Source organism: Salvelinus alpinus, chromosome 6 (genome assembly GCF_045679555.1).
Source record: "Salvelinus alpinus chromosome 6, SLU_Salpinus.1, whole genome shotgun sequence".
NCBI lineage: Eukaryota > Metazoa > Chordata > Actinopteri > Salmoniformes > Salmonidae > Salvelinus > Salvelinus alpinus.
In genome coordinates this window covers 28,664,056-28,725,003 of record NC_092091.1, presented here as the reverse complement: position 1 = coordinate 28,725,003, position 60,948 = coordinate 28,664,056, and the positions used below count along the sequence as shown (strand labels likewise).

At 41.7% G+C, this 60,948-nt stretch overlaps 2 protein-coding genes across 3 annotated transcripts; one reads left to right on the top strand and one right to left on the bottom strand.

Annotated features, from left to right (window-relative positions):
* The first annotated feature begins 3,206 nt into the window (after window positions 1–3,206).
* Window positions 3,207–11,598, top strand: LOC139578483 (zinc finger matrin-type protein 3-like). Of its 2 annotated transcripts, XM_071406145.1 has the most exons (6): window positions 3,207–3,372; window positions 5,972–6,363; window positions 8,511–8,651; window positions 8,945–9,114; window positions 9,447–9,547; window positions 10,777–11,598. In XM_071406145.1, the coding sequence occupies exons 1-6, from the start codon at window positions 3,255–3,257 to the stop codon at window positions 10,983–10,985; spliced, it is 1,131 nt and encodes a 376-aa protein (XP_071262246.1). In that variant the 5' UTR covers window positions 3,207–3,254; the 3' UTR covers window positions 10,986–11,598. The 2 variants fall into 2 exon arrangements, with proteins under 2 accessions (XP_071262246.1, XP_071262244.1); XM_071406143.1 differs by lacking the exon at window positions 3,207–3,372 and having other exon boundaries at window positions 3,381–6,363.
* A 17,364-nt stretch (window positions 11,599–28,962) lies between these two features.
* Window positions 28,963–40,508, bottom strand: LOC139578482 (calcium-activated potassium channel subunit beta-2-like). Its single transcript, XM_071406142.1, has 4 exons — window positions 39,510–40,508; window positions 38,637–38,807; window positions 37,444–37,639; window positions 28,963–29,326 (listed from the first exon to the last, which is right to left on the bottom strand). The coding sequence occupies exons 1-4, from the start codon at window positions 39,560–39,562 to the stop codon at window positions 29,042–29,044; spliced, it is 705 nt and encodes a 234-aa protein (XP_071262243.1). The 5' UTR covers window positions 39,563–40,508; the 3' UTR covers window positions 28,963–29,041.
* Window positions 40,509–60,948: the final 20,440 nt, after the last annotated feature.

The following is a 60,948-nucleotide window of genomic DNA, read 5'->3' as shown; positions in this document are numbered from 1 at the left end:
TGCTTTGCTGGTGACACTGTCAGTGATTTATTTAGAATTCAAGGCACACTTAACCAGCATGGCTACCGCAGCATTCTGCAATGATACGCCATCCCATCTGGTTTGCGCTTAGTGGGACTCATTTGTTTTTCAAAAGGACAATGACCCAAAATACACCTCCAGGCTGTATAAAGGCTATTTGACCAAGAAGAAGTGTGATGGAGTGCTGCATCAGATGACCTGGCCTCCACAATCATCCGACCTCAACCCAATTGAGATGGTTTGGGATGAGTTGGACCTCATCTCACTGCTTTGCTTTATCTTGGCCAGGTCGCAGTTGTAAATGATAACTTGTTCTCAGCTGGCCTACCTGGTTAAATAAAGGTGAAATAAAAAATATATATAAATAAAGAGTGAAGGAAAAGCAGCTAACAGGTGCTCAGCATATGTGTGAACTGCTTCAAAACGGTTGGAAAAGCCTTCCTCATGAAGCTGGTTGAGAGAATACCAAGAGTGTGCAAAGCTGTCATCAAGGCAAAGGGTGGCTACTTTGAATAATATAAATTATAAAATATATTTTAATTTGTTTAAATATTTTTTGGTTATTAAAAGATTCCATACGTGTTATTTCATAGTTTTGATGTCTTCACTATTATTCTACAATGTAGAAAATAGTAAAAAATAAAGAAAAACCCCTTGAATGGGTAGGTGTGTCCAAACTTTTGACTGGTACTGTATAAATATACATGTTTTTTTTAACCACCCCACACCCCAAACTTTTTCCTGTAGCTATGGTGATGGACATCTACAAATGAATACATAACATAAGAAACGTAACATATCATACTAACCAACCAGGTGGTTATTCAGGAAAATGTATCAGGCTCTGCCTCCTCTCCACTCTTTGCAACTATTCCTAGTACACGTGGAACCTAACGCTTCAATGTAGCCTATATATTTATAATTAAACTTTTTTTTATATGCGGCATAAACACAACCAGTCACAATGTTTTAATCTGATGAGGATACTTCAAAAAAATCCTGTAGGCATGTGCATGTTGGTCCAAAATAGCCTATAATTCCAGCATCCTCAAAATGACTTGACATTAACCATGTTTCCATCCAACCTTTTTATGCGAGTAAAGTACGTCAGATAAAAAATGTCACGACATCACGGGAAAGCATGCAGTTTATTAGGCTACAGATGAACTAAGATATGAACTTCACAGGGTGGTGAAATTGCATGGTGATGAGCTTGATGCTCCTTTCAATAAATATTGATGGTCTTATTCTGGTGACATGATGATCGATGTTTGGCTGCAGTTTGACAAATAAAAATGATCTTGCGCTTTTGTCCATAATACTCTCATTAGGTGTCCATAATACTCTCATTAGGTATCCAAAATACCCCAAATTCCCCCACTGTATCTGCAAACTGTTGGCTAGAGCGCATGTGCCACATACCTAATCAACATTTTTTGTGTCAAAACCATCTGTAGGCCTGGAGTTGAAAATACGATGAAAATCGATTAATTTGTATTTTTTATTTGGTATGGGAATTTAGCCGCACACGTTGTTTTCATGTGCACTACATATTTATGCGTAGACTTTTATCTGCAACAAGTCAATTTGATGAAAACACAACTCTGATGGGAAAATGCACATATTGTTTTTTTTGGCAGATTCTAGACTATTCACATGAAAATCTGTCACCAATTGGATGGAAATCTATCTATAGACAGCCTAAAGACTGGCAAATTGCTAGTCTAGTGTCACTTTGATGATGCCTGCACATCATGGTTCACCAGCAGCCCCAAAATCCCCAGCAGCCCCAAAACAAGCTTGTAAGTACTGTACTTAAACTCTGCCCTCATACTCATCTGGAGGTCGAGCATTTTTTTAAATCTATAATGTGTCTGTATCTACAGTATGGAAATGTATCATGTAAAAAATAGGGACCACAATGGAAATAAATCCCTGATTTATTGTGCAATCCCGGTCACTTAAAAATGTACTGTGTGTGTATATTTGTATTTTTTTAAATTGACAAATAAAATAAATGAATCCAAACTGTGCAGCTGGCCATTTGATGAATGGAAAGAGACATCTGTTACAAAACACCAAACAGTTGAATGACATCTGCATATTTCCGTTAGGGAACGCCTGCACTGTGAAGTGCGCGTGTGCAATAACTCAATTCACCTTTGCACTTCTAAACAACAGGATTTGTAAAAACTTTGGCAAAAGGCAAAGTCTACAAAACTTAGTCAACTCTGTTCAAAACAGATTCTAGCTTTGGGAACAGCAAACGGTATTGAGATCAAATGTTTTATCAATGAGAAAATTGGCAGAATGACTGCCAAAATCCATCTGCTTTCATCTTTTCCAACTGTTGACCACTGGGCTTCTTCACTACTAAATTTTGTAGTGAGTCGAAATGCCAAGCGGATGCTTCACATTTATACATCATGTCAAGTATCTGTCTTTTTTTTCCTATATGTGCATCAACCATCCAGCCCATAGCCCTGCGTGGCATCGACCATGCCACAAAAACATGTTTAAGTAGCTAAATCAATATCCACGTTTATAAACACAGGGTCGCTAATGTTATTGATATTTGTGGTCGTAAACATTATTTAGAGTTAAGTCTATGAGGAGGGGTGCACATTTATTTTACAGTACAAGGGGAGGGTTATGTGAAAATATTTTTCACGTTGAGGGATGCATTTTTCATGACACCTCGAACTGTCGAGCTAGTCGAGTCCATAATTTCCCTGGATTATTCAAGATCATATCCCCTACCATCCTAATACTACGTATAAAGAGTTATCACTGGATTTTCAAGACCAAGTCCTATACTACCCTAATACTGAGTATAAAGAGTTATCAGTATGGTATTTTATTTACACCAAAATGTCATTCAAATCCTCCAGTTCTGATCAACTGTGTTCGGTGTGATATCATATCGGTAAATGTAGTGTGTTGACGTTGGGGTGACCATGATTTCCGAGTGTCGGATAGCTTGAATGCAGTAAATGGACTGTACCAACAAGAGCACAACACACTCATAAAGCATATTTTTCAAAGACTCACCTTTACCAAATGTTTTAAATATGTGGTTACCATGTTTGGGGTTTATTATGATAGGCTTTACTAAAATGTAGCCCAATGTAAAAAGAATAGTGTATAACTGAAAACACACCCCTCCTCTTCCCCGGTGACAGTAGCTTGCTGGGTTCTCACGTCTAAACTGGTTCGAAGTTGGCCAGGATGCAATGATGGCGTTACATGTCAAGAATAGAGATGCTGCTTATTATCAAAGTGCCGATTATTACAGAAATTCGGTGCCTTTAAACTATCGGAATAACAGACATTATTTCGCCCGGTTACCAGGTAGGAAAAGGGTCGCATTCATTGCTGTCAGTAGCCGTGACACTGCGAATGGATGGATGCATGCAGCTTCAGCTACAATGTAACCAGTGCAATTTGCTGATTGAAGAGGGTGTAAACATGTTGGTATTATACTGTATGTTGAACTAGCCTAGTGTACAGCTATAAAACATTTTTTTGTCGAGGTTGGGCCTTCCCATTAATTTGAAGAGATTAGACCAACAGTCATGTTGAAATTAAATATGTAATCAGAGGTATAATAGGTTGCTGATCAATTCAACCCAAAATATATATGTCAACCTAAATGAGTTGATTTGCTGTATCCACCGCACCCTCTCTGTTCCTCATTCTCCTTCAGTGCAGGTGTGATGCGGTGGATTGGTGTTTCATGTCAAATCAGCTAAAGTAATAGTGGTCAGACCGGTGGGTGTAGAATGACATGATGGTCCCCTTCTTTAGGGGGAGGACCATGTTTTTGACAGTCTCGGTTCCCAACTCTTGAAATCTGTCTAATCTTGTCATGGCACAAGCTCATTGGCACGCCATGGTGTAGTGTACATTATTCACATGATGATAATGGTGTTGATAAGGATTATTATGAATAACAGCTTGGGTCTGGACTTGAGTTTACCTTGTTATCCAGAGATATTCTCTTAAGTGATTAAACCTGTTATATAGCATATTTTGCAACATCATCTTTCCAGACCTAATTGTATTGAATAGGTCTACTCAGTCTGCTGTAATCAGATGAAATGGCATTGTCCACTAAAATAGGTTGAGAGAGCTGAGTCTTGCAGGTCACATCCCTGGAGATGTTATAAATGCTTGATAAGCAACTTCATTTTGTACTTTACCCTGATTTCATATAGCTTTATTGGTAAACATTAGTATTGACAGATTTGATCATTCAGTCTTGTTTTATGACAGCCTCCAAGCTGCCCCCTAATCTTAGCCTATAGTCTTCTTATCAACTATCCCTCACTTGAACTGGCAATAATGAGCCCTTTCAGACTGCTAACTCAATAGCTTAACTGCTGTGTTGCCATCTCTAACTAGGCTAACTAATGGGTACATTTAAGCTGCAATTAATCTGTTTTATCTGCATGACTGAGTGTTAACAAAATACCATAGGTCTCAGGGTCTTTCAACACATCTCCATGCTAAAACCATGTCTATCTTGAGACTTTGCAAGGCATTGCACATTTAGCAAATCAAATCAAATCAAATGTTATTGGTCACATACACTTGGTTAGCAGACGTTAATGCGAGTGTAGCGAAATGCTTGTCAGAATAAGAGGACTGTAATTCTCTAATTAAAATATGAAGTTCTTATGAGTTATCTTCAACCTTTCTCCATTCAAAGACTAGTCATGCACTTGATTCCACTGCATGAGGCATACACTTTTCACTCCATAATTGATGTGGCAGAGGTGACAGTATAAAAGGCATGAAATAACTATAAGTATGTGACAAACACCTCTCACTGTGAAGGGCTATTCAACTTTTGAAGGTTCTTTGTTATTTTCTTCTTCTGCACAGATACCAAATGATAGAATTAGAACCCTCTCCTTTAAAACCACAAAATACTTTTCTTATTAAGCTACTTCACTCCAACTCAGAGACCCAAGGCCATCCCTCATGATACATGGCCAATGACTCTATACTCATTAATATTTGCATTTTACTTGAGATCCCAGTGTTAAGTCTCAGGAGGAGTGTTTTATACCCAAGATTCAAAAATATTACTTTTACTTTGACCTTGGGCTATGACAATGTAGGTTCCTGACTATTTTGGGGATTAGGCTATATTCTCCAATGAGCATGTGATTCAGGTTTGTCTCCTTGTTACTCTGCATGGGGAAAGAAAAGCAGTTTACAGTATACTGCACTACAAGGCTAAGCAGATTAGCAGTTTTGTTTCTACTTCATTGCAAAACCCAGAAAACATGTATATAAAGTGAGCTATTTTCTTGGATAATTTTTTTCACACTCATATTTGAGAATTTTCAGGTGTTTGGATGACATTATGTCATTTATCAGAATAACATTGATGTACACAGTGGGCCTAGTATTGCCGGGAAAATAATTTAGTTTGTTATCGGAAAGTTCCATTTCAAGCATGCCATTCACTTGGTGTCACTGCATGGCTGCTGGAATCAAAAACATCCCACACTGTTATTGGGTCTCCAATCTGAGTTGATGCAGCAGAAACATCAGACATGAGCACAGCCACTGACCCATCCCCCACATCAACCCTTATGCAGAAAAAATGTGGCCACACATGATTGCCTGAAATGTATCCAGTCAAGCAGGCAATAGTCTGTTTGAATCAGCACCAGATCAAGAGATGATTGAGGAACTTATTTTCGCAAGGAGCAGAGCCCATGCTTGACTGCAGGGGAAGCGTAATTTTCACCATGACCACTGGACTGTGAAACCCACCATTGTTCTATTTGTTATTGTCAGTTTCACTAGGGAGAAATGAACACAGTTGATGACTGTAGTTCTTGCTTCCTCCCAATGTTATACAGCCATTACATGGCTATGATAAGTGTAGAATCCAGTCTAATACATACTTTGCCATCATTGCATTGGCCCTCAGGACCAGAGTCTATGCTGACGCCTTCAATGAGCCTTTTTGGCCAGCAACAGCCGTTGTTCCAGCCAATGCCTTCTACACATACCCTTGGACCCCCTCCACAGACCCTCAGGCCGTCTACACCAGTGGTAGTGGCCCCGGACCCCCTCCTTTTCCCCCTCTACAGCCCTCTGTCTGCCAAACCACCCGCTCACCTCCAGCTGATGCAGGGCCTCCCCTGCCCTGTCCCACCTCCAACTGCCCAGGTGGCCCTCAGCACCAAGCCCCAGGAGGAAGAGGCTCAGATCGGGGCCACAGACCAGGATGCTACCTTGGATGAGCTGTGCAAGCCTCTGTACTGCAAACTGTGCAACGTCACCCTCAACTCTGCCCAGCAGGCACAGGCCCACTACCAGGTGAGCTGATTTACTGTACATGTAGCTTGTACCCTAATCTCGTCCACCAGCAGGCTCTCTCTCTTTCTATATGTAGTAGCAATTGAGCCTGGGGACAAGCTTACTTGTAGGCCTACCCCAACACATATATTTTGATGGCAGAAAATGTTTCTCATGCATGTCAACTACACTGAGTGTACAAAGCATTAGGAACACCTGCTCTTTCCATGACATTGACTGACCAGGTGAATCCAGGTGAAAGTTATGATCCCTTATTGATGTCACTTAAATCCACTTCAATCAGTGTAGATGATACAATTGAGACATGGATTGTCTATGTCTGCCTTTCAGAGGGTGAATGGGCAAGATAAAATATTTAAGTGCCTTTTAACGGGGTATGATAGAAGGTGCCAGGCGCACCGGTTTGAGTGGGTCAAGAACTGCAAAGCTGCTGGGTTTTTCACACTCAACAGTTTCCCGTGTGTATCAAGAATGGTCCACCACCCAAAAGACATCCAGCCAACTTGACACAACTGTAGAAAGCATTGGAGTCAACATGGGCCAGGATCCCTGTGGAACGCTTTCAACACCCTGTAGAATCCATGCCCTGACAAATTGAGTCTGTTCTGAGGGCAAAGGGGGGTGCAACTCAATATTAGGAAGGTGTTCCTAATGTTTGTACACTTAGTGTATTGCTGCTGGTGAGTCTCTGATCCACCTCTACGCAGACGACACCATTCTGTATACTTCTGGCCCTTCTTTGAACACTGTGTTAACAACCCTCCAGATGAGCTCCAATGCCATACAACTCTCCTTCCGTGGCCTCCAACTGCTCTTAAATACAAGTAAAACTAAATGCATGCTCTTCAACCGATCACTGTCTGCACCTGCCCGCCTGTCCAACATCACTACTCTGGACGGTTCTGACTTAGAATATGTGGACAACTACAAATACCTAGGTGTCTGGTTAGACTGTAAACTCTCCTTCCAGACTCACATAAAACATCTCCAATCCAAAGTTAAATCTAGAATTGGCTTCCTATTTCGCAACAAAGCATCCTTCACTCATGCTGCCAAACATACCCTCGTAAAACTGACCATCCTACCGATCCTCGACTTTTACAAAATTTACAAAATAGCCTCCAATACCCTACTCAATAAATTGGATGCAGTCTATCACAGTGCCATCCGTTTTGTCACCAAAGCCCCATATACTACCCACCACTGCGACCTGTACGCTCTCGTTGGCTGGCCCTCGCTTCATACTCGTCGCCAAACCCACTGGCTCCAGGTCATCTACAAGACCCTGCTAGGTATAGTCCCCCCTTATCTCAGCTCGCTGGTCACCATAGCAGCACCCATCTGTAGCACGCGCTCCAGCAGGTATATCTCACTGGTCACCCTCAAAGCCAATTCCTCCTTTGGCCGCCTCTCCTTCCAGTTCTCTGCTGCCAATGACTGGAACGCACTACAAAAATCTCTGAAACTGGAAACACTTATCTCCCTCACTAGCTTTAAGCACCAGCTGTCAGAGCAGCTCACAGATTACTGCACCTGTACATAGCCCATCTATAATTTAGCCCAAACAACTACCTCTTCCCCTACTGTATTTATTTATTTATTTTGCTCCTTTGCACCCCATTATTTCTATTTCTACTTTGCACATTCTTCCACTGCAAATCTACCATTCCAGTGTTTTACTTGCTATATTGTATTTACTTCGCCACCATGGCCTTTTTTTGCCTTTACCTCCCTTATCTCACCTCATTTGCTCACTTTGTATATAGACTTATTTTTCTACTGTATTATTGACTGTATGTTTATTTTACTCCATGTGTAACTCTGTGTTGTTGCATGTGTCGAACTGCTTTGCTTTATCTTGGCCAGGTTGCAATTGTAAATTAGAACTTGTTCTCAACTTGCCTACCTGGTTAAATAAAGGTGGAAAAAATAAATAATAATAATACAAAAATAAAAAAAATGTTGGTTTATTGGACATGTCAGTCATCACTGTTATCCCCTCATAAATGTAAGTAGAACATGGAATGCTTAACCCTTGCGCTCACTGATGATGCAATGATTTGCTATATGACACTATGACAATGACAGTGCGATGAGTGGACTGAACTGTGGCTGTGGGATTGAATCATACATTGTCTCTTCTCCAGGGTAAAAACCACAGTAAGAAGCTGAGAAATTTTTATGCAGGCAGCCAGCAGCTGCCTGCCATCAGGATTCCGGAGGTAATAGAACCAGTTTCCCAGCAACCCCTCACGACTCCACCAACTGAGAGTGCAACTCCAAAACAGGTAACGCTTGGCGTTGGCACAAGGAATGTGTTATTGTTCAGCAAAGTATAATACTGTATGAGCAAGTACAAGGCCTGTGAATTTTCAGCACATGCACTGTTTGGATCTCTGTTGTTGATCTAGAAAACTGCAATCAAATAGAATCTCCTGATTAGAAACATCCATGATGGTTTGTAGACAACTGTCAGCACTGAAGTTTTTAACTCTTTTGATATGTAGCGTTGGAACTGGCAAGAGTGTCATTTTGGCTGAAAGAGCCCTTTGTATAAACTCACTCATAGTTTTTTGTTCAGCCGGTGTCATTTAACGGTGCCAGCAGGGTGATCTTAGCCACGGAGAACGACTACTGCAAGCTGTGTGACGCCTCGTTCAGCTCACCTGCCGTGGCTCAGGCACACTACCAGGGCAAGAACCATGCCAAGAGACTGCGGCTGGCTGAGGCACAGCAGAGCAGTAGCATCATGTGAGTGGGTGTTTCTACTGCCTCCCCACCTACCACCAGGAAGACAAACAACAGATGCAATGTGCACATGGCTATTAAACCAACCATACTTCACACAGAAATCCTGCCCCTTCAGCCATGCCCTGTTATATGAAATGCAATCCAGATTATGTTTCAATGCTTCCATTTAAAGAAAAATGCAATAGCATTTGAAAGATGCATTCCATTATGTTGTCCATCATAGTGGCTATTATTGTTAGATTGTTAGCTATTTAAGGATTGTTAGGTTTATAAACTGCACATGAGTTACTTTAAAGACTTGCTCTCAGTAACGTGATCTATCAATTTTTCAGAGAGTCGACTGAGTGTGTCCAGAGGCGTCCGAAGAAAGAGGGGAGCGAGTACAAGTTGATCAAGAACCGCAGGACCTCACAGGTGCCCCCTGCCATGCCAGGAACAGCACACTGAACCAAAGACATACCAGTAATAAAGTATGACCAAACAGCAAATAACTTTAAACAATATGTAAGGAAAAATGTGTTGTTGTTCCACAATTTTGATGTACAGATCAGATGTAAGTAAAGTAAGTAAGCCTTGTCAGAGCCAGAACGGCCCATAACGACCAGATGAATTCAGGGAAATTCATAGTCTTCAGAAGGTACAGTATATGTTTGAGGGTAGATGTGGTTGCCGATTTCCTTTTCATTGATACCAATGAAGCCTTTGACAGCTGGTGAATGAGACTGATATGCATGTGAATATGTATGAAATGTAAATATCACATGTCCAGGCAGCGAGCAGGTGGAGGCTATTATTTTTTGCTCCATGGTCGTAGCAGCAGTGAATACCCCTCTCTCATCACCACCTCTGCCAGGGAAATGTCGTAGGAAAGTTGAGGGGGTGGCCGAGGCTGAGGCTGGTTAGTCACTGTGAACTCACTAAGCACAGGCCCAGCGCTTTGGATATGTAAACCAGTACAGCAACCGACGGCCGCTCTGCTGATCCACAGACACAGCCTGCTCAGGTGGCAGGTGTCCATCAGACAGAGCCCTCACAGTCCACTGTTCATCCCCGTACCATTCTCCGAAGAGTTGCGATATGCATATTAATACACAATTGTACATGTGTGAAATAGGACAAATATAAACTCCCACCAATTGTTTTTAATTATTATTATACACCCCCAACCCCCTACCCCCCCACTCCACATACCCTGCACCATGGCCTTCTCCCCCTGGATCATAGGACACAACTGCACCCACTCCCTTCCCTTCCCTCAGGGCTCAGAGACTTTGCTGATTTAATTCCAGAAATAGAACTGTGTAACAGTCTCTCGCAGAGAAATGTGCTTTGTCTGTCAGAGTTACTCTGCAAGGGCCCGTGATGGTTGCCTCCAGCCATACACACAGATATAGCAGAGCATCTATTTTCTGACCAACATACAGTACATCTCCCTTCTTCTAATGAGGGACACATGTGTATTTCTTCTTGTAACATTCATATGGCCATGGCAGTGGAAAGCTCATCCTATGCACAGCCAGCCTTCCATCCCCATGCAGTGCCTGGCATCTATCTGCCACTCCCATCTTTTCACACTGTGTTCACTGGTGAGCAGCAGCTCAACACTCACTCCATCACTCACTCTCCATCATTATGGTGTGTATGTCTTGATGTGTGACCCAGCCCCCTACTACAACCCACGGCCCAGGCAGAGGATCCCCAGAGACCTGGCCATGTGTGTGACGCCCAGCGGCCAGTTCTACTGCTCCATGTGCAATTCTGGGGCCAGCGAGGAGGCCGACTTCCGCCTTCACCTGGAGAGCAAGCAGCACAAGAGCAAGGTGTCGGAGCAGCGCTACCACAGCGAGATGGAGAATCTGGGCTACACTTAGGAGGGCAGCTCCGCAGCACGGGGAGGAGAGGGGAATGGGGGGGATTCACACTGAATTTTTGAAGAGGTTGGGGAGGTTTATCTCACAATCGGTTTCCTTTCCCCAGGTTAAACCTTGTTATTACTTGAGTTTGAGTAGCTGAACATTGCTATGTGTAGTAGAGGAAAGCAAAGTTCTATTACAGGCTTCTACCAGACCAGGTGAATGTACTGTGATTGCGATGACAATTATTAAGTGATAGGTATTTTTTCAATTGTAAAAATCTGACTGACTGTTCTCTTTCCTCATGTGTGTTTACATGGGTTTGGTATGACTCCAAGCATCTTGGACATGCCAGTCAAGTCAACCTCTGGTCCTGGTCCCTTATTATTTTGGGATGCTATAAAAGCCAGCTGCTGTAAGCCCTTGACTTCCCTATGGGAGGTGTGCTTTTCGAAGAGCAGAGTAACTCAGGAGAATATAGAGCAGGTCAGAGAAGGACTAGCTTTAATTGGGGGGATTTAGGGTTATTTCCACATGACCTCTACTCTGTTTAATTTAGAGAAAAGGGAATTTAGACTGTTCAAAGCCCAATTTGTTCAGAGGAGGAACACAACGCTTGAGTTCTTATTCCCATATACAGTGGGGAGAACAAGTATTTGATACACTGCCGATTTTGCAGGTTTTCCTACTTACAAAGCATGTAGAGGTCTGTAATTTTTATCATAGGTACACTTCAACTGTGAGAGACGGAATCTAAAACAAAAATCCAGAAAATCACATTGTATGATTTTTAAATAATTAATTTGCATTTTATTGCATGACATAAGTATTTGATACATCAGAAAAGCAGAACTTAATATTTGGTACAGAAACCTTTGTTTGCAATTACAGAGATCATATGTTTCCTGTAGTTCTTGACCAGGTTTGCACACACTGCAGCAGGGATTTTGGCCCACTCCTCCATACAGACCTTCTCCAGATCCTTCAGGTTTCGGGGCTGTCGCTGGGCAATACGGACTTTCAGCTCCCTCCAAAGATTTTCTATTGGGTTCAGGTCTGGAGACTGGCTAGGCCACTCCAGGACCTTGAGATGCTTCTTACGGAGCCACTCCTTAGTTGCCCTGGCTGTGTCTTTCAGGTCGTTGTCATGCTGGAAGACCCAGCCACGACCCATCTTCAATGCTCTTACTGAGGGAAGGAGGTTGTTGGCCAAGATCTCGTGATACATGGCCCCATCCATCCTCCCCTCAATACGGTGCAGTCATCCTGTCCCCTTTGCAGAAAAGCATCCCCAAAGAATGATGTTTCCACCTCCATGCTTCACGGTTGGGATGGTGTTCTTGGGGTTGTACTCATCCTTCTTCTTCCTCCAAACATGGCGAGTGGAGTTTAGACCAAAAAGCTCTATTTTTGTCTCATCAGACCACATGACCTTCTCCCATTCCTCCTCTGGATCATCCAGATGGTCATTGGCAAACTTCAGACGGGCCTGGACATGCGCTGGCTTGAGCAGGGGGACCTTGCGTGCGCTGCAGGATTTTAATCCATGACGGCGTAGTGTGTTACTAATGGTTTTCTTTGAGACTGTGGTCCCAGCTCTCTTCAGGTCATTGACCAGGTACTGCCGTGTAGTTCTGGGCTGATCCCTCACCTTCCTCATGATCATTGATGCCCCACGAGGTGAGATCTTGCATGGAGCCCCAGGCCGAGGGTGATTGACCGTCATCTTGAACTTCTTCCATTTTCTAATAATTGCGCCAACAGTTGTTGCCTTCTCACCAAGCTGCTTGCCTATTGTCCTGTAGCCCATCCCAGCCTTGTGCAGGTCTACAATTTTATCCCTGATGTCCTTACACAGCTCTCTGGTCTTGGCCATTGTGGAGAGGTTGGAGTCTGTTTGATTGAGTGTGTGGACAGGTGTCTTTTATACAGGTAACGAGTTCAAACAGGTGCAGTTAATACAGGTAATGAGTGGAGAACAGGAGGGCTTCTTAAAGAAAACCTAACAGGTCTGTGAGAGCCGGAATTCTTACTGGTTGGTAGGTGATCAAATACTTATGTCATGCAATAAAATGCAAATTAATTACTTAAAAATCATACAATGTAATTTTCTGGATTTTTGTTTTAGATTCCGTTTCTCACAGTTGAAGTGTACCTATGATAAAAATTACAGACCTCTACATGCTTTGTAAGTAGGAAAACCTGCAAAATCGGCAGTGTATCAAATACTTGTTCTCCCCACTGTATATACCCCTTAATCCAGTGCATGTGTACAAGTAAATCTAGGCATTCATTGTCTGGTTCTTTTTTTTTCAGTCACAGAAAAATGATCGCTCGTTAACAGTGTATTCTCTCTGGCTCTCAGATGATGTGTTTTTCTGTGTCATAAATGCTCTTGTAACCTATTTTAAAATGGCCTTTTTTGTAGTTCTAGTCAGACCATGGTTTATTTGTTTTAATTTAACATTGCCTTTTGATTTATAAGATTTACTGTGTATTGTTTTCTCTTTATGAGTGTTTGTTTTTATAGACAATTAGCCAGAGAAAATATCTACTGTTATCTAATGTAGGGGGGAGCTTCATCTGCAACATCACTTTATTTGTATACACTTGATTATACTTTAATATTTCACTGTATAAATTATGTTTGTGCAATGTACATGTGTGCATGATATTATCAGAATATACATATATTTAAGTACTCATAATATGCTACTAGTGGGAGTGGAGGAACTAGGCCAGTTCGCAAGAGATAGAGAAGGGACCATTATATTGGGCACAAGGTATTGTATGGGAAGGAGTGGGTGGAGTTTCATACTGATTGATTGATTGAATTTGTTAGATAATTAAAAGTAGCAGGCTTCTCCAGCCGGAGACAACATTACACGATTACAGGATTTGCTTTAATTATTGTTATTTGTTAAAGTTCTATTGATGTGTCTCGATCTGATTTGTATCAAATGTTTACAGAGAGTGGTCTAAAGGGAAGTCGATCACATTTAATGTTGGATCCATTCACATGTTGCCCTTTCCTTAAACCTAATTTGTCATGTATTGCGATGGCCTACTGGAACTCTCCCAGCAATCTCATCATCTCAGCTTTTTCAAGCTGTTTTAATACATATTCAGTGCCTCTCAACATTCATTTTGTGATGGACTGCACCCAGGGCTATGATTTTCTTGGGAGTTGAAACCACTCATTAAATGGGATACATTGATTATGTTACACATTAAGTGATCTATATTGTTCAGATTAACCACCCAGAGCAAATAAGCTATTTCTATCTGAAACTAGCACAGCAGTGGAATTAACCACTTTCATAATGATATGTAACATACCCCTTAAAAGGGGAGTGTGTATCTCACAGAGTATACAGTGTGGGTCTGAGTGCAATTCGTTAGTCCAATGTTAGTAGTCATCTCATTCAATGCCCTATTTCTGTTTAAGTAAGTGGAGTTGTGTTTGACTGCTGCTACACATCCATCCATGCTAGTTTTATGGCTGTGGCTGTGCAGTCTCTGTCCTCTGAGGCATTAGGCAGGAGCCATTCCTTGCTGGGAGTAGTGTAGTGCTGTAGCAGCACATCTGTTTGCCGCTCTATCAGGGAGTGGGACCTGGCATGGGAACAGGCCATACCCCAGGGAGATCCACACAGGCACAACAAACACTATCCAATGGACCTATCTGTGTACTCAGGCCATTGTTGATTTCCTACTCTCCTCTCCTCCAACAAGATATCATTGTCCGCTATGCGTGGCGGGCTCTGAGTTTGGCTCTCTATCTGTTGTTCAGAAATATAATTTCTCAAAGACAGATGGATTTATAAATGTCAAATGAAGTGAACTATATCTAGGGATAAGGGATGAAAATAAGGGATAGCTGCAGTGCCTTTCTAATGTCACACAATCACATTTGATCTCATGGCTGCCTTCGGCACAAACATGATTCTCAAGAACAATCAACTCCATTTCCATTGGCGGCAGAAATATTGCCTCTGGTGCAATATTGCAAATGTGGGATCCAAAGATCCCAATTAAATTGAATTGACTTCCCTTTAGAGAAAATAATTCTATAATGTCTTGAATGTACGTATATTTGAAGAATAACAGAATGACAACAGTTGTTTTTGAAACAATTGGAACACCTATTTTGGTCACGGTACAATATTGACTAACTATTTAATAAAAAAAATGTTATACATGTTATTTGTCTGGATGTATTGAGTTGAGAAACTGGGTTGAAGATTGGGAGTTGCATGGGGCGAGTGGCAGTGTGTGTGTGAGTGAGAGAGAATGTGTGTATAGACACATTGTATGACAGGGTCAGCTGACAAACTTGTGTTTCCCGTTAATATGGTGGTCTACAGATTATGCCCCCAGACATAAATACTGCTCTAATACTTAGCGTTGATCAAAATAAAGCATCTCTCTAGTGAAATGTTCATCTTGATTAGTATACAGTATGTATGGCAAAATATGACCCTAAAATATCTTTGTTTTTTATCCCCCTTTACTGCTCAGATAAACTATGGCAAATGTTATGTTTTCTGAATGGATGACTGAAAGGAGTTTAGGATTATTTTATAGGAGACATTGCTTTCTAAATGTTGTGTAGTTCAAAAATATGATGAATCAGTTGTTTTGGGATCGTAATGGTAATCGATTTTTTACCTTGTAACTACTTTGCTCTATTCTGATTGGTTTGTCAATTGTTGGAGGATAACAGGAAGTAATTATGTTATATGTTATGTTATATGCATGGTAGCAAGTTAGGAGAATTTACACAGCATTTTAGGAGAATTAACATGGCAGGTTATGAGACTGAGGTTAAAGTTAGGAAAAGGGCAAGGCTTAACAAAAATGCTATCCTAAACTGCTACGAAAATCACTTTGTATTGAAGTGGTGCGAAAAGAGTGTGACCCGGCTGCTGTAACCTGCTGTAGCCCTTCATATATACACTTCCCTACTTATTTGAACAATGGTACAATGGTAAATAATGCATTGCGTCATTTTGTAGTCACTTTTATTGTAATGAATAATACAAAATGTTTCTGAACACTTCTACATTAATGTTGATGCTACCATGATTACGGATAATCCTGAATTAATCGTGACTAATGATGAGTGCTTAATTTACAAACTTACAAAAATCATGCACCATTTTTCGGTGGGTATGATATTTATGCCTCTGTAACTTTCTCATTCATCCTTATTTATGATTCAGTCATGATTATCCGTAATCATGGTAGCATCCACATTAATGTAGAAGTGTTCAGAAATAAAAACGTGCTGTTTTATAGCTAATCTCATGCTATTTTACACATTCTGCCATGAGGCTGAGAGATAATTTTGCTTTTTTAGAGATCAGGGATTCTTGAAAGTGGGGACAAACCATGTAAAGGAACAATCCCCCACCCCCCCAAAAATAAAAAATATTAATCTAACTGGATTTATATCAACTTTGTTGACACACCATAAAAGCAATTAAATGTTTACAATTATTGTCCAACAAGTGTTTAAAGGCCTTGATTGTTTAATTCTAACATTATATTATTCAAATATTTAATACAACTCTCCAAACTGTTTTTTGTTTTGTTTAAAAGCATTAATGCTCCAGGGCAAATTTTGTTAGCATTTTGGCATGTTTTTTCTAGATTTAGAACTTAAAACAACATTTATAAAGCAAACATTAGCCTATCCCTAAGGGCTAGCACAGCAAATACTTCAATTGTTTAAGCATATGTTTTTAGAACAGTGATAAAAAAAACAGAATATTGAACAAAAATTATCTATTTTAATTGGGTTAGCCATCAGTGACGGAGTTGACAAGCCACTGGCGGAGTTGACAACAGATTCTCAAAACAGGCATTTTTTTTTGTAAAATATGTAAAATAATTAATTTGAAAATCCCCAATTAAATCATAACCATACCATCAGATCTTTCAGCACTCTGACGGAGTTGACGTTATACAAAAATCTGACTGAGTTTATGTTTTAGGTAGATGACAATATAAAGCACATTGCTTTGCATTCCATGTCTGAAATGTGCTGTATAAATAAAGCTTGATTTGATTTGACAAAAAAAAACATTTTCTGCTTCATTCAAGTGGAATACACAGTAGCAATTTTGTTTTTCCTCAGTTGCTTTATGACTCTTAAACCTAACTAAATGTATCTTAATCTATCAGGCAGGTGGAGTTGACAGTTTTGGTTGTGACCATTGTGATTCCAATATTGTTTGTTTAAATTTACAGACTATGAGTGGTCTTGTTGCACTACATGTAATGAGGACATGAATAAGTGGTCCTTATGGTATAGCTGACCCTGCTCATTCCTGATTAATTTAGGATTTTAGACAAATCTGACGGAGTTGACCAAATCTCCGGACAAATCTTTTAGGAAACACAGTTTTGAGAGAAATATTCTTCACAGTCACAGAGGGTTATTGCAAGAAACTATACTGAACAAAAATGTAAACGCAACTTGTAAAGTGTTGGTCCCATGTTTCATGAGCTGAAATAAAAGATCCCAGAAATGTTCCATGCGCACAAAAACAGCTTATTTCTCTCAAATTTTGTACATAAATTTGTTTACATCCCTGTTAGTGAGTATATCTCCTTTGCCAATATAATTCATCCACCTGAGAGGCGTGGCATATCAAGAAGCTGATTAAACAGCATGATCATTACACAGGTGCACCATGTGCTGGGGACAAGAAAAGGCCACTCTAAAATGTGCAGTTTTGTCACACAACACAATGCCACAGATGTCTCAAGTTTTGAGGGAGTGTTCAATTGTCATGCTGACTGCAGGAATGTCCACCAGAGCTGTTGCCAGAGAATTGAATGTAATTTCTCTACCAAAAGCCACCTCCAACATAATTTTATAGAATTTGGCAGTACGTCCAACCGGCCTCACAACCACAGACCATGTGTAACCACGCCAGACCAGGACCTCCACATCCGGCTTCTTCACCTGCGGGATCGTCTGAGACCAGCCAACTGGACAGCTGATGAAACTGTGGGTTTGCACAACCGAAGAATTTCTGCACAAACTGTCAGAAACCGTCTCAGGGAAGCTCAGCTGCGTGCTCTTAGTCATTACCAAGGTTTGAACTGACTGCAGTTATTTATTTATATTTTTTAACCCCTTTTTCTCCCCAATTTTGTGGTATCCAATTGGTAGTAGTTACAGTCTTGTCTCATCATTGCATCTCCTGTACGGACTCGGGAGAGGTGAAGGTTGAGAGCCGTGAGTCCTCCGAAACACTACCCAACCAAGCCACACTGCTTCTTGACAGAATGCCCGCTTAACCCGGAAGCCAGCCACACCAATGTGTCGGAGGAAACACCGTACACCTGGCAACTGTGTCAGCGTGCACTGCGCCTGGCCTGCTACAGGAGTCGGTAGTGCGCGATGGGACAAGGACATCCCTGCCAGCCGAACCCTCCCCTAATCCAGACGATGCTGGGCCAATTGTGCGCAGCCCCATAGGTCTCCCGGTCGCGGCCGGCTGCGACAGAGCCTGGATTCAAAGCCAGAATCGCCTTAGACTACTGCACCACTCGAGAGGCCCCCGACATGACTGCAGTTTGGCGTCATAACCGACTTCAGACTTCAAATGCTCACCTTCGATGGCCACTGGCACACTGGAGAAGAATGTTCTTCACGGATGAATCATGGTTTCAACTGTACCAGGCAGATAACAGACCTTGTGTATGGCGTTGTGTGGGTGAGTGGTTTGCTGATGTCAATGTTGTGAACAGAGTGTCCCATGGTGGCGGTGGGGTTATGGTATGGGCAGGTATAAGCTACAGAAAACAAACACAATTGCATTTTATTGATGGCAATTTGAATGCACAGAGATACCGTCACCTCATGTTTCAGCATGCACGGCCCCATGTCACAAGGATCTGTACACAATTCCTGGAAGTTGAAAATGTCCCAGTTCTTCCATGGCCTGCGTAGTCACCAGGCATGTCACCCATTGATGATGTTTGGGATGCTCTGAATCGACATGTACGACAGCATGTTCCAGTTCCCACCAATATCCAGCAACTCACACAGCCATTGAAGAGGAATAGGAGGACAACATTCCACATGCCACAATGAACCGTCTGATCAACTCTGTGAAGGAGCTGTGTTGCACTGCAGGAGGCAAATGGTGGTCACACCAGATACGGACTGGTTTTCTGATCCACACCCCTACCATTGGTATCTGTGACCAACAAGATGCATTTTTGTATTCCTCATGTGAAATCCATAGATTAGGGCCTAATGAATTTACTTAAATTGACAGATTTCCTTATATGAACTGTAACTCAGTAAAATCTGTGGAATGTATTTGTATAGGCTAATAGCATACTCATAATAGGAAACCACTGATGAATGACTCCTGAAAGGCAACAGTAACTGACAGGATCTAAATTTCATTTTTTATTTTATTTAACCTTTATTTAACCTTTATTTAACTAGGCAAGTCAGTTAAGAACAAATTATTTTTCACAATGGCAACCTACCCCGTACGACGCTGGGCCAATTGTGCGCCGCCCTATGGGACTACCAATCACGGCCTGATGTGATGCAGCCTGGATTCAAACCAGGGACTGCAGTGACACCTCTTGCACTGAGATGCAGTAACTAAATGGATAACCTTAGTTTCAGATACCTGGAGTTCACAGGCAACATCCTAGTACTGTAAGATTCTCTCTTGTTCTCGCTTGTTGAAAAATGGCAGATTTGTTTCTGAACATTGCTTTTGAAGTCTCCTGAGAGTTGAAATGTTTCTGAAAGGGAGACTAAAAAGCCTTGATAGATGTTAGGGTATTTTCCTACTGAAGCCAATAGTGACCTCAGGAACCTGACAGAGACACAAAATGGACCACAGATGTTTTATACCTGTCTGGGGAAAATATTTATGATTTTACCCAAACTTAAAGGTGCCAATTGAGGAGAGCAACCCTTTTGTGATATTGTCAGTGCAACATAAAAAGGAAATACATCAATTGAATTTATTTTTTGGACATTAGGACTACTGTCCTAAATGTATGGGCAGGATTCACAACCAAACCACCTACAGTATTATTTGATATATATATATATCTATATACAGTGGGGAGAACAAGTATTTGATACACTGCCGATTTTGCAGGTTTTCCTACTTACAAAGCATGTAGAGGTCTGTAATTTTTATCATAGGTACACTTCAACTGTGAAAGACGGAATCTAAAACAAAAATCCAGAAAATCACATTGTATGATTTTTAACTAATTAATTTGCATTTTATTGCATGACATAAGTATTTGATCACCTACCAACCAGTAAGAATTCCGGCTCTCACAGACCTGTTAGTTTTTCTTTAAGAAGCCCTCCTGTTCTCCACTCATTACCTGTATTTACTGCACCTGTTTGAACTCGTTACCTGTATAAAAGACACCTGTCCACACACAATCAAACAGATTCCAACCTCTCCACAATGGCCAAGACCAGAGAGCTGTGTAAGGACATCAGGGATAAAATTGTAGACCTGCACAAGGCTGGGATGGGCTACAGGACAATAGGCAAGCAGCTTGGTGAGAAGGAAACAACTGTTGGCGCAATTATTAGAAAATGGAAGAAGTTCAAGATGACGGTCAATCACCCTCGGTCTGGGGCTCCATGCAAGATTTCACCTCGTGGGGCATCAATGATCATGAGGAAGGTGAGGGATCAGCCCAGAACTACACGGCAGGACCTGGTCAATGACCTGAAGAGAGCTGGGACCACAGTCTCAAAGAAAACCATTAGTAACACACTACGCCGTCATGGATTAAAATCCTGCAGCGCACGCAAGGTCCCCCTGCTTAAGCCAGTGCATGTCCAGGCCTGTCTGAAGTTTGCCAATGACCATCTGGATGATCCAGAGGAGGAATGGGAGAAGGTCATGTGGTCTGATGAGACAAAAATAGAGCTTTTTGGTCTAACTCCACTCGCCGTGTTTGGAGGAAGAAGAAGTATGAGTACAACCCCAAGAACACCATCCCAACCGTGAAGCATGGAGGTGGAAACATCATTCTTTGGGGATGCTTTTCTGCAAAGGGGACAGGACGACTGCACCGTATTGAGGGGAGGATGGATGGGGCCATGTATCGCGAGATCTTGGCCAACAACCTCCTTCCCTCAGTAAGAGCATTGAAGATGGGTCGTGGCTGGGTCTTCCAGCATGACAACGACACGAAGCACACAGCCATGGCAACTAAGGAGTGGCTCCGTAAGAAGCATCTCAAGGTCCTGGAGTGGCCTAGCCAGTCTCCAGACCTGAACCCAATAGAAAATCTTTGGAGGGAGCTGAAAGTCCGTATTGCCCAGCGACAGCCCCGAAACCTGAAGGATCTGGAGAAGATCTGTAGGGAGGAGTGGGCCAAAATCCCTGCTGCAGTGTGTGCAAACCTAGTCAAGAACTACAGGAAACGTATGATCTCTGTAATTGCAAACAAAGGTTTCTGTACCAAATATTAAGTTCTGCTTTTCTGATGTATCAAATACTTATGTCATGCAATAAAATGCAAATTAATTACTTAAAAATCATACAATGTGATTTTCTGGATTTTTGTTTTAGATTCCGTCTCTCATAGTTGAAGTGTACCTATGATAAAAATTACAGACCTCTACATGCTTTGTAAGTAGGAAAACCTGCAAAATCGGCAGTGTATCAAATACTTGTTCTCCCCACTGTATATATCAAGGGATCTAGCTCTCGGGAACTGTTATGGCTCAGAAGTAAAGCTAACCCCTGGACAGCAGAGGGTGCCAAAGGGTCACATTTAGTCTACACTGGTCACTTGACAACACAAGAGTAATCACAGTCACAGACCTGCAAACAGCTAATGGTGATAGGTGTGACCTCTGGACTAGTTGTCCTCCATGATGAAATCGGAGCGGCGACTGTGTCTCTGTCTCTGTTCGTACGTTTGCACGTACGTATGTTAGATAGTCACACGCGATATCTCAGACAGCATTAGCTCGATTTTGACAAAACTTAGGTGAAGGATGCATCTTGCCATAGAGATCCGGCATTTACAAAATTACACTGATTGGCACAAGGGGGGCGCTATAGTAATCAACTGTACGTAAGTTAGCCACACGCGATATCTTAACCACTTGCCCGATTTTGACAACACTTGGGTGAATGATGTGTCTTGCCATAGAGATCTGGCATTTACAAAATTACACTGATTGGTCCAAGGGGGGCGCTGCATCTTTCATGGGGAACTACATACATCTTTACTGTTGCCTTTTTTGATCATGGTTAGTGATACACCTAGCAGTCATACGAGACATCACTTACTTACCAAGCTGTCACCAAGCTCAAACATTGTTATTGTCCCCCACAATGAAATCGGAGGGGTGCTATGGATCTGTCCATAGAGATCCTGCATTTAGCTGTGGACTCCGCAGGTAGCCTAGCAGAAAAGAGCATAGGGCCAGTAACCGAAAGGTCGCTGGTTTGAATCCATGAGCCGACTAGGTGAAAAATATGTTGATGTGCCCTTGAGCAAGGCACTTAACTCTAATTGCTCCTGTAAGTTGCTCTGGATATAAGAGTGTCTGTTAAATGACTAAAATGTAGAATGACTCTCTGTTGGTCACCAAGGGAAAGGGGCAAATTGGGTTCTGTAAAAAATATACCCTCATTAAGAGCTGGAACCAGCAGGTACTAAGTGCTCTGTATCCAAGTGACATGTGGGGGGTATTGTATCTGAGCTTGGAGAGTGCCATATTTGAGAGATGAGGAGACTTGTTTTCATAATAATTCTGTTCTCTCGTGTGAAGTACCATAAGAAATGCTATCCACCCATGTCAAATTCCCCCCTGGCCTCTTAGGGAATAGCACTCTGGATTTTAAACAGGTCCATCTAGATAAGGAAAAAAGCTATGTTCCCATGGTAATACAGAGGAAGTGTACATTTTTAAGCAAGTCTCGCACTGGCTTAAGTTCTTCTGCTGCTGGGGAGGAAGGAGAGGAAGCACTGAGTTTCCTCAAGCCTCCTAGAGCTATGCTGTTTACATTGGTTAAGGTGAGCAGGCTGGTTCAATTGACACAATGACCACTGCTCAGTTTTTGTTCTCCATAGTTGTGAAATACCCTCCCTTGACCCCATGTCCCTTCGGCGTCCTCCTTCCACCACTGTTTTCAGATACAGTATGATAGTGAAGTATTCATTACTCATTCATTGTTTGAATACCAACATTTTGCCAAAAAGCCAATTTGGGACTACTTATTGGAGACTTTTATGTTACTCCATATTCATAGTGAGATATAAGACATGTTAAATATAGTGCCAAATATATCAATAGCATCCTCTGACTCTCACTCTCTTCTGAGCTACTATGTAATTGACAGAGCTATGTTGAGTACAATTTAATGGAAATATCTTTATTTTGTAAAGTAGATATCTTCCTGTCATTTACTTTTTGATCAATAGTATAAAATGTGGTCTATGTGACTGCATTGGTTTGAATAGTGTCTCATTTCACACTATAATCCCCAGAGCAGTCTGGGTGTCAGCAGCACTGGCTACCTTGTGACTAATAGTGCCCCGTCTCTATTGGAATGGGGAAAGAATGAAATTACATGGCCATTGTACCATTCTCTCACTCGCACAAGAAGTGGGAACGTATCACCATCTGCATCAGCCAGGGCATTTATCCCCTGTCAATGACAAACACCCACACTTTCTCAAACCACCAAGCACTCGGACTGCACTTCCCTTTTTAAATCATTCCTATTAAAATCACTACATTGGAAATTGTACACTGGAAATTGTTCAGTGAAAGGAAGATTTCCGAGGACCTATTTGTGAGGGATTGCTGTCGCCAGAGCTGGGTCCACCACCTGTGGAAAGCACGTACAGGCCCAGTGACTGATTACTCTCCAACTACAGATTCATCACAGCCAGTCAGGATACTTTAAATAAGGTGCCCTTTGAAGACACTATTCAGGTACCATTCCCAGCAAATCCATCTCTCCGGGATGGTAAAATCAACTGGTCTGTCTGGAAATACTGTTGAGCTGAGGAGAGAGTAAATTAAGAGTTTATTTCCAAAATGCTACAGTACAGTGCTTGACTTGGGCAGGAGCTTAACAGAGCTGAGTACCAGCACCTCAAATGTTCTACTGCTTGTGCTCCTGTTCCTCTTATAGAATATTAGCTCAAAAGTATTGCGGAGCTTCAAAATGAGTACAGGAACCTATTTCAGTCCAAGTCAAGTACTGCTACAGTATATTCACACATTTTTTGCATTTGTTTTTTTTAAAATCATAAATGATTGCTTCATTTAGGCGTTCACCTTCATGTGTTTGTAAAATGTTATTGTTATCAGATTTTTATGAATAGATTTTAGATGTGCATGAAATTGTGTTTTTTGCAAAACGCTATATATCCATTGTTTAGCTGGAATGGAATGCTCGTATCTTGTATATCTGACTGTGATACAGTATGTGGTTGTCTAACCTAGCTATCTTAAGATGAATGCACTTACTATAAGTCACGCTGTATAAGAGCATCTGCTAAATTACAAATGTAATAGTTTTCCATACAAATCTCATATTACTGTATAGAATTATTTCGTATTTTTTAAATATATTGATATCACAAATGTGTACAGTTCTTTATTAAAAATGTAATTATTTGTTACATTTCACTGTGTAAATCCTAGCAGTACTACTTATTTCTCTGAGTGAGGCGGATATATAGCATTTTGCAAAGAAAATATGATTATTTGTCTCTCTAAAATGAAACCATCAAGTGATATATTTTAAACAACTACATGTCTGTCATTGAACAACCCCAAACTATGACTAGATAGTAAAAAAACACCCCAATCTCTTTTACAATTTCTTTAAACAACAAAAGCTAATGGAAATTGATATATAGCATTTTGGAATGAAACTTTTCAAATCCCAAGGACCGTGCTGTACAGTAGACTGTAGGGTTAATGGAGGACAGACATGAGTTGTTCACCCACACACTCTATCAATCATAAAGTAAGGCAGTATACTAATACATTTGACTTGGTTTCACAGTTAACAGACTACTCTTATACTAAGGCTCAGTTTTTTTGTGGATTTCTTGAACCTTTTAAGAACCTTTTAACTACTTTGACCAACCCAATGATCACTAAAAATACACCAGGGATGTTCTGTAATTGCGGAGTTTGTCTTTAAATGTATGAATGCAAGACAAAATTGCATTTACAATTGGTTTGTATCAATTGATAAGTAAGTAACAGTCAATAATGTAACAATTATAGTCAGGGATAAACTGCTGATGACCACATAAGATGACAGTGACAGCAAAATAATATTAACAAACAGTAATAATAGTGATCATGGAACCAATAATGAAATATTGTCAATATTTACCCAGTTTGGTCTGAATGTGTGCAATCATCATTCTGTAAATATTTGTGGTAAAACGTGCCATGACTCATTTCCATCATGGATTTGTGCTTCTCAAATAAATGTGTGCTCCAGGGCCTGGTTGCATAAAATATCTTATGTGTTTCCCTTAAGGCTTTCCCTTATTAAGTAATAATTTCCACTTACCTAAGGGAATTCTATAAGGGCGTTGCATAGAGCACCTCAATCATTGCCCTTAGGTAAAGGCAAACTGAAGGGGGTTTACTGTAGTTTGAAGGCATGTACGGCAGTAATCGTCTCTGGTTACCATGGAGATGACCTGATTCATTGTCTGAACGTGATCTCTTGTCAAATATCACATTTATTTTGGGAGATCGCAAAATAGAACTTCTACATTCAACAGAGGAGAAACACATTGATTCAGAAGATAAAACACGTTTCTTGCTGTTACTTTTTTCTCAACTTGTTTCTATTACTTTCTAGCACCTCAAGTTAACGCACTTAGTATGTAGCTAGCCAGATAGCTTTATAGCCATGGATTGTGCACCTTCCATTGTTTAGCTATGTAGCTATACACCAAACTTGCTGGTTGATATTTTCCTTTTGCAACCAGGGCAACTGACTTAAAGGTAAGGAATTTACTTAAGATGTTTTATATAAAATATCTTAAGAGTTTCCTTTAAGGGTTTACCTTAAGGAATACTTTTCCCTTGCCTAAGGGAATTGTTTAAGGGCGTTGCATAGCGCCCCTCAAATATTGTATTAGTTAAGGGCATACTTAAAGGGGTTCTATGGTAGTTTGAAGGCATGTATGGCAGAAAGAGTATCTTGTTACCATGGAGACAGCCTGATTCACGGAATAAATGCCTGGTCAAAGAGATGCTTTGATTTTGTGAGAAAGCAAAATATAACCTCTACAATCAAGACAGGATAACCAAATTGCTTCAGAAGATAATAAACCCGAGTTTCTTGTAGATACTTTTTTCTCAACTTGTTTTTATTGCTTTATAGTACGTCAAGCCACAGTAGTTTACAGAGTAGCTATAGCTAACTAGCCAGCTATCTTTGTATCCATGGATTGTGCACCTTCCATTGTTTAGCTAAGTAGCTAGCTGGTTGATGTTTTCCTTTTGTCACCAGAGCAAATGAAAGCAACATTTTTTATTTATTTATTTATTTAACCTTTATTTAACCAGGTAGGCAAATTGAGAACACGTTCTCATTTACAATTGCGACCTGGCCAAGATAAAGCAAAGCAGTTCGACACATACAACAACACATAGTTACACATGGAGTAAAACAAACATATAGTCAATGATACAGTGAAAAAAAATAAGTCTATATACAATGTGAGCAAGTGAGGTGAGATAAGGGAGGTGAAGGCAAACAAATATATGTATAAATAAATAAAAATATAAAAAGGCCATGGTGGCGAAGTAAATACAACACAGCAAGTAAAATAAAAACTAAAAACACTGGAATGGTTGGTTTGCAGTGGAAGAAAGCGCAAAGTAGAGACAGAAATAATGGGGTGCAAAGGAGCAAAATAAATAAATAAATACAGTAGGTAAAGAGGTAGTTGTTTGGGCTAAATTATAGATGGGCTATGTACAGGTGCAGTAATCTATGAGCTGCTCTGACAGCTGGTGCTTAAAGCTAGTGAGGGAGATAAATGTTTCCAGTTTCAGAGATTTTTGTAGTTCGTTCCAGTCATTGGCAGCAGAGAACTGGAAGGAGAGGCGGCCAAAGGAAGAATTGGTTTTGGGGGTGATCAGAGAGATAAACCTGCTGGAGCGCGTGCTACAGGTAGGTGTTGCTATGGTGACCAGCGAGCTGAGATAAGGGGGGACTTTACCTAGCAGGGTCTTGTAGATGACCTGGAACCAGTGGGTTTGGCGACGAGTATGAAGCGAGGGCCAGCCAACGAGAGTGTACAGGTCGCAGTGGTGGGTAGTATATGGGGCTTTGGTGACAAAACGGATGGCACTGTGATAGACTGCATCCAATTTATTGAGTAGGGTTTTGGAGGCTATTTTGTAAATGACATCACCGAAGTCGAGGATTGGTAGGATGGTCAGTTTTACAAGGGTATGTTTGGCAGCATGAGTGAAGGATGCTTTGTTGCGGAATAGGAAGCCAATTCTAGATTTAACTTTGGATTGGAGATGTTTGATGTGAGTCTGGAAGGAGAGTTTACAGTCTAACCAGACACCTAGGTATTTGTAGTTGTCCACATATTCTAAGTCAGAGCCGTCCAGAGTAGTGATGTTGGACAGGCGGGCAGGTGCAGGCAGCGATCGGTTGAAGAGCATGCATTTAGTTTTACTTGTATTTAAGAGCAATTGGAGGCCACGGAAGGAGAGTTGTATGGCATTGAAGCTCGCTTGGAGGGTTGTTAACACAGTGTCAAAAGAAGGGCCAGAAGTATACAGAATAGTGTCGTCTGCGTAGAGGTGGATCAGAGAATCACCAGCAGCAAGAGCGACATCATTGATGTATACACCTTCCATTGTTTAGCTAAGTAGCTAGCTGGTTGATGTTTTCCTTTTGTCACCAGAGCAAATGAAAGCAACATTCACCTCCACAAATGCTGTTTACATTGATATCCATAGTGAATGAAACACTTAAAGGACCTCACTGGAACCCTTAACTTTTTCACTAAATTTAAGGGGGAAATTCACCTTAAAATGTTTTGCGCTACTGATTTAAGTTAAGGAAACTTTAAAGGAAAAGATGAGGGGGAAATTAACCTAAGGTGTTTTATGCAGCCATGCCCAGGCACTGAAAATGCAGTTTGCCTCAGTATATCTACCCATTTCAGAGAAGGTCCTGTAGAATTCCTGTCTGAAATGCTGAGCAATCTATCACAGTCTTAGGGCCAGAAATTAAGGCATTTTGTATTGAACAGTTGCCCTGGGAAGTTGCATTGTACTTCAATCTAAGCATCATAGTGACTAAGACCTATTGTGATATGTAATTACTGCTACACCATATTGCAAGGAAGTGTTTATCCCAAACTATTAGCTTGGAATGGAGTCTTTACAGACCCAGGGTTACAGCATAGATAGTCAACACCTCGTTTATGGGTGTCACCCCCAGCCGCCTGTAGTTGTGTAACCCTCCACCCAATACCAGTAACACAAGAAGCCAAGTTTAGATCAGTATTTTGGACAATGCTTCGACATAGTTGTCTCGGTCAAACTCTCTTGGCGTCACTGCCTTGTCGTCACAGTGTGAATGGATCATCAATGCTGACTAGGGGTTCAAGGGCAGATTAGGTCCAGTGTTGGCCACTTCTTTCAAGCCATCACTTTGTATGATTGTGCCACTTATGGAGGTGCAGAAAAGAGATCCCAGGAAGAATCAGTGTGCCCCAAAGTCATTGACTTTCACCTGCCATGACATAGCTGCCGGGAGCCCATATCAGTCCTATTGATTTCCTCAGAAGACCCAGAGGAATCATGTGGGGATTATAAGCCCCCAGATCCCCTGTTTCTCAGCTCTCATACACAAGTCTTTAGCGCAAATGGAATATAAAGAGCTTCCTTAAGGTTCCTAGGCTGCGTATGAAAACCAGGGCCTTGTGCTGCTACTGTAACCTATCCCTTGCCCCCTGTAGCCTGGCCCCTGTCCCCTGGCCTTGTAGCCTGGCCCCTGTCCCTGGCCTTTCTCTCACCTTTTGATCCTGCCCACCTGTTCACACATGATGGACAGGTACTGGGTGAGCTTCACCATGACGATGATGATGGTTCCACCAATGAGGGTGCAGGTTGGCCAAAAGAGTGAGTGGAACACTGCCAATCGTCCATAGATGCGTGTCAGTAGAGCACTGTCCTGCTGTTCACCTGGGTCCATGTAACACAGCACCTGCTGCTGTGTTTTCAGACGCTCCAAGATTTTCATGACTACAGTGTGGATCGCATTGAAGTCCTTCTGGCATTTGGGCACATAGAAGCACTAAGAGAACAAAGACAGATTTATTATGAATACAGTGGGTTAACTGCGTGTCTTGGATGAGTTGAATTGAAATGTAACCTCTAGAATTTGTTGACAGCTGCAAGTTTTTCACCTCTCACCTCAAGTAATGTATTGAGGTGGGGTCTGGAGTTAATTAGAACTCGAGGTCCTTCCGTTTCCAGTGTTTTTATGTGGGTGCATTGTGATAAACTATTTATTTATTTTTAGCGAATTAGGGTGGATTAAACCATATTGTTTTCTCATTGTTACAAGGCAATTCCACGATAACAGAGTGATGCTGAGAATCAGATCACAGTTAATAAAATGTTGTTTTATTTTATTTTTCACTTTAAAATGTATGTCAAACAAAAACCAATGATTGCAAAGTTAAACAAACAATACCTATGCACAAGGACTACTTTTAACAATTTTCACAGACAATTTTACAAAAATTAACATGAGTTAGGCACACCACATCATTTCAACGTGGAAATGTGGGTAATATTTGGTTGAGACGTTGATCAATGAGATTTCAACCTTTATTCACCCACTCAAAAAGACAGCCAGAAGTTTGTTGAATTCCCAATGTGTTGTCACTGCTTTCAACCACCTAAAAGCATAACCAAGTTCCAATAGAAAAACAATGTCTGATTTTGGTTTAGTTGTCATCTAAATGTGTTTTCAGCGCGCTTCCAACAAATTTAAAGCACAACAAAGTTCAAATGGTAATACATTGTCAGATATTTTGTGTTTATACAACAAGTTCATGTATTATCACTGTGCACTGTCACGCCCTGATCTGTTTCACCTGTCCTTGTGCTTGTCTCCACCTGTCCTTGTGCTTGTCTCCACCCCCCACTTCAGGTGTCGCCCAACTTCCCCACTGAGTATTTATACCTGTGTTTTCTGTCTGTCTGTGCAAGTTTGTCAGGTTTGTTCAAGTTTTTTTTTCTTTCCCCCCCACTTTTATTTAACCAGGTAGGCTAGTTATAGCAATTAAATAGCAATTAAACACTGGAGTGATAGATGTGCAGAAGATGAATGTGCAAGTAGAGATACTGGGGTGCAAAGCAGAAAAAAAAATGGAATAAATAACAGTATGGGGATGAGGTAATTGGAGGGGCTATTTACAGACGGGCTATGTACAGGTGCAGTGATCTGTTAGCTGCTCTGACAGCTGGTGCTTAAAGTTAGTGAGGGAGATATGAGTCTCCAGCTTCAGTGATTTTTGCAATTCGTACCAGTCATTGGCAGCAGAGAACTGGAAGAAAAGGCGACCAAAGGAGGAATTGGCTTTGGGGGTGACCAGTGAAATATACCTGCTGGAGCGCGTGCTACGGGGGGGTTGCTGCTATGGTGACCAGTGAGCTGAGATAAGGCTGGGCTTTACCTAGAAAAATACTTATAGATGACATGGAGCCAGTGGGTTTGGCAACGAATATGAAGCGAGGGCCAGCCAACGAGAGCATACAGGTCGCAGTGGTGGGTAGTATATGGGGCAATGGTGACAAAACAGATGGCACTGTGATAGACTGCATCCAATTTATTGAGTAGGGTATTGGAGGCTATTTTGTAAATTTTGTAAAAGTCGAGGATCGGTAGGATGGTCAGTTTTACGAGGGTATGTTTGGCAGCATGAGTGAAGGAGGCTTTGTTGCGAAATAGGAAGCCAATTCTAGATTTAACTTTGGATTGGAGATGTTTGATGTGAGTCTGGAAGGAGAGTTTACAGTCTAACCAGACACCTAGGAATTTGTAGTTGTCCACATATTCTAAGTCAGAACCGTCCAGAGTAGTGATGCTGGACGGGCGGGCAGGTGCAGGCAGTGATCGGTTGAAGAGCATGCATTTAGTTTTACTTGCATGTAAGAGCAGTTGGAGGCCATGGAAGGAGAGTTGTATGGCATTGAAGCTCGTCTGGAGGTTAGTTAACACAGTGTCCAAAGAAGGGCCAGATATATACAGAATGGTGTTGTCTGCGTAGAGGTGGATCAGAGAATCACCAGCAGCAAGAGCGACAGCATTGATGTATACAGAATTGAACAATGTGGCACCCCATAGAGACTGCCAGAGGTCCGGACAACAGGCCCTCCGATTTGACACAGTGAACTCCGTCTGAGAAGTAATTGGTGAACCAGGCAAGGCAGTCATTTGAGAAACCAAGGCTGTTGAGTCGGCCGATAAGAATGTGGTGATTGACAGAGTCGAAAGCCTTGGCCAGGTCGATGAATACAGCTGCACAGTATTGTCTTTTATCGATGGCGGTTATGATATTGTTTAGGACCTTGAGCGTGGCTGAGGTGCACCCATGACCAGCTCGGAAACCAGATTGCATAGCAGAGAAGGTACAGTGGGATTCGAAATGGTCGGTGATCTATTTGTTAACTTGGCTTTCGAAGACCTTAGAAAAAGTTAGGAAAGTTAGGATAGATATACAGTTGAAGTCGGAAGTTTACATACACCTTAGCCAAATACATTTAAACTCAGTTTTCACAATTCTTGACATTTAATTATAGTAAAAATTCCCTGTCTTAGGTCAGTTAGGATCACCACTTTATTTTAAGAAAGTGAAATGTCAGAATAATAGTAGAAATAATAATTTACTTCAGCTTTTATTTCTTTAACCAACATTCCCAGTAGGTCAGAAGTTTACATACATTCAATTAGTATTTGGTAGCATTGCCTTTAAATTGTTTAACTTGGGTCAAACGTTTTGTTTAGCCTTCCACAAGCTTCCCACAATAAGTTGGGTGAATTTTGGCCCATTCCTCCTTACAGAGCTTGAGTAACGGAGTCATGTTTTCCTTGCTTGCACACGCTTTTTCAGTTCTTTCCACAAATTTTCAATAGGATTGAGGTCAGGGCTTTGTGATGGCCACTCCAATACCTTGATTTTGTTGTCCTGAAGCCATTTTGCCACAACTTTGGAAGTATGCTTGGGGTCATTGTCCATTTGGAAGACCCATTTGCGACCAAGCTTTAACTTCCTGACTGATGTCTTGAGATGTTGCTTCAATATATCCACATAATTTCCCTCTTCATGATGCCGTCTATTTTGTGAAGTGCACCAGTCCCTCCTGCAGCAAAGCACCCCCACAACATGATGCTGCCACCCCCGTGCTTCACGGTTGGGATGGTGTTCTTCGACTTGCAAGCCGCCCCCTTTTTCCTCCAAACATAACGATGGTCATTATGACCAAACAGTTACATTTTTGTTTCATCAGACCAGAGGACATCTCTCCAAAAAGTATGATCTTTGTCCCCATGTGCAGTTGCAAACCGTAGTCTGGCTTTTTAATGGCAGTTTTGAAGCAGTGGCTTCTTCCTTGCTGAGCAATCTTTCAGATTATGTCGATATAGGACTCGTTTTACTGTGGATATAGATACTTTTGTACTTGTTTCCTCCAGGTCCTTTGCTGTTGTTCTGGGATTGATTTGCACTTTTCGCACTAAAGGAGACATAATCTGTCTCTCATAATACAGTCTCATCTGTAGGAGACATAATGTGTCTCCTTCCTGAGCGGTATGATGGCTGCATGGTCCCATGGTGTTTATACTTGCGTACTATTGTTTGTACAGATGAACGTGGTACCTTCAGGCGTTTGGAAATTGCTCCCAAGGATGAACCAGACTTGTGGAGGTCCACAATCTTTTTTCTGAAGTCTTGGCTGATTTCTTTTGATTTTCCCATGATGTCAAGCAAAGAGGCACTGAGTTTGAAGGTAGGCCTTGAAATACATCCACAGGTACACCTCCAATTGACTCAAATGATGTCAATTAGCCTTTCAGAAGCTTCTAAAGCCATGACATCATTTTCTGGAACTTTCCAAGCTGTTTAAAGGCACAGTCAACTTAGTGTATGTAAACTTCTGACCCACTGAAATTGTGATACAGTGAAATAATCTGTCTGTGAATAATTTTGGGAAAAATGACTTGTGTCATGCACAGATGTCCTAGATGTCCTAACCGACTTGCCAAAACTATAGTTTGTTAACAAGAAATTTGTGGAGTGGTTGAAAAACTAGTTTTAATGACTCCAACCTAAGTGTATGTAAACTTCTGACTTCGTCTGTAGCAGTTTGGGTCTAGAGTGTCTCCCCCTTTGAAGAGGGGGATGACCACGGCAGCTTTCCAATATTTGGGGATCTCAGACGATATGAAAGAGTGGTTGAACATGCTAGTAATAGGGGTTGCAACAATTTCAGCTGATCATTTTTGAAAGATAGGGTCCAGATTGTCTAGCCCGGCTGATTTTGTAGGGGTCCAGATTTTGCAGTTCTTTCAGAACATCAGCTATTTGGATTTGGGTGAAGGAGAAATGGGGGAGGCTTGGTGAAGTTGCTGTGGGCTGTTGACCGGGGTAGGGGTAGCCAGGTGGAAAGCATGGCCAGCCGTAGAAAAATGCTTACTGATATGATCAATTATCGTGGATTTATCGGTAGTGACAGTGTTTCCTAGCCTCAGTGCAATGGCAGCTGGGAGGAGGTGCTCTTATTCTCCATGGCCTTTATAGTGTCCCATAACCTTTTTGAGTTTGTGCTACAGGATGCAAATTTCTGTTTGAAAAAGCTAGCCTTTGCTTTCCTAACTGCCTGTGTATATTGGTTCCTATCTTCCCTGAAAAGTTGCATATCGTGGGGTCTATTTGATGCTAATGCAGTACGCCACAGGATGTTTTTGTGCTGGTCAAGGGCAGTCAGGTCTGGAGAGAACCAAGGGCTATATCTGTTCCTGGTTCTGCATTTTTTGAATGGGGCATGCTTATTTAAGATGGTGAGGTAAGCACTTTCATAGAATAACAATAACCAGGAATCTTCTACTGACGGAATGAGGTCAATATCCCTCCAGGATACCCGGGCCAGGTCGATTAGAAAGGCCTGCTCGCTGAAGTGTTTTAGGGAGCGTTTGACAGTGATGAGGGGTGGTCGTTTGACCGCAGACCCATTACGAGATCCTGGTTGAAGACAGCAGAGGTATATTTGGAGGGCAGGTTGGTTAGGATGATATCTATGAGGGTGCCCGTGTTTACGGATTTGGGGTTGTACCTGGTAGGTTCATTGATAATTTGTGTGAGATGAAGGGCATCAAATTTAGATTGTCAACCAGCGTTTTGTCTCAGCGCCTGCTTTTCCCCAGTCTCTCTTTTTCCTCGTCCTCCTGGTTTTGACCCTTGCCTGTCCTTACTCCGAGCCTGCCTGCCGTCCTGTGCCTTTGCCCCTACTCTGGATTACCGACCTCTGGATGACCTGACCCTGGGCCTGCCTGCCGTCCTCTACCTTGGCCCCACTACTCTGGATTATCGACCCCTGCCAGCCTTGACCTGTCGTTTGCCTGCTCCTGTTGTTGCAATAAACATTGTTACTTCAACACAGTCTGCACTTGGGTCTTACCTGAAACCTGATAGTGCTCCATCTAATAGCACAACCAAATAACCTGGATAGCAGTTGAGATTACATTAAAACAGGGTTGTCAAACTAATTCTATATAGTGCCCAGTGTCTGCAATTATAGCAATTATGAAGATCTCCACAGACCTGTGACCTTTGCATGCTATCTTGAACAAACATTTATAGTTACAGTAGGCTAACCTCAAAATGTAGCCATGGATGTGTTACTCATTTTAAGGTTGAATAAATATTGTTACATTAGTTTGTAAGACAAAGTATATTGCTTCAATTTAAGGTTATTACAAAATAAATAATGAATTGTATTTGGTTGACAACTCAACCAAATATCAACATTTGGAGGATATCTAATGCCTGGATAGTTTCAACTGAGCCACTGGCTTAATCCTATTCTGTAACTTTTATTTTTGGTTTAGTTGGAGACAGTGTCACCAGCAAGCACCACTACACCATCACACCTCCTCCATGCTCCAAAAATCTAAAATCTGTACTCATCAGACCAAAGGACAGATTTCCTACCGGTCTAATGTACATTGCTCGTTTTTCTTTGCCCAAGCCAGTCTCTTTTTCTTATTGGTGTCCTTTAGTAGTGGTTTCTTTGCAGCAATTCGACCATGAAGGCCTGATTGACAGTCTCCTCTGAACAGTTGATGTTGAGATGTGTCTGCTACTTGAAGCATTTATTTGGGCTGCAATCTGAGGTGCAGTTAACTCTAATGAACTTATCCTCTGCAGCAGAGGTAACTCTGGTTCTTCCTTTCCTGTGGCGGTCCTCATGAGAGCCAGTTTCATCATAGCGCTTGGTGGTTTTTGTGACTACATTTGAAGAATTTTTCAAAGTTCTTGAAATGTTTTGGATTGACTGATCTTCATGTCTTAAAGTAATGGTGGACTGTCTTGTCTCTTTGCTTATTCAAGCTGTTCTTGCCATAATATGGACTTTGTATTTTACCAAATAGGGCTATCTTCTGTATACCATCCCTACCTTGTCACAACACAACTGATTGGCTCAAACGCATCTACAATGTAGAAAATAGTAAAGATCAAGAAAAACGCTTGAATGAGTAGGTGTGTCCAAACTTTTGACTGGTACTGTGTGTCTCATCTTTCCTTAGAGTGGTCATAATACCTTGTAGGCCAAACCGTTCAGACGCTACAGACGATTTTGTGTGAATTTCGGGATGTATCATGGTCTGACAAACACTGCTCTAGCTCTGTCACCTTTTACTGCAGATGTGGAAGTACGATATAAGCGAATGTGGTTGATTGAGACGCATCCAATGCAAAACCAGATATCTCTATTTTAAACTGACGGATGAATATGGGGATTTTTTTATTATGCTAATTAGATTTCCGCGGGGGCGCGGACATCGACCTTAGGGGGTTATAACTTTGATTTTTGTTTGAGATGGAGACGTGAATCCAACATATTAATGATTAACTTGAAGATTACATTTGAAATCAACCAAAGTTCAGAAACCCTAGGCCGATATGTGTTGTCTATTTTTAGTTGAACCCTAGGTTGAATTGAAACAATAGTTGATGATGACTTTGCAAATGCTACACAGTGTATTCGGAAGTATTCAGACCGATTGCAAAAATGTCTAAAAAACAGTTTTTGCTTTGTCATTATGGGGTATTGTGCATAGATTGATAAGGAAAAAAAAGATTTCATCCATTTTAGAAAAAGGCTGTAACGTAACAAAATGTGACAAAAGTCAAGGTGTCTGAATACTTTCCAAATGCACTGTATAGGCCTAAATAGTATCATTGATGATATACATGACTTATAAAGTATGGTAACATTTTATTTGCTTTGGTAAGCCTACCCTTTGGAATGACTTCGATAGCATCACAGTGAATATATTTATTTATTAAGAGATCTTTCAACAATCATTCTCATGGTAGCACATCGGTATTAGTCAGTGACAAATATCAAAGCTAAGCAGGACTGGGCCTAGTTAAAACCCAGGATGGGATACCAAATGAATAGCTGTAGATAGATCACTTCACCAGTAAGAGGTGCTCCCCAACTATAATTGTTTTTCTGATAGTGGATATAAAGTTTCAAAGGTACAAATTCAACATATTTTATGCCAGGTTTGAAAATTGATCACAGTGATGACATAATCCTGTGCTTTAAATTTCAGCCTCAAAACAAGATTTGCTAACTTAAAAAAAAATCAAATGTATTTTCCATGTAAATCCACGTCACAATACGCTGACAAATTACGTTGAAACAACATTTATTCAACCAATTTGTGCCTAGTGGGGATGCAAAGTTTGGTAACAGAATGACGGTTTGTGCTGTTGGTGCCGACATTCTGTTACCAAACTTCGCATCTGCACTGCTCTTCAAGTAAATGTGTTTTTATACAATTTTCTGTGGAAATGATTAAAAGTAGTCCCTGTGCATAGAGCTGTATGGTTTGTTTAACTTTGCAATCATTGTTTTTTGTTAGACATTTTAAAGTAAAAAATCAGAGTCTCAGCATCACTCTGCCCTACATTAAATTAATTACATGGTAAATACATATTTCATAGTTGTGCTCATATACTGTTTTCTATTGAATCATTTGATTGCACATTGCTACCACATACTTTGTTAGTAAAGATCAGTAAAACCAGGTGTATATTACTGTAGCTGAAGCAAGATAATGAAATATAGGGTTACTGTTGGACATGTTATGTTTAGGCATGTCCTCTGTCTCACCTCTGGGTTGGTGTCCTGTGCCTCCTCATTGTGGGAGAGTCGGACAACCTTTCCGGATGTGTTGAGACTGACAAACACCTGTAGGCACGGGTACTTGGAGCTTTTCCAGCACTCAGAGCCGCAGCTGTAGGTACAGTTCATCTCCGCCACGATGGTGGAGTTGAGCACAGTGCAGCTGGATTCCTCCGTCCACACACTACATGGCATGGGGGTGGGGAGGGTAGGGTAGGGAGCAAATTTAAAGAGTTACTGACCTGTGTATAGCTCTACCCCGGTGCCCTCTAACATATTGCTGTCTGGATGCCACACAAGTAAGTTCAACATCAACAACAACTGTATCCAACAACACAACACCCATGATTAACAATGAATGCATGATATGAAGCAGACTGAATCAGATGAGTAGTAGAAATGGGAGAAAAGATCGACAACACTAGCAAATAGCAGATTATAGTGATTATCTCCAGCTGAATTCCAAAGTCTGTCCACTTTACCGGTGTATCTTAACCTCTTGAATAGCTCAGCATGCTTTATAGTCTACATACTGATATTTGGAAATTAATCTTAGATCTAGGAAAAAGTAATATTCTGAATAACTTGCTTTTCACTTTCTCTTTAAGGATAAATGTTGCACTACTTTTTCACTGAATCCAAATAGAAAAGGAACGACTTGAGGTGGAATAAAAAAAAAAATTGCAGCACACTCTGTGGCTTGGAATGACGTTGGTGCCTTGCAGTGTAATTGGTGCTGTATTGTGATAGGCTATTGTGTACGGAAGTTTGTCCCCTGTGTCCCCTGCTTTCATGCTGTAACAGTTACAGTGAGCTCATAGCGCAAATGCTACTCATAAGCCTCAGCTGGCATCTTAAATGCCTCTGACTGCAATTTATGTCCACAACTAAAGTATAGAGGGACCACACCATTTGGAATGCACAGTGGTAGCTCCCGGGAGGGGCTAATATAGGGGGATTGTATAGTTTGCCATGCACTTTAAAGACAGCTTGGCTAACTGGTGTGTTTCAGTGACAGTTCAGACAGCATTTGAGCCATTATCCTAGACTAGCCAAAGTAATATACACATGGTGACATGATGAAGATCTAACAGCAGTTTTTTCTTTGACATGCATGTGGCTACATGAAGAAAACAAACTTCAGGACATTGTGATTGACTTGGTGAGTGAGCGCAAATTACCTGTCTGAGTAGGAGCGCACCATGGTAATGCCCAGCACAAAGTACATCATCACAGAGAAGAGGATCATGCTGAGTCCCAGGAGAATAGCTCTGTCCTCCCCAGCCTTCAGCGCTGTCACTGTCTTCCTCTTGTCTAGCACGTCATACTCCCGGACCTTCTGATAAATAGTCCTGATTCATACATTACCAACACACACACACACAACAGGGTTGCATCATGAGGTCATCTGGCTTGACCAAATGGCATTAGTCAAATCAATACATAAGTAATAGCCTTTTAAGGGTCAATATGAATTTAATTCTCTTCTCTTGGGCATGGACATGCAAAGCTTGAAATAAATTATTTTTTAAATTTTGCACACTGATCATGTGATTTACTTTCCATCACGAATAATGCGAAAACGTCATAGCTAATATTACTGTTGACTGGTAGACCAGTAGATAATGAGATATTCGTTTTTATTTTCAGGGGTGGAGTTTTTCCAAATACAAACTGACAGATTTTCCCTTTTATTCACAATTATTGTAGCTTAAAGCTGGGTGCGCAAATGTGATTCTCATTGATGTAAAAAAGCTGAAAAGCTTTTACAATCCAACAAAAAATAATCAGACATCGTAGAATTAAGCACATCCCAATCTTAGTAAAGCTTGTTACAGATGTAAGTATAATGACATTAACTAGATTTCTGATTTAAAAAATATATATATAAAACTCAGTGTCAGATTTACCAAGCATTTGTTACGGTGACAAATTTCATGTCTTAAGTTTGTCTGTTGTTCCCTTTCAAAAACACAATTACAAACTTTTCAGAAGTGCATCATAGATCTGTCCCATGATTCTTTGTGCTGTGTAAAGTATAAAGGGTACCATACCTTCTCTCACTTCCTGATCCCTGAGCTCCTTTGCTTCCTGCCCATAGGAACATCCTCTCTGAGGACTCTCTGTGCCCACCACCACTCACAGAGGGCGTCACACAGGGCTGCTGAGACCACCTGCCAGGGACAGACACAAACACTCAGTGACCCATGTGCCCCTCAGTCTCCACACATCTATCCTGGAAGTGCCACCCCCTCAGAGCCTGGTCAGGATAACCCACAGCCAGGTGAGAAGAGTTTTCTCACTGAATGACTTCATCAACCCTATTCATCTTCTGCAGAAAGAAAAAGCAACGTATTCCACAGAGTTTAGAGCCACTCGCCATCCACTAGGATAGTCACCAAGGTGAATCATCTTTTGAATGTTTGAAGAGCTGGAGTTCACAGAGGCAAAGAGGGAGCAGCAGCAGCACGCATCCACCTGAGGCACACGAACAGCACACATGGCACACACGCTTTCCTGTGTGCTTCAAGCCCACTCGTCTGGCACTTAATTTCCTGCCTGTTCATTTGTTATTGACTATTCATAGTCTGAGCGACGGCGACGGGCTGGTGGAATGATGAGGTTTCCAGGCGCAGAGGACTTGCGAAAGCATTGATCCCTTCCGACTATTCAGCAGTAAGAGGTGAGAGGCATTCAAAGCCTCCCTCCTCCCCTGAACCTCCTCCCCAACCTCTCTCTGTTGATTGGTCTTAATGGAGAGCCTCCTAGCAATGTAGTTGCATTGGAGTTTTCAGGGAAAATGAATAACTGCTCGGAGTAGTAAGGAAAGTAGTGGGATTTCCCAAACCCTTTTTGTTCATATTAGGAGATTTAAACACAAACATCCACTCTCATTATGTAGATAAGGTTCACAGAGAAGGTTTTGATTGTGTGTGTGTGTGTGTGTGTGTCTGTCTTTGCTCATCAATAGATTATTGTGTTTCTATCTCCTGCCTTAGTAAAGACTCTGAGATTAATAAATAGGCTATGATGTTGTGCTCCTATCGCACAGGAATAGTCTACCCATACTGTGAAATATTTTGAATACTTACTTTCGAGCATGCTTGGCTATTGAATGAGTGATGATACATTTGCTGGTTGCTCTCAATAAAATATATTTTCTGGCAAACCTTCAAAAGAGCCTATTGGTATGGAGGTGGCATCTAACGCAAAGATGCGACCAAGTTCTGTAATTCTCCAACTTTGGACCTTGGGTTTTTCTTTGCCTCCTGAACTATTTTCCTCACTGTGCATGGGGGCAAGTTTACCACTGTTCCAGTGTTTTTAAACTTCTTAATTGTTGCCCTAATAGTGGTAAGTGCCCACTTGGTACAAACTGGTTAAATCAACGTTGTTTCAACGTAATTTGTCAACGTATTGTGACATAGAATCTAGGTGGAAAAAACATTGGATTTGAAAAAAGTAATCAACTGTTTTTTTAAATTTCAACCACAGGGTTATATCATTATGGTAACCAATTTTCAACATAGACAAACCTTGTATTTAAGATGTTGAATTCCTGCCTTTGAAACAAAGTCAGATCTTCAAAGTAATATCCACTATGAGAAAAAAAACTACAGGCTAGGCAGCACCTCTTATTGGAGCGTTGGTCATCTATCTACAGCTATCCTTTTGGTCACCCATCCAGGGTTTTAACCAAGCCCAGCCCTGCTTAGTTTTCATATTGTCACTGACTATTACCGATGTGCTATCGTGAGAATGACGGTTGAGATATCTCCACTTAATAGATTCACTGTTGCTATCAAAGTCATTCCAAAGGGTAGGTTTAAATAACAGAGCAAATGAAACGTAAGCATACATACCTTTTCAATCATATATCATAGTGATGTGGGGAGGGGGACTAAATCAAACTGTATTTCAACTTTGATTTGATTTAGTCCAATTCTTGATCTTGTTTGGTTGAAATGGAGACGTGAATCCAACATATCAATTATTAATTTGTAGACAAACTGGAATTAAAGCCAGAGTCAGTGGCACAGATGGAACTATCCAAGCAGAAGATAAATCTTCTTCATATGTTGATATTTGATTGCATTGAGAAACAATATTCAATATCAGTTTTGCAATATAGTAAATAACCTATTAACTTGTTGGCAAGTTAACAAATGCTATGTTGGATTTACTTCACAACCAAAAATACAAGTGACAGAGTATAATTAAGCAAGTGGCTCAGATGGAACTATCCAAGCAGTAAATACATCTCCTTTAAATGTTGATATTTGGTTGCGTTGTCAACCAAACACAACCAAACTCAATATTACCTTTGTAATATAGTAAATAGCCTACAGTTAAGGATATCTTACAAACGAATGTAACAGTATTTATTCATCCTTAAAATGAGTAACACGTCATGGCCACATTTTGAGGTTACTGTAACAATAAATATATTCTTATGTAATCATAGAAAGCCTGCATGTTCAAGGTCGCAGGTCTATGAAAATCTTCACAAATGCTATGATGTTCTGCAAGGCATTTATGACTTGCACCATGTACTTTAATGTAATCTCAACTGCAATCCAGGTCATTTTGGTTGTGCTATTAGATGAAGCACAGGGATTACAGATTAAAACTTGTATAAATAAACAAAATATCAGACATTGAATTTCTAACCTTCAAACCAAGCAGTACATGTAACCGTACTCTCTCTACATTCAATAGGGTTCTCTCTAAATAAACACTGTTATTTGATGGCTCCACACACTAGTCAGGGGATGCCTGGAAGCAGATTGAGGGGGCATACCTTTTTGTCACTGTGTCTTTAGCCAAGCGACGTGCTAATGCTGCCTTTTGGAGCCCTGACACATTGAAACGAGAACAGATTATTGCACTATTCTCACCTAACTACCTGCCGGGTGTCTGATGTGGCACATAGGAGAATCTATTTAGCAGCGTTTATTAGGGACAGTCCTGCATATGAGCTCTGTCTTTATGAAAGGACAATTGTTGACAAGTTCATCAAGAGGGGTACTGTACATGAGACCAACACTATGTGCACATTACACTACACACTGTAACTAGAATGCACCTTATATGCCTGTTGTTGAGTCAGAGCAAATGTAGAAAACAATGCATCCCATTTAAAAGGGCAACCTGTTGCCTCCTCATATAGTAGCAGGATGATTAGCTATGTTGTATCACTAGTGTCCATAGTGTCCCATTAGCAGAGATGGCTTCATTAGCCCTGTGATTTGCTCACCTCTCATATTTAACACATAATTACATGCCTAATCTTGCATGAAATTGCGCTAATGACATTACCAAAGGTAAACTCCAAAGGAGAACATTGTTGATGAGATTAAAACATAGAGATAAAGCTGTATTGTATCGTATTATTACATTTGTGCCTTCACTTAGATGCTGACAGTATTTCTGGCTACTGTGAAATAGCTGCATCTCTGTTCACAGCAGACCAATTAGATAAATCAGAGCGATCACAGACTGATGCCTTATCTTGAGTCTGTGCCTAGTGTCATGAAGTATTGACAGAAAAGTCTGGAGTCTGGGGTATAACGATAAATGACATGAGGGGATTCACTGGAATGTGCTTGCTCATTGTGTTGTCTGTCTCACGCCTTTGCACATATGAAATGTGTTTAGCCGTCTATTGAAGACTGTCTACAGAGATGTATTAATTCAAAGAACCTGTGCCACTAGTACTACATTGAATTTAGAGGCTTGTTGTCTGTCACACTCTCTTGCAAGTTTTACACAATAATAAAGCAAACCTTGTCCTGTCTGCACGTATTCATCTACTGTCATCAGGCAATTATTATGATCTGTTAATGGGAGCATTCTTTCAGGTCTATTGCTTTAATTAGAATGTCATTATGTAAACGTTATCCACTGCCGGAGGCTAATGGCTGCAGAGTGAACAGGAGCATCCAACAGCTCTGCTGTCTGGGACATATAGGCAGACACAGGTGTCTCCACACACAGGACCATGGTGAGCTCTCATGTTTTACAATCCTGATTTAAGAGAACTACCAGGAGGCATCTGCCAGACCGCATCATCAATGACTCAGGGGGGTGTCACAGTAAAACAGGACAGTGCTCCAAGACAGCGTACGGTGCTGACATGCAGGCAGCAGCATATGCCAACCATTCCACTGTGTTAAGCCTTAAGGCCATGTGGAAAAACCATGTTGTTCATTCAGAAAATATGTCAAGGTCAGCTGGGTGAAACTCCTCCAAAGCTTTCTGAGCAACACTCCCTGGACACCAGCGTGCTACACACAGTGACTTTCAGGTTTGTCCCTAAATGAATATCATTAAAAACCTCCCCCAGACACATCTTCTGTTCAACACCTACGTATTTCCCTTTGCACTTTCCTTTCTTTTAGCTAAATGGAGACAAACATATATTCCACAGTGTCCTCATCAGAACTCAAATAGTGCCTCCAAAGTGCATGAGTAATGCAGTGACTTTAAAGTGTAGGCTACCAGCAGGCAGACTTGTACTATTTAAGCAAAATAACCAAAACATGGGGAACTCTTAGAATGTTTTATGGCTATCAATAAAGTTGTTCTCTGGGAAATGTAGAGAGTTTTCTCCATTCCCCATCCCTCTCGCTCATCTTTATGCATTGCCAGCCAGTTGCTTACATCTAAAAGCCCTGTGTCCACTTGCAGTTCTTTCCAGCATTGCCAAGGCAGTGCATCTCCAAAATTACAACTAAAGTGGTTTGCCTTTAATTAAGCATTAGCTACCAAAAAGAGGGACTTTAATGAGCTCATAAAAACAAATCCACAATGCTTAAATGTGTTAAGCGTCAACCTGGTTCCACCTGAGCACTAAACTACTGTAGCTCTGCTTGCCTGAGTGGCCATTTTGGGCTGAGGCTTCTGTCTCAATGTTAAACAGTTTCTTACAGTAATGGCTTGAATCCAGTATGGGATTGTTCCTCTCAAAAAGTCAGTTTATTTCAAATTTGTCAAAGTATTGTAAGACATAGGAGAGAGTACCCTACTAAGGTGCATAGTGCCAGAAGATCTTTGACACCTGTCCGGGGAAAGAGGGCTGGCTTCGGCAACATAAGACATTAAGACATTCCTTGGATTTCAAAAACACAAAATGTACGTCAATCACTCCCAAATACCACCATGATCCTATGTGATAGTAACAGAGTCAGTGAGGAGGGCGAAGGGGTTGGAATTCTACATCATTGGATGGAGAGCAGTGGGTGTGTTTAAAAGGCAGGTGCTGTACTATTTGTGGTCTGTAAATAGAGGCTAAGGACTTGGTGCCGGGCCACTACAGCAATCCATTGGTCCAGGCTTCTCTCCAGAGCTGCTGAGAAGCCAAATTACAGGGACCCAGGCAGGGTGGGCAGAGCCTGTCCATGGAGGGGATGATTAGGGAATGATAACTGGGCACAGGGGTAACATTTAGCGCCCCAGTTAAGCTTTCAAACTGAGGACATTTATGTCATTGAATCAGTAGCACTTGGAACATGGTGTGTGTTTTATATTTGATATTTTTAGTTCTCGTGATTTAGAAATAGCAGGCTATGGCAGTGTCATTATGATTGTAATTGTGTTTTTGACCTTCCTCTGAGGCATCTTGAAAAGATCCTTCTATTCTTCCTGTCATTTTGATATCAATCATTCTCCATTGAAGACAAATCTGTGAGGGACAAAGTGGTTCTCTTGGACTGACTTTTCAATGTCATGTCTTATCCTAGTAGTGAGACAATAAACACAACTTAATAGCAGTGTGACATGAAGACTACAGTATGCGTCAAAAAGTAACAGTTCATGCTCCCATGACTTATCATAGGGAAAATACATAATTGTAAGAAATTCATAGTTGTTTTGGGAATTAAGTTTACTCACTCTACTTTTTGTAATAAGGCACACACTGAGTAAAGATCACATTGCAAGTGTTTATATCCAGACCGGATGCATTGTTAGCTTAAGACTAATTAGGACTCTGCTTTTTACCATGGAACAAATAAAAAAAATCTTCAGTTTTGGGGCATCATATAGTGTAGGATGTACTGTAGTAGCCCAGACAGCATGTTCAACACATTTTCTTGAAATATTTGTGTCAAGCAGGACACTGTAAAAGTAGAAGGCAACAAACACATGCAGCTTATATACCCAGGACCAACAATACACAAGGCTTGTTGATTCTACAAAGAGATTATATTGTAGAATGTTCACTTCAAAAAGAGAAATGTAGTGGATACACAGTAGCTTAACTTGTTTGTTTCAGTATTGATTCAAACATTCATCATCCATATCTTAATTTTATACCAAGTACACAATCACTCCCAATTTACAATCATGTTACGTCATGGTATGTCTTTTGGAACCGTTTGTAAGAACCTGGTTATAACTGGAATGGGAGTTAGCACGTTGGACTAAATATTGCAGCAGAGTCAGGGATCAGTGTTTCTGGTGAGTCATCCAACATGGCCGCTCGCTACACTACCACTGGGACTTCCCATGCACTGTCTGCCAGGAGACTATTCGAAAGCGACAGGCAACAAGATTTACACACTACTCTTGTCAATGCAGTCTGAGCATTTGTCAATATTGTTGTGAGTGGAAAGTGGAGGCTTCCGGCAGCAGCCGTCAATTGGTTAATGTAAAACATGTGGTGTTCCTCAGGCCATGCCTCCAAGCAGGAATCCACCCAGCAGGCTTTTAATCACACTCATTCAGACCCATTCAAAGAGGCCCTGCTGCAGCAACATACCAACAAAGACCATGTATCACGACTGGCCAATAATACGTATCCTGAAAGTGTCATTTCCCTCACTAGTTCAGCTACATTCTCAAGGACAACTGCCTCTGTCTCAACTGTTCTTGTCAACTGTTTTGTATTGAGGCAAAGGTTTAATGAAAGATTTTATGTGACACTGACATTTTTTATATCCATTGGTGGAAAAAGTACTCAAATGTCATACTTGAGTAAAATAAAAGACACCTTAATAGAAAATGACTCAGGTAAAAGTCACCCAGTAAAATATTAGTTGAGTTAAGTCTAAAAGTATTTGGTTTTAAAAATACTTAAGTATCAAACGTAAAAGTATGAATAATTTCAAATTCCTTACAATAAATTCAGCAAAAAAATAAACATCCCTTTTTCAGAACCCTGTCTTTCAAAGATTATTCGTAAAAATCCAATAACTTCACAGATCTTCATTGTAAAGGGTTTAAACACTGCTTCCCATGCTTGTTCAATGAACCATAAACAATTAATGAACATGCATCTGTGGAATGGTCGTTAAGACACTAACAGTTTACAGACAGTTGGCAATTAAGATCACAGTTATGAAAACTTAGGACACTAAAGAGGCCTGTCTACTGACTCTGAAAAACACCAAAAGAAAGATGCCTAGGGTCCCTGCTCATCTGTGTGAACGTGCCTTAGGGGCATGCCTAAGGCCTGCAGATGTGGCCAGGGCAATAAATTGCAATGTCCATACTGTGAGACGCCTAAGACAGCGCTACAGGGAGACAGGACAGACTGCTGATCATTCTCGCAGTGGCAGACCACGTGTAACAACACCTGCACAGGATCGGAACATCCGAACATCACACCTGCACACCATCACAACAACTGTCCGAGTTACACCAGGAATGCACAATCCCTCCATCAGTGCTCAGACTGTCCGTAATAGGCTGAGAGAGGCTGGACTGAGGGCTTGTAGGCCTGTTGTAAGCCAGGTCCTCACCAGACATCACCGGCAACAACGTCGCCTATGGGCACAAACCCACCGTTGCTGGACCAGACAGGACTGGCAAAAAGTGTTCTTCACCGATGAGTTGCGGTTTTGTTTCACGGGGGGGTGATGGTCGGATTCGCGTATATCGTCGAAGGAATGAGCGTTACACCGAGGCCTGTACTCTGGAGCGGGATCGATTTGGAGATGGAGGGTCCGTCATGGTCTGGGGCGGTGTGTCACAGCATCATCGGACTGAGCTTGTTGTCATTGCAGGAAATCTCAACGCTGTGCGTTACAGGGAAGACATCCTCATCCCTCACGTGGTACCCTTCCTGCAGGCTCATCCTGACATGACCCTGCAGCATGACAATGCCACCAGCCATACTGCTCGTTCTGTGCGTGATTTCCTGCAAGATAGGGATGTCAGTGTTCTGCCATGGCCAGTGAAGAGCCCGGATCTCAATCCCATTGAGCACGTCTGGGACCTGTTGGATCGGGAGGGTGAGGGCTAGGGTCATTCCCCCCAGAAATGTCTGGGAACTTGCAGGTGCCTTGGTGGAAGAGTGGGGTAACATCTCACATCAAGAACTGGAAAATCTGGTGCAGTCCATGAGGAGGAGATGCACTGCAGTACTTAATGCAGCTGGTGGCCACACCAGATACTGACTGTTACTTTTGATTTTGACCTCCCCTTTGTTCAGGGACACATTATTCCATTTTTGTTCGACACATGTCTGTGGAACTTGTTCAGTTAATGTCTCAGTTGTTGAATCTTGTTATGTTCATACAAATATTTACACATGTTAAGTTTGCTGAAAATTAACGCAGTTGACAGTGAGAGGACGTTTCTTTTTTTTGCTGAGTTTGTTATGCAAACCAGACAGCAGAACTGTATTGTTTTTTTACTTTACGGATAGCCAGGGGCACACTCCAACACTCAGACATTAATTTACAAACAAAGCATTGGTGTTTAGTGAGTCCACCAGATCAGAAGCAGTAGGGATTACCAGGGATGTTTTCTTGATAAGTGCGTGAATTTGACAATTTTTCCTGTTTAAATGTAACGAGTTCTTCTGGGTGTCAGGGAAAATGTATGGAGTAAAAAGTACATTATTTTCTTTAGGAATGTAGTGAAGTAAAAGTAAAAGTTGTCAGAAATATAAATACATTGCCTTGCAAAAGTATTTACCCCCCTTGGCATTTCTTTCCTATTTTGTAGCATTACAACCTGTCATTTAAATGGATGTTTATTTGGATTTCATGTAATGGACATACACAAAATAGTCCAAATTGGTGAAGTGAAATGAAAAAAATAACTTATTTAAAAAGATTCAAAAAAAATACAAAACGTAAAAGTGGTGCGTGCATATGTTTTCACCCCCTTTTCTGTGAAGCCCATAAAGAAGATCTAGAATAATTACTTTCAGAAGTCACATAATTAGTTAAATAAAGTCCACCTGTGTGCAATCTAAGTGTCACATGATCTGTCACATGATCTCAGTATATATACACCTGTTCTGAAAGGCCCCAGAGTCTGCAACATCACTAAGCAAGAGGCACCATGAAAACCAAGGTGCTCACCAGGGACAAAGTTGTGGAGAAGTACAGATCAGGGTTGGGTTATACAAAAATATCAGAAACTTTGAACATTCCACGTAGCACCATTAAATCCATTATTAAAAAATGGAAAGAATATGGCACCACAACAAACCTGCCAAGAGAGGGCCACACACCAAACATCACAGACCAGGCAAGAAGGGTATTAATCAGAGAGGCAACAAAGAGACCAAAGATAACCCTGAAGGAGCTGCAAAGCTCCACAGCGGAGATTAGAATATCTGTCTATAGGACCACTTTAAGCCGTACACTCCACAGAGCTGGGCTTTATGGAAGAGTGGCCAGAAAAAAGCCATTGCTTAAAAAAAATGAGCAAACACGTTTGGTGTTCGCCAAAAGGCATGTGAGAGACTCCCAAAACAAATGGAAGAAGATACTCTGGTTAGATGAGACTAAAATTTTGCTTTTTGGCCATCAAGGAAAACGCTATGTCTGGCGCAAACTCAACACCTCTCATCAACCCGAGAACACCATCCCCACAGTGAAGCATGGTGGTGGCAGCATTATGCTGTGGGTATGTTTTTACATCGGCGGGGAATGGGAAACTGGTCAGAGTTGAAGGAATGATGAATAGCGCTAAATACAGAGAATTTCTTGAGGGTAACCTGTTTCAGTCTTCCAGAGATTTGAGACCTGGACGGAGGTTCACCTTCCAGCAAGACAATGACCCTAAGCATACTGATAGAGAAACACTCTTTTTGAGAATCCAATTGAGAATATGTGGTATGACTTGAAGATTGCTGTACACGAGCGGAACCCATCTAACTTGAAGGAGCTGGGGCAGTTTTGCCTTGAAGAATGGTTAAAAATCCCAGTGGCTAGATGTGCCAAGCTTATAGAGACATACCCCAAGAGCCTTGCAACTGTATATGCTGCAAAAGGTGTCTTTACAAAGTATTGGCTTTTGGGGGGGGTAAATAGTTAAAGAGGCTCAAGTTCTGTTTTTTGGTTTTACTTCTTGTTTGTTTCACAATTAAAAAATATTTTACTTCTTCAAAGTGGTAGGCATGTTGTGTAAACCAAATGATACAAACCCCCCAAAAATGTATTTTAATTCCAGGTTAAAAGGCAACAAAATAGGAAAAATGCCAATGAATACTTCCGCAAGGCACTGTAGTAAAGTAAAGTACAGATACCCCAAAAAACAATTTAAGTAGTGGATCGTGGACTATATAAAATGGAGGGCCAAACAGGCCTCCATTTACATCAATGGGACTGAAGTGGAGAGGGTCGAGAGTTTCAAGTCCCCTGGTGTCCACATCACCAACTATCATGGTCCAAACACACCAAGGCAGTTGTGAAGAGGGCACGACAACACCTTTTCCCCCACAGGAGACTGAAAAGATTTGTCATGGGTCCCCAGATCCACAAAAAGTTCTACAACTGCACCATCGAGAGCATCCTGACCGGTTGCATTACCTCTACAGAGTGTAGTGCGTACAACCCAGTACATCACTGGGACCAAGCTTCCTGACATCCATGACCTATATACTAGGAAGTGTCAGAGGAAGGCCCAAAGAATTGTCAAGACTCCAGTCACTTAAGCTATAGACTGTTCTCTCTGCTACTGCACAGCAAACGGTACCGGAGCGCCAAGTAAAGGACCAAATGGCTCCTTAACAGCTTCTCCCCCCAAACCATAAGACCGCTGAACAACTAAACTAATCAAATGGCCACCCGCACAATATACATTGACCTGTAACCCCGCACATTGACTTGGTACCGGTTCCCCCTGTATATAGCCTTGTTACTGTTATGTACTTTTCTTGTGTTACTTTTTTTTTTTTTACTTTAGTAAATATTTTATTAACTCTATTTCTTGAACTGCATTGGAAAGGGGGATACCTAGTCAGTTATACAACTGAATGCCTTCAACTGAAATGTGTCTTCCACATTTAACCCAATCCCTCTGAATCAGAGAGGTGCGTGGGGCTGCCTTAATCAACAGCCACGTCTTCAGGCGCCCAGGGAACAGTGGGTTAACTGCCTTGCTTGTCAGCTCGGGGATTTGATCCAGCAACCTTCGGTTACTGTCCCAATGAACTAAACACTAGGCTACCTGTTGGTTAAGGGCTTGTTTGCAAGCATTTAATGGTAAGGTCTACACCTGTTGTATTCAGCGCATGTGAGAAATAATATTTGATTTGATTTAAAGTATTTCTACTTAAGTACTTTACACTACTGTTTACATCAAAATCAAATCAAATCAATCACATCACCCTAAAGCAAATAAGCAACTTGAATAATACGTTACTTGGATAGGTTTGGTTGCTTGAGTTCTGTAAATATCTTATTTTTGTTTTGCTTGTCAGCAGTTCTGAATGACTGACTCAGAGTTTGATTCAATGTAATTTGCAGAATATCTCTCAAGAATTAGCTAATTAGTCAAACAGTACTTAGGAAAGACTAAACACCGGTAGAACACAAACAAAACATCCCATCACCTTCTGTGCACAATAAGCTAAATACAGAATTGTTTATGTCAACAATCTCTTCTTTTATGACCATAAAAACATTTTGAGCACCTTGTCCTGTCCCATCTCAAAACCACCACTGACGCCCTCCTTGACCCCATGCAGTTCGCCTAACGAGCCAATAGGTCTGTGGACTATGCCGTCAACATGGGCATTCACTACATCCTACAACCCCTCAAGAATCCAAGGACATAGATAAGGATATTGTTTATTTCACTTTAGTTCAACCGTCAACACAATCATTTTGGACCTGCTACAGCACAAACTCACCCAGCTGAATGTATTTGCCGGTGGATCACAGACTTCCTAACCAAGAGGACACAGCACGTTAAGCTGCATTTATACTCCTGCCAAGATAATCCATCCAACTGATAGGTGTGGCATATGAAGAAGCTGATTAAACAGCATGATCATTACATGGGTGCACCTTATGCTGGGGACAATAAAAGGCCACTGTAAAATGTGCAGTTTTGTCACACAACGCAATGCCACAGGTGTATCAAGTTTTGAAGGAGTGTGCAATTGGCATGCTGACTGTAGGAATGTCCACCAGAGCTGTTGCCATAGAATTGAATGTTAATTTCTCTACCATAAGCCACCTCCAATGTCATTTTAGAGAATTTGGAAGTACGTATATCGGCCTCACATCCGCAGACCATGTGTAACCACGCCAGCCCAGGACCTCCACATCCGTCTTCTTTACCTGCGGGATCGTCTGAGACCAGCCACCTGGACAGTTGATGAAACTGTGGGTTTGCACAAACTTTCAGAAACCGTCTCAGGGAAGCTCATCTGTGTGCTCGTCGTCCTCACCAGGGTCTTGACCTGACTGCAGTTTGGAATCGTAACCAACTTCAGTGGGCAAATGTTCACCTTCGATGGCCAAGGGCATGCTGGAGAAATGTGCTCTTCAAGGATGAATCTCGGTTTCAACTGTACCGAGCAGATGGCAGAAAATAGTAACAATATTCATTATAGTGAAAATAAAGAAAAACCCTTAAATGAGTAGGTGTGTCCAAACTTTTGACTGGTACTGTATGTATATATACAGTATATAGAAAATGAAATACAGAAATATCTAACTTACATAAGTAAAACACCAGTCTCAACGTCAACAGTGAAGAGGCGACTCCGGGATGCTGGCCTTCTAGGCAGAGTTCCTCTGTCCAGTGTCAGTGTTCTTTTGACAATCATAATCTTTTCTTTTTATTGGCCAGTCTGAGATATGGCTTTTTATTTGCAAATTCTGCCTAGAAGGCCAGCATCCCGGAAACGCCTCTTCACTGTTGACGTTGAGACTGGTGTTTTGTGGGTACTATTTAATTAAGCTGCCAGTTGAGGACTTGTGAGATGTCTGTTTCTCAAACTAGACACTCTAATGTACTTGTCCTTTTGCTCTTTCTATTCTAGTTAGAGGCAGTTTGCACTGTTCTGTGAAGGGAGTAGTACACAGCGTTGTACGAGATCTTCAGTTTCTTGGCAATTTCTCGCATGGAATAGCCTTCATTTCTCAAAACAAGAATAGACTGACGAGTTTCTGGCCATTTTGAGCCTATAATCGAACCCACAAATGCTGATGCTCCAGATACTCAACTAGTCTAAAGAAGGCCAGTTTTATTGCTTCTTTAATCAGCACAAGTTTTCAGCTGTGCTAACATAATTGCAAAAGGGTTTTCTAATGATCAATTAGCCTTTTAAAATTATAAACTTGGATAAGCTAACACAACGTGCCATTGGAACACAGGTGTGATGGTTGCTGATAATGGGCCTCTCACTAGAATAAAGACCTCCTCCATTCCTGCCATTATTGAAAGAGATCGTGATACCTCACATCTCAAAATTGGGCTACTTAATGTTAGATCCTTCACTTCAAAGGCAGTTATAGTCAATGAACTAATCACTGATCATAATCTTGATGTGATTGGCCTGACTGAAACATGGCTTAAGCCTGATGAATTTACTGTGTTAAATGAGGCCTCACCTCCTGGTTACTGTAATGACTCTCGTGGGTTGAAGAAGGAGACCAAGGTGCAGCGTGGTAGGTGTTCATGATTTTTAATAAAACTGAAAACCGCAACAAAATAAAAAAGTAGAAAAAAACGAAAGCGAACAGTTACACTAGTGACCATATCCCCCTTGCATCCCGCAAAGGCGGAGGTGCTGCTAACATTTACGATAGCAAATTTCAATTTACAAAAAAAACCCCGACGTTTTCGTCTTTTGAGCTTCTAGTCATGAAATCTATGCAGCCTACTCAATCACTTTTATAGCTACTATTTACAGGCCTCCTGGGCCATATACAGCGTTCCTCACTGAGTTCCCTGAATTCCTATCGGACCTTGTAGTCATAGCAGATAATATTCACATTTTTGGTGATTTTAATAGTCACATGGAAAAGTCCACAGACCCACTCCAAAAGGCTTTCGGAGCCATCATCGACTCAGTGGGTTTTGTCCAACATGTCTCTGGACCTACTCACTGTCACAGTCATATTCTGGACCTAGTTTTGTCCCATGGAATAAATGTTGTGGATCTTAATGTTTTTCCTCATAATCCTGGACTATCGGACCACCATTTTATTACGTTTGCAATCGCAACAAATAATCTGCTCAGACCCCAACCAAGGAGCATCAAAAGTCATGCTATAAATTCTCAGACAACCCAAAGATTCCTTGATGCCCTTCCAGACTCCCTCTGCCTACCCAAGGACGTCAGAGGACAAAAATCAGTTAACCACCTAACTGAGGAACTCAATTTAACCTTGCGCAATATCCTAGATGCAGTTGCACCCCTAAAAAATAAAAACATTTGTCATAAGAAACTAGGTCCCTGTTATACATAAAATACCCGAGTTCTGAAGCAAGCTTCCAGAAAATTGGAGCGGAAATGGCGCCACACCAAACTGGAAGTCTTCCGACTAGCTTGGAAAGACAGTACCGTGCAGTATCGAAGAGCCCTCACTGCTGCTCGATCATCCTATTTTTCCAACTTAATTGAGGAAAATAAGAACAATCCCAAATTTATTTTTGATACTGTCGCAAAGCTAACTAAAAAGCAGAATTCCCCAAGAGAGGATGGCTTTCACTTCAGCAGTAATAGATTCATGGACTTCTTTGAGAAAAAGATCATGATCATTAGAAAGCAAATTATGGACTCTTTAAATCTGCGTATTCCTCCAAAGCTCAGTTGTCCTGGGTCTGCACAACTCTGCCAGGACCTAGGATCAAGAGAGACACTTAAGTGTTTTAGTACTATATCTCTTGACACAATGATGAAAATAATCATGGCCTCTAAACCTTCAAGCTGCATACTGGACCCTATTCCAACTAAACTACTGAAAGAGCTGCTTCCTGTGCTTGGCCCTCCAATGTTGAACATAATAAACGGCTCTCTATCCACCGGATGTGTTCCTAACTCACTAAAAGTGGCAGTAATAAAGCCTCTCTTGAAAAAGCCAAACCTTGACCCAGAAAATATAAAAAACTATCGGCCTATATCGAATCTTCCATTCCTCTCAAAAAAAATAAAAAATCTTTTGCACAGCAACTAACTGCCTTCCTGAAGACAAACAATGTATACGAAATGCTTCGGTCTGGTTTTAGACCCCATCATAGCACTGAGACTGCACTTGTGAAGGTGGTAACTTACCTTTTAATGGCGTCAGACCGAGGCTCTGCATCTGTCCTTGTGTTCCTAGACCTAAGTGCTGATTTTGATACCATCGATCACCACATTCTTTTGGAGAGATTGGAAACCCAAATTGGTCTACACGGACAAGTTCTGGCCTGGTTTAGATCTTATCTGTCGGAAAGATATCAGTTTGTCTCTGTGAATGGTTTGTCCTCTGACAAATCAACTGTAAATTTCGGTGTTCCTCAAGGTTCCGTATTAGGACCACTATTGTTTTCACTATATATTTTACCTCTTGGGGATGTCATTCGAAAACATAATGTTAACTTTCACTGCTATGCGGATGGCACACAGCTGTACATTTCAATGAAACATGGTGAAGCCCCAAAATTGCCCTCGCTAGAAGCCTGTGTTTCAGACATAAGGAAGTGGATGGCTGCAAACTTTCTACTTTTAAACTCGGACAAAACAGAGATGCTTGTTCTAGGTCCCAAGAAACAAAGAGATCTTCTGTTGAATCTGACAATTAATCTTGATGGCTATACAGTCATCTCAAATGAAACTGTGAAGGACCTCGGCGTTATTCTGGACCCTGATCTCTCTTTTGATGAACATATCAAGACTGTTTCAAGGACAGCTTTTTTCCATCTACGTAACATTGCAAAAATCTGAAACTTTCTGTCCAAAAATGATGCAGAAAAATTAATCCATGCTTTTGTTACTTCTGGGTTAGACTACTGCAATGCTCTACTTTCCGGCTACCCGGATAAAGCACTAAATAAACTTCAGTTAGTGCTAAATACGGCTGCTAGAATCCTGACTAGAACCAAAAAATGTGATCATATTTTTAGCCTCCCTACACTGGCTTCCTGTTAAGGCAAGGGCTGATTTCAAGGTTTTACTGCTAACTTACAAAGCATTACATGGGCTTGCTCCTACCTATCTTTCCGATTTGGTCCTGCCATACATACCTACACGTACGCTACGGTCACAAGACGCAGGCCTCCTAATTGTCCCTAGAATTTCTAAGCAAACAGCTGGAGGCAGGGCTTTCTTCTATAGAGCTCCATTTTTATGTATTGGTCTGTCTACCCATGTGAGAGACGCAGACTCGGTCTCAACCTTTAAGTCTTCACAGAATCATCTCTTCAGTGGGTCATATGATTGAGTGTAGTCTGGCCCAGGAGTGTGAAGGTGAACGGAAAGGCTCTGGAGCAACGAACCACCCTTGCTGTCTCTGCCTGGCCGGTTCCCCTCTCTCCACTGGGATTCTCTGCCTCTAACCCTATTACAGGGGCTGAGTCACTGGCTTACTGGTGCTATTCCATGCCGTCCCTAGAAGTGGTGCGTCACTTGAGTGGGTTGAGTCGCTGACGTGATCTTCCTGTCTGGGTTGGCGCCCCCCCTTGGGTTGTGCCGTGGCGGAGATCTTTGTGGGCTATACTCGGCCTTGTCTCAGGATGGTAAGTTGGTGGTTGAAGATATCCCTCTAGTGGTGTGGGGGGCTGTGCTTTGGCAAAGTGGGTGGGGTTATATCCTGCCTGTTTGGCCCTGTCCGGGGGTATCATCGGATGGGGCCACAGTGTCTCCTGACCCCTCCTGTCTCAGCCTCCAGTATTTATGCTGCAGTAGTTTATGTGTCGGGGGGCTAGTGTCAGTCTGTTATATCTGGAGTACTTCTCCTGTCTTATCCGGTGTCCTGTGTGAATTTAAGTATGCTCTTTCTAATTCTTTCTTTCTCTCTTTCTTTCTCTCTCTCGGAGGACCTGAGCCCTAGGATCATGGTTCAAGACTACCTGGCATGATGACTCCTTGCTGTCCCCAGTCCACCTGGCCGTGCTGCTGCTCCAGTTTCAACTGTTCTGCCTGCGGCTATGGAACCCTGACCTGTTCACCGGACTGGCTACCTGTCCCAGACCTGTTGTTTTCAACTCTCTAGAGACAGCAGGAGCGGGAGAGATACTTTCAATGATCGGCTATGAAAAGCCAACTGACATTTACTCCTGAGGTGCTGACTTGTTGCACCCTCGACAACTACTGTGATTATTATTATTGGACCATGCTGGTCATTTATGAACATTTGAACATCTTGGCCATGTTCTGTTATAATCTCCACCCAGCACAGCCAGAAGAGGACTGGCCACCCCTCATAGCCTGGTTCCTCTCTAGGTTTCTTCCCAGGTTTTTGCCTTTCTAGGGAGTTTTTCCTAGCCACCGTGCTTCTACACCTGCATTACTTGCTGTTTGGGGTTTTAGGCTGGGTTTCTGTACAGCACTTTGAGATATCAGCTGATGTAAGAAGGGCTATATAAATAAATTTGATTTGATTTGATTTCTACTTCTATGTAGATATTCCATAAAGAATCTGCCGTTTCCAGCTACAATAGTCATATCCAACATTACCAATGTCTACACTGTATTTCTGATCAATTTGATGTTGTTTTAATGGACAATTGTTTTTGCATTTCTTTCAAAAACAAGGACATTTCTAAGTGACCCCAAACTTTTGAACGGTAGTGGACATTATTTTTTGGTGTGTACATTTGGCCTTGTGTTTTAGGTTATTGTCCCTCTGAAAGGTGAATTTGTCTCCCAGTGTCTGTGGGAAAGCAGAATGAACCAGGCTTTACTCCAAGATTTTTGCCTGTGCTTAGCTCTATTCCGTTTATTTTTATCCTACAAAACTCCTTAGTCCTTGCTGATGACAAGCATACCTATAACATGATCCAGCCACCACCATAATTGAAAATATGAAGAGTGGTGCTCAGTGATGTGTTGTGTTGGATGACATCATTGACATCAGTCATTGGCTTCATCAATAAGTGCATCGATGACGTCGTCCCCACAGTGACCGTACGTACATACCCCAAACAGAAGCCATGGATTACAGGCAACATCTGCACTGAGCTAAAGGCTAGAGCTGCCGCTTTCAAGGAGCGGGACTCTAACCCGGACGCTTAAAAGAAATCCCGCTATGCCCTCTGACAAACCATCAAACAGGTGACGCGTCAATACAGGACTAAGATCGAATCGTACTACGTGTCAAGGCTTGCAAACCATTACAGACTACAAATGGAAGCACAGCCGAGAGCTGCCCAGTGACACGAGCCTACCAGACGAGCTAAACAATTTCTATGCTCGCTTCGAGGCAAATAACACTGAAACATGCATGAGAGCACCAGCTGTTCTGGAAGACAGTGATCATGCTCTCTGTAGCCGATGTGAGTAAGACCTTTAAACAGGTCAACATTCACAAGGTCCCAGGACGTGTACTGCGAGCATTCGGTGACCAACTGGCAAGTGTCTTCACTGACATTTTCAACCTCTCCCTGTCCGAGTCTGTAATACCAACATATTTTAACCAGACCACCAGAGTCCTTGTGCCCAAGAACACTAAGGTAACCTGCCAAAATAACTACCGTTCCATAGCACTCACGTCTGTAGCCATGAAGTGCTTTGAAAGTCATGGATCACATCAACACCATTATCCCAGAAACCCTAGACCCACTCCAATTTGCATACTGCCCTAACAGATCCACAGATTATGCAATCTCTATTGCACTCCACACTGCCCTTTCCCACCTGGACAAAGGGAACACCTATGAGAGAATGCTATTCATTGACTACAGCTCAGCGTTCAACACCATAGTGCCCTAAAAGCTCATCAATAAGCTAAGGACCCTGGGACTAAACACTTCCCTCTGCAACTGGATCCTGGACTACATGACGAGCCGCCCCCAGGTGGTAAGGGTAGGTAATAACACATCCGCCACGCTGATCCTCAACACAGGGGCCCCTCATGGGTGCGTGCTCAGTCACCTCCTGTACTCCCTGTTCACTCATGACTGCACGGTCAGGCACGACTCCAACACCATCATTAAGATTGTTGATTACACAACAGTGGTAGGCCTGATCACCAACAACAATGAGGCAGCCTATAGGGAGGAGTTCAGAGACCTGGCCGTGTGGTGCCAAGACAACAACCTCTCCCTCAACGTGATCAAGACAAAGGAGATGATTGTAGACTACAGGAAAAGGAGGACCGAGCACCGACAGGGCTGTAGTGGAGCATGTTGAGAGCTTCAAGTTCCTTGTTGTCCACATCGCCAAGAAACTAACATGGTCCAAGCACACCAAGATAGTCGTGAAGAGGGCACGACAAAACCTATTCCCCCTCAGGAGACTGAAAAGATTTGGCATGGGTCCTCAGATCCTCAAAAGGTTCTACAGTTGCACCATTGTGAGCATCCTGACTGGTTGCATCACTGCCTGGTATGGTAACTGCTCGGCCTCTGACCGCAAGGTACTACAGAGGGTAGTGCGAACGGCACAGTACATCACTGGGGCCAAGCTTCCTGCCATCAAGGACCTCTTTCCCTGGAGGAGTCAGTGGAAGGCCCATAAAATTGTCAAAGACTCCAGTCACCCTAGTCATAGACTGTTCTCTCTGCTACTGCACGGCAAGTTTTACCGGAGCGCCCAGTCTAGGTCCAAGAGGCTTGTAAACATCTTCTACCCCCAAGCCATAAGACTCCTGAACATCTAATGAAATGGCTTCCCAGACTATTTGCATTGACCCCCCCCCCCCCTCTTTTACACCGCTGCTACTCTCTGTTGTTATCATCTATGCATAGGCACTTTAATAACTCTACCTACATGCACATATTACCTCAATTACCCTCGACTCACCGGTGCCCCTGCACATTTACTCTGTACCGGTACCCCCCTGTATATAGTCTCGCTATTGTTATTTTGCTGCAGCTCTTTAATTACTAGTTACTTTTATTTCTTATTCTTATTTTTTTTAACTGCATTGTTGGTTAGGAGCTCGTAAGTTGATTTTGATTTGATTTGATTTGGATTTATTTTTCACATTTTTCACAGTTTTCCTTCAGTGTCTTATTGCAACAGGATGCACGTTTTGGAATATTTTTACTCTGTACAGGCTTCCCTCTTTTCACTCTGGGATTTAGGTTAGTATTGTGGAGTAACTACAAAGTTGTTGTCATCTTCAGTTTTCTCCTGTCACAGCCATTAAACTCTGTAACTGTTTTAAAGTCACCATTGGCCTCATGGTGAAATCTCAGAGTGGTTTCCTTCCTATCCGGCAACTGAGTTAGGAAGGACGCCTGTATCATTGTTGTGACACCATTCAAAGTGAAATGAATAACTTCACCTTGCTTAAAGGGATATTAAACATATGATTATGTGAACGAGTGGCGCAGCGGTCTAAGGCACTGCATTTCAGTTCTGGAGGCTTCATTACTGAACCTGGTTCAATTCCAGGCTGTATCACAACTTGCTGGGATTGGGAGTCGCATAGGGCAGCGCACAATTGTCCCAGTGTTGTCTGGGTTTTGCCGGGGTAGGCCGTCATTGTAAATAAGAATTTGTCCTTAATTGACTTGCCTAGTTAAATTATACTTAAAAAAAATATATATCAGATAGTGGGATATTATAGGGTTTCATTGGTGACTGTTGTTATTTTAAATAGCCTTCATATTCACCTCTCTTAAAAAGGTCACTGTGCCTTTCTCTAGTGTCGGCGGGCATGGCTCTGTGGTCAAATGCTTAAATGGTCTGCATGTTGGACAGGAATTCCCCTAATAGTAGCGCCAACAGACAGCAGAGCGGGCGGCAGCTGACTCTTAACAGTGCGAGGTGTATATTGTGGAGAATACACATATTTTTTTGCCAAAAGATTTGTCAAAAGTCATCCCTCATCCCCATTATGTATCACAACAACAAATAACCCACCAGGACTTGTTCGCTCGGATAAAAAATAAAATAAGAGTTTCCCGACAAGACATTGAGCATCAGGTGGCAAATAGAGTGCACACTGAACAGGCTGGTGTTGTCATATGCTAAAACTGTGTGGCTATCGTAGTTGAAATGTTCATCATTTAAAACACCCCCCACATTATGCCCATTAGAGAAAACCCATGATGTCATTGACTGTTTCTGGAGTGCTATTTATGTCTGCTGGCTGTGCAGTTGGCACTTGGCACCTGGCTGTTTAGTCAGAATGGGCTTGAGAC

Excerpts from the sequence above, each read along its gene's own strand:
- LOC139578482 (XM_071406142.1), bottom strand. The coding sequence starts at position 39,562 with ATGTTCCTATGGGCAGGAAGCAAAGGAGCTCAGGGATCAGGAAGTGAG. Across the intron at positions 38,808-39,509 it reads GGATCAGGAAGTGAGAGAAG|GACTATTTATCAGAAGGTCC; the intron begins GTATGGTACCCT and ends TGTATGAATCAG. Across the intron at positions 29,327-37,443 it reads CACAGGACACCAACCCAGAG|TGCTTCTATGTGCCCAAATG; the intron begins GTGAGACAGAGG and ends TTGTTCTCTTAG.
- LOC139578483 (XM_071406143.1), top strand. The coding sequence starts at position 5,851 with ATGAACACAGTTGATGACTGTAGTTCTTGCTTCCTCCCAATGTTATAC. Across the intron at positions 8,652-8,944 it reads AGAGTGCAACTCCAAAACAG|CCGGTGTCATTTAACGGTGC; the intron begins GTAACGCTTGGC and ends TTTTTTGTTCAG. Across the intron at positions 9,115-9,446 it reads CAGCAGAGCAGTAGCATCAT|AGAGTCGACTGAGTGTGTCC; the intron begins GTGAGTGGGTGT and ends TCAATTTTTCAG.